The sequence below is a fragment of the Hypanus sabinus genome, chromosome 1, assembly GCF_030144855.1.
Source record: "Hypanus sabinus isolate sHypSab1 chromosome 1, sHypSab1.hap1, whole genome shotgun sequence".
In the NCBI taxonomy this organism is placed as follows: Eukaryota; Metazoa; Chordata; class Chondrichthyes; order Myliobatiformes; family Dasyatidae; genus Hypanus; species Hypanus sabinus.
Window position 1 is genome coordinate 32,515,994 of NC_082706.1, and position 72,089 is coordinate 32,588,082.

The following is a 72,089-nucleotide window of genomic DNA, read 5'->3' on the forward strand; positions in this document are numbered from 1 at the left end:
TAACCCCCGGCCCAATGACCACTGGTGCTTCTACCACCAGCGGTGGGGCGCAGAAGCCCGCCGTTGCCGCCCGCCCTGCAAGTTCCTGGGAAACGCCAGGGCCAGCCGCCGCTGATGGCTACGGCGGCTGGCCATCGGGATAGCCTCCTGTATGTGTCGGGACGCCGGTTTTTGGTCGATACTGGGGCTGAGATCAGCGTTTTACCTCCGACGAGTTACGACACCCGCAGCAGGGCACCGGGTCCCCCCCTGAGGGCCGTGAATGGCAGCACAGTAAGGACCTATGGCACCCGTCAGGTGCAGCTACTGTTCGGCCCCAGCCAGTTCACGTGGGACTTCACACTGGCCGCCGTAGCCCAACCGCTTCTGGGTGCGGATTTTTTACGAGCTCACAGTCTGCTGGTTGACCTGCCCAGGAAGAGACTGGTATATGCCGAGACCTTTCAGACGTTCTCCCTGGGCGCGGCCCAGTTGCCAGCCCCTCACCTCGGCTCCATCACGCTGTCCGACAACGATTTCACCAGGGTCCTGGCGGAGTTCCCATCGGTTCTGGCACCGCAGTTCACAGCAGCCATGCCCAGGCACGGCGTACAGCACCACATCCCGACACAGGGACCACCCCTCCATGCCCGTGCTCGGCGGCTTCCCCCGGACAAGCTCCGACAGGCGAAGGAGGAGTTCCAGAGAATGGAGGAATTGGGGATCATCCGGCGGTCCGACAGCCCCTGGGCTTCCCCCCTGCACATGGTGCCCAAAGCGACGGGGGGCTGGAGACCGTGCGGCGACTACCGCAGGCTGAACGAGGCTACCACACCGGACCGCTACCCTGTGCCGCACATTCAGGACTTTGCGGCAAACCTGCACGGCGCCCGGATCTTCTCCAAGGTCGACCTTGTCCGAGGGTACCATCAAATCCCGATGCATCCTGACGACGTCCCCAAAACGGCTCTCATCACCCCATTTGGCCTCTTCGAGTTCCTCCGCATGCCGTTCGGCCTGAAGAATGCCGCACAGACGTTCCAGCGGTTAATGGACGCGGTGGGACGGGACCTGGACTTCGCGTTCATCTATTTGGATGACATCCTCATAGCCAGCGGCAGTCGTCAGGAGCATCTGTCCCACCTCCGTCAACTCTGCGCCCGACTGAGTGAGTACGGTCTTACAATCAACCCTGCCAAATGCCAGTTCAGACTTGATACCATTGACTTCCTGGGCCACAGGATTACTAAAGACGGGGCAACCCCTCTGCCCGCTAAGGTAGATGCGGTCCGCCACTTCCCCCGACCCACCACGATCAAAGGCCTTCAGGAATTCGTAGGTATGGTCAATTTCTACCGCCGCTTCCTCCCTTCAGCTGCCCGGATCATGCGCCCCCTGTTCGCCCTGATGTCGGGTCCGAGCAAGAACATTACCTGGGACGAGGAGTCCGCCGCCGTATGTAGCGCCTCATTTCCTAGCGTATCCGAACCGGCTCACAATTAGATAGCCTACGGGGGTTTGCGAGCACAGAGCTTTGGAGCCTCTGCGCCATGGGGGGCCGGTTGACAGAGGCTTAAAAGTGAGGCTGAAGTTTTCGAATAAAGTTTTTCCTTCGACTGCAGTTACCGACTCCGTGTCGTAATTTTAGCGCTGCTTGTAGCACACCGCTACAAAAGTACATATATGTCACCATATACTACCCTGAGATCTATTTTATTGAGTGTATTCATATTTAATTCGCATAAACAAATGATAAACTGCAGATGACAGAGACAGACAAGCAATGAATGTGCAAAAGGCAACAAATTGCATAAATACTACACAAAAGGAAAATAAACAAAATAATAAATAAATAAACAATAAATGTTGAGGCAAATGAAGAGTCCTTGAAAGTGAGGCTTCAGGTTGGGGGAATAGTTCAGTGATGAGGTGAGTGACGTTGAGTGAAGTTATCCTCTCTGCTTTAAGAGCCGATGGTTGAGGGGTAATAACTGTTCCTGAACCATGTAGCGTGGGTCCTGAAGCTCCTGTATCTCCTTCCTGATGACAGCAGCAACAAGAGGGCATGTTCTGGGGTGTTCAAAAGTTCCATAGTTCAATAGTTCCATTTAATATCAGACAATGTATACGGTATACAGCCTGAAATTCTTGTTCTTCACAGACATCCATGAAAACAGAAGGGTACCCCAAGGAATGAGTGACAGTAAAACTGTTAGAACCCCAAAACCCCCTACTTCCCCCTCCCACGCACAAACAGTAGTAACAAGACATCGACCCTCTCCCTCCACCACTTATTTCAGCAGAAAAACATCAGCACCCTCCACACTCACCAGGCAAGCAATAGCAAAACCCCCAATAAAGACTATGATTTGCAGTACGACACAAACTAAACATTCACCCAACAATTCAACATACTGCAGGCCATGTCTCTCCCTAATAAAGGGATAGAGAGGTGTCTCCCTTTCAGAGTGAGAAAGGGACCAACAACGACAAGCAACTCGCTGCCTTATGGTGTTAAGGTCTGCTGCATCACTTTTTCTTTCTGAGTCTCCCAACTTGAGGATCGGCAACAAACTCCCATCCACCAATGAGAGAAAGGTGGCATGGTTCACTGAGTACAGTGCGCCCACAACCGATGCTCTGCTCCCGATATTCCGTTTGGACCTGTGACACTTTGGTCGGTGGCACTGGTATAGAATTGACTCACCCCCAGGGTTGCAAACTCTTGGAACTCCAAAGGCACGCTCGTTCTCGGGGTACCAAGAAACAGCTGGCTGGTGAGCCCCAGGAGCACGTCCCGGCGCCGCAACGAACTGAAGTTTGAGTGTCGCTCTAGGTCAGGGTCTTAGACAGAACCCCATCCATCTTGAAAAGGAAAATGAGAGACATCAAAGATAGAAATTGTTTTTCCGCAGGTGAGCTCAAAGGAGTTGCTGTTGAACGTCATTATATCTCAGTCTTGATACATCCTTGATGATGTACTGCAGTGTTTTTTTTCTTTCGACAGTGTTCCTTGTAGATGTGCTCAATGGTGAGGAGGGCTTTTCCCATGATGGACCCTCAAGTAGGATATTTACACAAGCCTTAGCTTCCAGTAATTTAGAAACCAAAAGCAGAAACAGATGGAGCAGCATTTCTTGTCTTCTAGTTAAGACTCACCAGCTATAAAACAATCTCACCAGCACAGGACAAATCTTGCAGAAGCCATGAAATATTGCACGTTTTGCTGTGACATCTCACATTATTAAGGTAATGTTGAGGGGGTTAAAGCTAAGTTATAAGTGGGAGTAGAATTGTTTCTGAGAGTAGTCTGGCCAATAGAGGGCTCAAATTGGGTTGGAATTTCTTACTCTAAAATGGCTGCCAGATTGGAAGCACTTATTGATAAGTTTCAAATAATGGAAACTACAGAAACTTCTCCAAAGAAAAGTGGGATAATTTTTCTCAAAATAAAATACATTAAGGAGAACAAATAAAAACACAAAATGCTGGCAGAACTCAGCAGGCCAGACAGCATCTATGGGAGGAGGTAGTGACGACGTTTCGGGCCGAAACCCTTCATCAGGAGTGAAGTAACATGGGATGGTGGAGAGGGGCCAAGGCCCGAAACATCATCACTACCTCCTCCCATAGATGCTGTCTGGCCTGCTGAGTTCTGCCAGCATTTTGTGTTTTTATTTATTTCCAGCATCTGCAGATTCACTCGTGTACATTAAGGCGAGAAAGTTAAACACATATTATGTCTATAAAACCAAATTAGTGACATGCAGTATTTTGGATCCCAACTCAATCCCAGACTGGAGGATTGATCAAACATCATCACTCTGATTGTCATTGTAATTATCAATTTAAAGCAAAATTCTACAGGTGTGAACTAAGTATTTGCTATCAGCACATACCAGTAGAATTCCAATATTGTGTACATGAAAACAAGCGGCTTCATGTAACTATTCTACCTGAGAGAGGTAGTGAGATTATTTATTATTGATGGTAATCCTTCTATTTTTCAAATAAATAGAACCCCTTGAGTAAAATAGAAGCCTGATGGAAAATTTGAGTACTTTCTTCTCATCTGAAATGCATTGTATCCTGGCCAGCACACTACAGGAGACTATGACACTCTCAGTGAGGGTATAGAATAGTGTCAAGAATTTGGGACCTTGTGTTAGACTGGAAAAGCAGGGACTTCAACTTGTGGCCATGCAGTCCTTAGAGATTGAATGAGGTGTGGGAGATCATGGTGGAGAGGTTGTTCCCATTCCCTTCCACAAAATTTCTCTCAAAATGTTGACATACCATAGAAAGTTTATTGTATACAGTTCTGGTCACCAAATTATAAGAAAGATATCAACAAAATAGAGAGAGTACAAAGAAGATTTACTAGAATGTTACCTGGGTTTCAGCACCAAAGTTACAGGGAAAGGTTGAACAAGTTAGGTCTTTATTCTTTGGAGCGTAGAAGGCTGAGGGCGGACTTGATAGAGGTATTTAAAATAATGAGGGGGATAGATTGAGTTGATGTGGGTAGGCTTTTTCCATTGAGAGTAGGGGAAATTCAAACAAGAGGACATGATTTGAGAGTTAGGGGGCAAAAGTTTAAGGGTAACACGAGGGGGAATTTCTTTACTCAAAGAGTGGTAGCTGAGTGGAATGAGCTTCCAGTAGAAATGGTTGAGGCAGGTATTGTCATTTAAAGTAAAATTGGATAGGTATATGGACAGGAAAGGAATGGAGGGTTACGGGCTGAGTGCAGGTCAGTGGGACTAGGTGAGAGTAAGAGTTCGGCACGGACTAGAAGGGTTGAGATGACCTGTTTCCATGCTGTAATTGTTATATGGTTAAAGTTCACAATCCAGCTTTGTTAGATTGGTATCGTCAGACCTAGATCATTGATCAGAGATGGGAACTCAAATCTCACCACAGCATCACACCACTGGGTTTAAATTCATGCAACTAAATACTGTATTGAAACTATCAGTAAACCATTTGCTGCTGGACCATGTGTAAAACCCAATGTTTACTGATATCCCAAAGAAAAATAGTGCTGGAAATATCAATAAAAACAGAACATTTTGGGAAGATACAACTGAGCTGTCCCTCTCTCTGCGTAGAGTGATATGGCACAGACAGTGACCCTTTGTTCCAACATGTCCACGATGACCATTGTGGTCCTCTGTACTAGCCCATTTGCTCCCATTTAGTTCCACTGCCTTGGTGACGTAGCCCACTCATAACTGTGTGCCTGGGTACAACCCAAATGCCATTTGTAGATTTGCCAAAGACGCCACTATTGTTGGCAAACTTTCAAATGGCGATGAGGAGTTGTACAGGTGCTAGAGCTAGTTAGATCAGATGGTTGAGTGGTGTTGCAACAACTACATTGTGCTCAACGAAAGCAAGACAAGGAATTGATTGTGGTCTTCAGGAAGGGGAAATTCCTGGGTGTCAGCGTCTCAGAGGATCTATCCTGGGCTCAACCTATTGATGCAATCACAAATAGGACACACACACAGCTTCAGCGCCATTAGAGGTTTGAGGAGGGTTGGCATGTCATCAAAGACTCAAGAAAATTCCTGCAGGTGTACCGTGAGGAACATTTTAGTTGGTTGCATCTCCCTTGGGTATGGCGACTCCCATGCGTGAGATTGAAAGAGGTAAGGTTGAAACAGGTTGAAAGATTGAAACAGGTAACATAAATGCTGCCTGGCCTGCTGGAATCCCCCAGCATTTTGTACATTACTCTGGATTTCCAGCATCTACTATATTTCCTGTGTTTACAACTCTCCAGGAGTTTTCTTGAGTTATTTGCTCAGTTTTTGCTGTTGGCACGGTTTGTCCTTCTGTTTGTGGGTTGTGAGTTTGATGGTCATTGTCGTGTGGGGTTTTTCTTTAAACAGGTTTTATCGTGTTTTATTGTTTTGTAGCTGCCAGTAGGAAGATGAAACTCAGGGTTGTATACTGTATAATAAATGTACTTTGACCTTTGAGTCAGGTAACCAATGTTTTATAAAGTTGTATAAACATGGTGACCCCGCAATTAAGTTATATTGCCCTTGCTAGTGAAGGCATATCTCCAAAGTGCCTTCTTCACCACCCTGACCACCTGTGCTGCCACTTTCAGAGACTCTTCGTCCGGACTTGTACCTAACGGTAGGTCACTGTAAACCACCCTTAATGTGTAGGTGTGTGCTAAAATCTGGGAGGAAGAGAGGCAGTTGATGAAAATGCAAGGAGAATGAAATGGGATCAGTGGAGACACAGAACACTGCAGATGCTGGAAATCTGGAGCAACGCTCAGAATTGTGGAGGAGCTCAACAGGTCAGGCATCATTCGCAGAGGGCAGTCAACATTTTGGGTCAAGACCCTTCATCAGAATTAGTGTAAGGTGTGTGTGTGTGTGTGTGTGTGTGTGTGTGTGTGTGTGTGTGTTTGTGTGTGTTTGTGTGTGTGTGTGTGTGTGTGTGTGTGTGTGTGTGTGTGTGTGTGTGTGTGTGTGTACGCTTGCACACTCTATGGGCTAAAAGGTCTGCTTCCACACTGCACGACTCTGTAATGATCTTGTTGAATGGATGAGGGAGGTTTAAATGTCCTCCTTCTGCTTCAAATTATTCACCAATACTCCTGACAGGACTTGACCAGATATGATGAAGAGAGACAATTATGACAATTCACAGGTAGAATACTACGAAATGTATAAAATGGCCAGAGCACATTAAGGCGACATATAAGTACTTTGATAATAAATTTACTTTGAACTTCAGGGTGGTTTTGTGAACTCAAATGAACCAGCTTCCTTTCTGTATCACAGGGCTCAAACCATCGGACTCGTGCTGAGGTATAGAGTGCCCTGTGAGAGAATGCTGACGCCTTCATCCCCCACTGCACGGAGATGTGTTCCTGAGTCTGGTCGTGCTCTGTACAGGCAGGCTGCACTGTGAGGTACTATTGTCCACGACCCCCCAGGGAGAAGCACCTGCTCTCAAATTCAGACGGGCTTCATCATAAGGGTATCCATTGTGCTGTTTCACTCTCCAGGGCAGCTTTCCTGCACTTCGGCCCTGCCAACATTTTGTTAATGATTCATTCAGAATTTCTTTAGCTTAATTCACACGCAGGATGAGTCGATTCCCTGCTGTCCAACCCTAACTGACCAGTGTGTTGAGATGCTTGCCTGTAACAGAGTGACAACCACGTCCGTACATTAACTGATAAGGTAAAGTTGTCACAGAGCACAGAGGCAGGCCACTCAGCCTATCAAGACCATGCTAGCCTTTGTACACATCTGTACTATCTCCTTCCCTGAGGAGATCAATGGACCAGATGGATTTTTACCATAAGCTGCTGGTTTCCTGGTTACCATTACCAACCCCAGCAGCTAAAAAACCTGATTTAGTCATCTGGTTGAGTTTAAAGTTTTGCTCTGGTGGAGTCACTAGCCCCTCTCTTGATCAGGACCACAGCAACACCAGTCCAATGAATTACTGTAATTCTGTACTGGGGCATCCCAAGGCAGTGAAAAAGTGGTGTAAGTTCAGGTCTTTCTTTTGGCTAAAGACTCAGTCTGAGAGATACTTCCCCTCCCTTACTCCACATTTCATAACGGAAAATATTTCTCTTTGACATGGTGTGACCCGTAAACAAGTGTTAAGAGTGCAGAAAGAGGCCATTCAGCCCTTTGAATCTGTACTGGCACTGAGTAAGAGCAATCCAGCAACTCCCACTCTCAGGGACTCTCTCTGAAAATTCCTGCCTTGCAGATATTTATCCAGCTCACTTTGAGTGCTACAGTTGATTCTGTCTCTGTACTCTTAGACCCAGCCACTCTGCATAAATATCTTTGTTCTTTCATCCCAGCTTTGACTCTCCTGTAAGTTATCTTCAATCCACATCTCTGACCCTTCTGCCACTTCTTTCTCCCAGCACTACTGGGAATGCCTGCATTTATTGCCCATCCATAATTGTCCCTGAAATGAGGAGGCTGCAAAGAGTCAGTTACTGTACATTGGTGGGTTTTCCAATTGTGCGTAGTTAAATCCTGGGTCTCCTGGCCATTTTCATCAAACCAGGAGCAACAATCTGCCGGAGGAACACCCGCAGCATCTGTGGGGGAAATGATTTGTCAATTATTTCAGGTCTAAACTACATCAGAATGAGGACTCTCTCTCATTAAACTGGTTGTGACGGACTGCAAGGCAACGGGAGTCTGTGAACACTTCTTGTCTGGAGACTGAGTGCCTGTCTGTCTGAGAAGAACTGCCATTGTGCCCATAATTTATTGTCCTCAGGAAAGGCTTGCTGCCTATTATTCTATGGACCACTCTTTTCACATTCAGCTGCCTACAGTGGTTCTCCATTTCATGTGCAAGCAAGCCATGGTCATAGTCATTGAATCCACAACAAGGTTGCCCAGTTGTGGCACATCTGACATTAAATTCTACCTTTGAACATCTGGTAGAGTTGCTGACCCACAGCTCTAGGGACTCAGGTTCAGAGCTCTGGTGCTGCCCAAATTCCCTTTGGCCCCTGTATCCTGATGATGTGGAGGTTGATAAGTTAATTGGCCTCTGTACATTGTGCCCAGTCTGTATATGAGTGGTAGAATCTGGGAGAATTAGATAGGAATGTGGGGGAGGATTTTAAAAAAACAGGACTAATGTAGGATTAGTGTAAGGGGACGCTTGATGGTTGGCATGCAATCGATGGGCTGAAGGGCCTTTCATTGTGCATTGACAGTCTACAATCATCAACAAAATCAATCTCTGAGAAGACAACGTGAAACAAGACTACATAATTATCCACATTTATCAATGTTTCTCATGTGGTAACAGCATGATAACGTAGAGGTTAATACAATTCTATTACAGCTCCAGCGTTCTAGGTTCATTTCCCACTGTTGTCTGTAAGGAGTTTGTATGTTTTCTCTGTGATTGTGTGGGTTTCCTCCAGCTGCTTTGATTTCCTCCCACATTCTAAATACATACTGGTTAGTAGGTTAATTGGTTACATGGATGTGACCAATTGGGCAGCGTGCACCTGTTGGGTGTGAGGAAAATGTTACCATACTGTATCTCTAAACTAAGTTGCTCAACCTAATCTACAGCAATCCTCCTCCAGTAGGGATAATCTGCAGGACTGATGAGAAATTATAAATCTGGACCTCGGTGCCAAGGTCAAGACCAAGGTCACAACAACCTCAGCAGTCACGGTCTAGTTTGCTGATTCTTGACACTGTGAGGTCAATTCAAGTTGAAGTTTATTGTCATTGGCAGACATATCCAGGGTTTAAGTTCTTCAGGTTGGCTCAAGGTCCAGATGGCAGCAAGGAAGATGCCTTGAACCTTGAGATGTGGGTCTTCAGGCTCCTGTATCTCCTGCCTGATTGTAGAAATGAGAAGAGGACAGAAATGGTGGTGGTTCCTAATGATGGATGTCACCTTTCTGAGATATTGCCTCTTGTAGCTATCCTCAGTGGCTGGGAGACATGGAACTATGATGGAACAGAGATACCAGCTGTACTCATTGTGGCACTGTGGCCATGACGACTGAGAGGTCAAACTCCAAGTCATTATTGACTCATGTTGGTCAGATGGTGAGCCTGGAGTTTGGCTAGTCCGGGGTTCAATACCGAAGATTGAAGCCTGAAGATTGATCGGAAATCTGCAAGATGAAGCACAGTGGCTGAAGCCCGGGAAATGTTCCCAGGTTGGAAAACTGTCCATGGATGTGGGGGGCAGGAAGGAGAAAAGGGGCTTGTTCCATGCTTGTTGTTTTGTTGCTTATTGTATTCTGGTTTGTTGAGTTGCATTGTTCTACTGAGCACTGTGAGCATTCAATTGTCACAACCACGGACACAGCTGTGGGGTCTACCTGACCCGCAGATGGCTGCGGAACAGGTTCAGCAACTGCACTGGTGAGCATGCAAGCTCTAGCTAATTACTATTTCATTACACAGGTATTTAACTCCTCTTTTTGCATTGTACTCTTGTCAAGACTTGACCGAAAGCATAGCAACATTACACTCCCAGCTTACTCTCGTCCTTGTCCGGGAAAGAGGACTACTGCTTTGACAGTCTCTGGAAAGGAGTGGTGTTCATTTAGTATTTAGGTACTGCTTTCAGACATGGTGTTAGCTTTCGTTTTGAGAGTTTTAGTTAACGGCCCTGTAGGCCGAGCATTTATTGTTTTCCTTTTTCTTTAAATTCTTCAACACTTCTCATTAAAGACAATGAACTGTCAACCTGCTGCAATCTCTCTCTCTCTCCCTCTCTCCCCAGACTTGAGCCATATTGGAACATTCTGACAGCAATTCTTGACCACAAAAATCAGCCAGAAGAGAGCTGACTTTTAGCCTTGAGATTCATTGGACAGATAGGGGAGAAATTACAGGTGATCAATTCTGTTTTGGGAGAAGTGGCCAGAGCAATGTGGTAGATAATCTCGTTTCGACATGCCCAGTCTCAGCAGAAGGAACAGTTGTCATCCCTCGCAGCAGCAGTCAAACAGCTTACCAGAGAAAATCAGAATCAGGTGTTTGCCATGTCTGATCTCACAGCCAGAGTCTGTAAACTTACAGCAGACAGCCAGCGTCAGCTAACAGAAATCAGCGTTCTCAAAAACACAATTCAGAAGCCTTTGGGCATGTCAGTCACACTCCCAGAATCTCCCAGATCCTCCTTTTCTTCTGCCCTGACTCCCGCTTCCAGACCAGAACCTATTTCCATGTCCATACCTGAACCAGATATTCACTGGCCTCACTGGTCAGATATTCTGGTGATCCAGAAGGTTGCAGGAATTTTGTTACCCATTGTGAGCTGCATTTCCAAGCACTGTCTGGTCAGTTTGGTGATGATGCATGTAAACTGGCGTACGTGGTAAATCTGCTGGACGAGCCTCCACTCATCCTGTTTGATGCTCTATGGGAGCAAGGATCCCCCCAGAGCCCAGTCATTTTGTCATTTTTTTGCTGAATTAAGGACAGTTTTTGACCTTCCAGTATGGAGTCAGGAGGCTGCCCACCGACTCCTGGACCTGTGCCAAGGTAGAAGGACGGTGAGAGTCTATGCAGTTAAATTCTGCACACTTGCACTGGAGATGGGATGAAACAAGAGATCCCTCATCAGTTCCTTCCAGCGCAGACTGAGTGCAGCAGTCCGGCATGAGGTCGCTATCTGTGATGAGCAGGACCGTCTAGATGTACGGATTAATTTAATTATTCGAGTTGACAATCGCAGGGAAAGAATGTCTTGAGCTTTCTAATCTTTGGATCACCTTCTCCCTCATCACCCGGTACCCAGTCCACAGAGGAGGCTAAGGAAGTGGGGCACATGACCCACTCAGGTCCCTGCCTCGGCTGTTGTGATCCAGGACATTTCCGGGCATCATGTCCCAAGTGTCCAGGAAAAGAGGATACCTGTCATCAGGGAGGGGAGTCATGACATGCCGGTTCCCCCTACAATTGGCTTCCCCTAAGTGTGTTTTACAGTCATCTTCCTGGCTGTGGTGTTATCAGACCCATTTATTGACTCTGGGAAGCTCTGAATCTCATGGACATCTCTAAGTTGAGTTCCAACTCAGAATTTGAGGAAAAGAATGACGTTGATGGATGGTCTATCACTGAGCAAGGCCAGGTCCATCTTTCCTCCAAACTCCTCCCACTTGTGCTAGAAGGTAACCATAGGGAGCAACTTCCCTTCTACCTGGTTGATTCACCTGGACTCCCATTGGTGTTTACATTCCCCGGTCATCCTGACATACCGATGGATTGATTAGTCCCTAAAAGTATTCCAGGATTGAGAACCAGCTCAATCTTCAGTCCGCGAATTCCCTCCTGTGTCAACCACTGATTCTGGACCTGCCTGGCATTTCGCTTGAATATGATTGAGGTTTTCAATAAAAAGAATGTCACCCCACTGCCTCCACACCGGCCATACAATTGTGCCATTGACCTCTTACCAGGTATTGTTTCTCCCCTGGGGCGGCTCATTTTTCTCTCTCTTGTCCAGGAGCGACGGCTATGCAAGAGGGTATCAAAGAGGTATTGTCCTTGGGGTTTATCCATCTATCAAGCTCGCCAGCAGGGGTAGGCTTTTTTTCTGTGAGCAAGAAGGATAGCAAGCTTTGTCCTTGCATTGATTATCGGCTCCCATAACAATATCACTGTGAAAAACTGTTGCCCTCTTCCTTTCCTTAGCTCCGCATTTGAACATCTCCAGGGATCAATGATATTTTCCAAGACAGATCTTCTCAACGCTTATAACCTTGTTCATATCTGAGAAGGGGATGAGTGGAAGACAGCTTTCAACTCTTCCACTGACCACGATGAGTACCTTGTGATGCCCTTTAGTCTGGTCAAAGCCCCTGCTGCTTCTCAAGCCCAGGTCAATGACGAGCTCAGGGACATGTTGAATCAGATTGTTTTTGTGTACTTGGAAGAAATTCTCACTATTCCCACTTTCACCAGGAACACGGCCAACATGTCCAGAGGGTTCTCAAATGGCTACTCGAGAATAACGTGTACACCAAGCCAGGGAAGCGTGAGTTCCGTAAAGTTGTAATTTTTGGGCTTCCAGCGTTCAGATGGACCCAAGTAAAGTTCAGGCTGTCTTAGAGTGGCCCGAACCATCTACGTTCAAACAGGTGTGACGCCCTCAGTGGGTTGGCAAACTGTTATCGTTGCTTCATCCAAAATTTCCGCTCTATTGCGCCCCTCATAAATACACTCACCAGGAAGAACCTGCAGAATTCTATTGGGCAGATCAAGCCAACCGAGCATTCTCAGAACTAAAGCAATGCTTCACCACCGCCCCAATGCTCCCAGTTTAATTTCTTCACCCGATTTAATTCCATCTTCACCTATCGTCCTGGCAGCAAGAATACAAAGGCAGTTCGATGGGTCTGAGGACAATCCAGAGCCCTCCCTACCTAGCTTCTGCATTGACGCTCCTGTGATCTGGGGAATAGAGGCAGAGGTAAAGACCGCCCAACAATTGGACCCAGACCCCGATGGGGGACCTCCTAACCGACCTGCTACAGTACACAACAGAGTGTTTGGATGGGGTCACTCCTCCCATCTGGATGGCCATCTGGGAATACAGTGCATCTGGGAATTCAGTGCATCTGGGAGTTTATCACGAGATGCTTTTGGTGGCTACCGTTGTCCCAGGGATGTCCATGATTTTGTCTCTGCTTTTCCCACCCATGCTCAGAACAAGATATCATGCCAACTCCCCGCTGGTCCGCACTGTCTACTGCCTGTGCTCCACTGCCCCTGGTCCCACCTCTTGGAGGATTTCATCATTGGGGTGCCCCTGTCTAACGTCTGGTCATTGTGGATCAATTCTCCAAGGTTACCCACTTCATTGCTTTCCCAAAGCTTCCATCACCTTGTGAAACTGCCACCTTCATGGTTCAGCATTGGTTCAGGCTGTATGCCTTCCCTCAGGACATAGCGTATGTTCAAGGACCACTGTTCACATCACATTTTTGGAAGGTTTTCTGTTCTCTTGTGGGAGCCACTACAGGCTCTCGTCTAGTTTGCATTCCAATCTAACGGCCAGACTGAGAGAGTGAACCAGGAGTTGGAGACTGTGCTGCCTTGCCTCTTCCAACCCATGTCCTGGAGCTCCCATCTGGTTTAGGCAGAGATTGCCCAAAATAACCTCCAGTCGTCCTCCACTGGGACGACCCCTTTTGAGGCCAGAAGAGATTCCAGACACGGCTTTTCCCGGACCGGGAGATTGATGTGGGAGCTCCTGTGGCTGAACAGCTGTTCCATTTCTACAAGTGCACGTGGAGTCGAGCCAGGGATTCTGTGCTGCAGGCTCTGAGACAGCGTGCCCGGCCAGGAGAGAAGCTCTGGCTGACATGAAGGATCTTCCCCCGAAAGGCGAGAGCCACACGACATGGGACCATTTGTTGTGGAAAAGGTTATCAACAAGATCTCGTATAAATTGCACTGACCAGCATCAATGAAGATCCACCCTGTTTTCCATGTTTCCCAGCTTGAGCCAGTTACTAACTTCCCCCTGGCCCCTCACCCTCCTCCCCGCTTGCTGAATGGTTCCCTGGTCTATATGGTGCTTCACCACCTGGCATCTCGCAAGGCACGGGACCAGGTCCGGTACCTCATGGATTGGGAACCTGAGGAACATTCTTCGATGACATCCTGGACAAATCTCTCATCCAAGACTTCCAGTGGGTACAGGTCTGTGACGCTCCTGCAGGTGGGCTGCGTAATGAGTTTTGCCAATTGCGCTCGTGAGCTTCCACGTTCCAGCTAATTACTTTTTCATTGTGGCGGCATTTAACTCCCTGTTTTTAGACGTGACCAGAAGCACAGCAATGTTATGCTCCCTGCCTACTCTCCTCCTCGTCCGGGAAAGAGGACTACCACCCTGACTGATGCTGGAAAGGAGTGGGATTCATTTAGCGTTTAGTTATTGCTTTCAGCTGCAGTGTTGGCATTTAACTTTCAGTCTGAGAGTGTTAGTTAACAGCCCTGTTGACCTAGCATTTATTGTTCTCCTTTTCCTTTAAATTCTGCTCCAGTTCTCATTAAAGTCAGTGAATTGTCGACCTACTTCAGTGTCTCTCTCTGTACTCTTTGGGCCATACCCGAACGTTTTGACAACTATGTTGGTGCTGGAATGTCTGCCTCCACTAGCCGGCTGCACTCAGCAAATCCTTAGGTGTGTCGATTGTAGACGTATATCACTGTATGCTTGCATGTACATATGATAAATAAATCTGAACCTGGATCGGAATTCACTGAGAGAATGGGTCTTACACTTAAAATCCCTGGGCGGCTTATCCCTGCCGTACAACACGACCCTCCAGCAACAGATATTCACAGTAACGTACTGGATCACGTCCACATTATGGGATTGTATCTTAGGGAAGACAAATGTCAGAGATAAACATTCCCCTCCACTTCAGTGCACCAGTACAGTCTTTGGTTGACTGAAGAGTAGATCACTAGAAGATCAAGGTCTCAAAGCTGAAGCAAGACTCGCCTACTGGATGGTTGTAGTCCCTGCTCTCCAGGAAACATAGACTAACTATTGCAGGTAGCACAAGACACTGGAGAGATGCCACTACTGCTGTCTCTGCAAAATCTAAATTCATGGGATGGACAGGAGAGTCAGTGTCTTCTTCTGGGCCAACACCTCCACTGAGGACCAAACCACATTCAGTCTGTTCAATCAGGAAGTCAGCACATGATGGAAGACAGAGGAAAAGATTCAAGGAGGTGCTCAAAATCTCCTTGAGATATTGCACCAACCCCACTAGCTCCTGGTAATCGCCAGCCCATGACCAGTGAAAGGAAAGAAGCAATACTTACAAACACTTTGACAACCAGTAGCCCAGCTAGGACAGCACACTACTACATGGACTGTCCACCAACCTGTCCTACTGGGAGCCTCCTGCCCTGTCTGGGGATGAGCTTGTGTGTCTTTCTAATCACTTCGGCACCCACAGAGTGAGAACAAGCCATCCTCCTTCCCAAGGCACTGTCGAAGAAAGAGAGGGTTGGTTCGGGAGCCACTGGAAGAATTGACCAGTTGGATCTTTCTCTGTAAAAGTTTGAGACTCTGTTGGAACAAGTCCGTGACTTGCCTGAGTGGCTTCTGGCACTGAAGTGTAAGGCCAGCACGTGATCGCTGAAGCAAAAATACTTCCAGTGTCAAGGTTTTCAAACTGTGGAAAATCTGACTGTTTTTTCACAGTAAAAGTCTAGTTTCAGTGCAATCGTTGTGCTTCAGTGTTCACTGCAGCTGTTCATGACTGTTACTTTCTAACCTGAAAATCTTGTGTGAATTGCACCCACGCAGACTTTAACTATAATTAGTTCTGTCTGGGCACAGGCTGCTCGGCCTACCTTAAAGCTGGTGATACCACAGAGATAACAGAGCCAGTTGCATCAGACCCAGGGAGTGACTCTCAGCTCTTCGCAAAGTGATGGAAATGTTCAGCAGGTCAGGCAGCAAGCGTGGGAAGAGATTTTTTTTTTTCAGAAGGATATACCTCATTCATAAAACAACCAGTCACATTGTATGGGACATTGCATAGGCTTTGTTCTTTGCACCAAGTAGGTCACTGTATCTAAGACCATAAGATGTAGGAGCAGAATTTGGCCCAATGAGTCTGCTCTGCTGTTTTATCATGGCTGATCCATTTTTCCTCTAAATCCGAATCTCCTTCCTTCTTCCTGTGTCCCTTCAAACCCTGTCCAATCAATAATCTATCAACCTCTGCCTTAAATATACATAAAGACTTGACCTTCACGCCCACCAGTGGCAACAAATTTCACAGATTCACTACTCCCTGGCTGAAGAAATTCCTCCTCACCTCCATTCTAAAAAGATGACCCTCTATTGTGAGGCTGTGTCTTCTGGTCCTGGACTCTCCCACCATAGGAAACGTTGTCTCCACATTCACCCTATCACATTCACCATTCAATAGCTTTCAGTGAGGTCACCCCTCATTCTTCTGAATCTAGTGAATACAGAGTCAAAGCCATTAAATACTCTTCATATGACAAGGCGTTCAATCCTGGAATAATATTCATGAACCTCCTTTATACCCTCTCCAGTGTCATCACATCCTTTCTAAGATAAGGGGCTCAAAGCTGCCCACAATACTCCGTATTTGTCTGTAATAGTTCAAAATGGTGGTCGCATCCTTTGCAACGTCAATGCATAATTCTTCCGTGTATGTGCGGAATACAGGACTGGGTTCACATACCAAAGTAGGCCAGAGAAGGAAGGCATAGAGTTATGCCACATAGAAACACGCCCTTCAGCTCAACTTTTCAATCCTGACCAAGCTGGCCTCATAAGCTAATCCTATTTGCCTATGTTTGGCTCATATCACGCTAAGTATTTCCTATTCATGCACTCATCCAAATGTCTTTTAATTGTTATTATTGATGTATCATGACTGCTTACAAAGCCATCAGCCCATTTCCTGGCCCTGGTCCTTTCAGTTGTCTACATGACCAATGCTTCCACAGCTGCCTCACAGTCACCTTGGGAAACCCCACTGTTCTCCATGTGTTCTTCTCCAAATGATCCCTAGCCACCTGCTTTCCATGCGACCAAACCCAGCTTCCTTCATCAGCTGCATCTTTCCCTTCCCCTCACAACCTCCCTTCACAGGTGAAGCTGTCCCTACCCTGGCTTGGACTTCCAGTGCACGAAATACTTTGGGTGCACAAAATGCTGGGTCTGGTTCAAAGGCATCTTCTATTCTGCTGTTAAGAGACTCTTGAACAGACCTCCTTTATGTTAAAGATGAGCTCTCTATATCACAGTCTACCACATCATAGTCCTTGGTGTCTGCATGCACCTCTCTTTGTCTGCCACTGTTATGCTTTACTCTGCATTCTGTTATTGAATTTCTCTTTGTACACCCTCAAAGCACTAAACTTTTGAAATGATCTGTATGGATAAGTTGCAAAACTAAGTTTTAACTATGTCTTGGTACATGTAACAATAATAAACCAATTTTGATAACAATTTCCATATAGTCAACAAATCCTCTGTGGGGTAGAATTCTGTACAAAACTGACATGAAACGCCTCGAACATCTCAGAGGAACACAAGAGCATGGTAGCATAATGGTTAGTACAACACTTCACAGCACAGGTGAACTAGGTTCAATTCCCACCTCTGCCTGTAAGGATTCTCCCTGTGATTGTGTGTGTTTCCTCCTGGTGCTCCGGTTTCCTCCCACAGTCCGAAGACATACTAGTTGGTCACTGTAAAATATCCTGTGATTTGGCTAGGGTGAAATCACAGTACGATTCTGTATCTCAATCAATCAATCAACAAATAAATACATTAATAAATAAATAAGGAGAATAAGAAATAGGAGTAGACCATTTGATCCCCTTTCCTGCTTCACCATTCCATGAAATCTTGGCTGATCTTTCTACTGTGATACTTTCCTGCATGGGGGTGTATGTGGTGTCCAGGGAGGGGCAGCATCTCTGGTGAAGGGGCTTGTCATGTTCATTCTGGGGCAGCTCACTCAACTTTGGTCCTCTCTGGACACTCAGCTCTCCAAGTAGTTGTTTGAGTGCGACAGCGGACGTAACCCAGTGCACCACTTCGACAGTCACCCTCAGGCAGGCTGGGGTAGTCGGTGGGTCTCCTAGCCTGGAACGTCATCTCTGGAGGGCTGCAGGGATGAGATCCAACAGCCAGGAAGGCAGTCCTACACCGTTTTTTGGAGAGCAAGGACATGACAAGGCACAAAAGTCATGCCCATGCACTGCAACCAAGGAAGAACAAAGTTTGTGATGGCTACTGGACTACTACTGTCCACTGGACCTGGACATCCAAGGAACTGCCCCAGTGCAATGGCTTTTCCACTTTGATGGTTTCCTGTCATCATCGGATACAACCACCACTTTCTTGCACTACCCCCTAGCCCCTGACTTCTTTAATCTCCAAAAACTTGTTAACCTCCTGAATCTAGATAAATTGATACTTTATTGATCCCAAAAGAAATTACAGTCATAATAGCATTATGTGCGCAGATATAAATATTAGAAGAGAACCAGAAATAATAAAAATACAGTAAGTTACCACAAACAATCTGACAGGAGAGGTTATCACTTCCCGGGCTATAGGTTGATTCATTATAGAGCCTAATGGCTGAGGGTAAGAATGACCTCTTTGGAGCAGCCCAGTTGTCTTAGTAACAACTCTCTGTTTATGAAAGGGATGGATAAGATAGAGGCAGGAAAGTTGTTTCCATTGGTAGGTGAGATGAGAACTAGGGGACATAGCCTCAAGATTTGGGGGAGTAGACGTAGGACAGAGATGAGGAGGAGCTGCTTTTCCCGGAGAGTGGTGAATCTGTGGATTTCTCTGCCCAATGAAGCAGTGGAGGCTGCCTCAGTAAATATATTTAAGACAAGGTTGGATGGAGTTTTGCATAGTAGGGGAATCCCGTAACACTATGTTACGGGGAAAAGACAGGTAGGTGGAGATGAGTCCATGGCCAAATCAGCCATGATCTTATTGAATGTTGGGGCAGGATCAACGGGTCAGATAGCCCACTCCAGCTCCTATTTCTTATGTTCTCTTGGGCGGGGAATTCTAAAGATCTGCTCTCCTCAGGGTGAAAAAGATTTCTTGTCTCTGTCCAAAAAGCTAAACCGCATATTTCAGAATTATGATCCTGATTCTCGACGGACCAGCCTTGGTGAGCATCTACCTGTTAGATTTTTTTAGAAGAGTTAATGTGTCTTTTTCGGGATGGAGAAACCTCGAGCTCTCACCTTCCCCCCGTCCCCCACCCCCTAAGTGTGTTCCCTCGACACACTGGCGAATGCTTGTCATGCCATTAAATTGTTGATTTAAAATATTTTACATATGCTCTCCATCCGACTCAGTCTATCTTATGAATAACACTGACAGCTGTTTCATTACAACTGATCCTCACGCTGTCTTTCCTCACAGTGATAAATCATTTCCAAGTTCAAGAGCAATCCTGACAGGTCAAGGCTGATAGATATTTCTGAATGGACAGAGCCCATTGCTTCCGTGTGGAAAGCTGGATAGCAGAGCGATACCTTCCTCATATAGGAATCTACGTAACTTGGTCCGCAACACATCCCAAGTATTTGTCTGACAGCATGAACAGAACCATTAGCTTGAAAGCATTTCTGCCTTGAGACGCGGTTCCTCACGCTTTCTGACCTTGCCCTGCCAAACACTTTTCCCCAGCCATGTGAATCTCTCAGCTGTCAGATGGATTAATCCCATGCTGGTGCTCTGTGTAGACCTGCTGTCTTACAGCTCCGGTGACCTGGGTTTGATCCTGGTCTCTGGTGCTGCCTGTTTGGAGTTTACAAGATCCCCCTGTGACCGCGTGGCTTCTGACAAGATGCACTAGCTTCCTCCCGTGTCTCACCAAGGCCCCCATGCTGTGTCTTTGTTCAGTCATCCAGTATTCCTCTGGCATGCAGAACCGGTATCCAACGTTACTGCTGGGATTCAGATGCTTTCTAGGTCAGGCAGTAAGCTCAAGGCTCACAAGAACCAGTGCAAGGATTTAAGGTGGCTGAGCAGGTTGACAAGATTCATGTCAAGGAAGAACACTCTCCAGGAACAGTATTTATCCCATTGCTCGTTATGGGATCTTTCTTTCCACAGGCTGATGTCACAGTTCCTATCTTATTTTAGCATTGTGCACTTCAGAGGTTCTTGTGAAAGAGTGAGTTTGGGGTGGGACAGGCTTTATAGGAGTGCACGTCCCGTCCAGATGCATCACAGCTGGCCATGCAACGGCCCTGCCAATAAGCCACAAGCAATTGCAGAAAGATGTGGACACAGCTCAACCCGTCATGGAAACCTGACTCCCCTCCGTGGACTCGGTCTACATTTCCTGTTGCCTCGGGAGATCGGCCAACACAGTCAGGGTGCCCTTCCAGCCTGGACATGCTCTCTCCTCCAATCAGGTCGAAGATTGAGAACGCATACCGCCAGACTCAGAGACAACTTCTACCCTGCTGCTATAAAAATCGTGTATGTGATAAGCTTGAACTCTTGACCTTGCACTCTGCCTTGTCATTGGCTCTTGCCCTTTATCTGACTACCTGCATTGCTCTTTCTCTATAAGTGTAACACAATGTTCTTCATTCTGTTTTCCTCTCATACAACCTCAACGTATTCATGTATGGAATGATCTTTCTAGATAACTATGTACATGAGTCAATAATGAACCATTACCAATTACGTTGTCTTCGTTTTTCTCCATGTTCACCATTGATCCAACATTTCCAACTCAACAGGGAGACAGAAAAATTCTACCCTGCTTGTACTGTCCAGAATCCCCTCGACTGTCTTGAAATCACACCTCTGCACATCACCCACACTCTCTCCTCCACCCAATGTTCCTATTTGATCCCATGTTCCACATTCCTTTCCCATCAGATTCCATCATCTGCACCCCTTTGTCATCTCCACCTATCACCTCCCAGCCTCCATTGCTCTTTCCACCCCTTCCTTCCCCACCTGACTCCATCTGTCAATCAATCCCTCCTCACCTGGATCCACCTATCATTTGCCAGCTGTTACTTCACCCTTCCTGTCACCTTTTTATCCTGGCCATCTCCCCTCTACAGGCCCTTCAACCCACGGAATGCACACACGTATCATCAAAAACATATTTAACTCTAATCCTACACTGGTCCAGATGACGGCTCTTGACCTGAAATGTCAACTGATCATTTTCCTCCACAGATACTGCCGGACTCAGTGAGTTCCTCCAGCACTTGTTTTGTTTTTGCTTCAGGTTCCAGTACCTGGAATCACATGTGTCTCCAAATCCTTCATTTCCAGAAATTGCAACTGAATAAATGTCCAAACTTCACATATTCAATACAATATAATACAAAATGAGATTTCATTGTAAAGACTTCAACGCAGAAAGAGGCCATTTACCCCATCAAGTCCATGCTAGCAGGTTAGACCGAAGTTTATAAGATAATGGGAGGCATGGAGTAGTCTTTTTCCCAGGGTTGGAACATCATTAAAGACTTTTAAGAGGTGTCTAGCTAGGCACATAGACTGACAGGATTAGTTAGTTGGCAATTTAATTACTAATTTATTTGGTTCAACACTGGGGGCTCAAGAGGCTCTTCCTGTCCTGTATATAGGCCTCTATTAGTCTCGATAGACCATGGATATATGCCTTTGGAAAGTTTCCAGGATGCAAGCTTGGGCAAGTTTTTTTTTATGGAAGACCGGCAGTTGCCCAAGCTTCAAGTCTCCCCTCTCCACGCCACCGATGTTGTCCAAGGGAAGGGCATTAGGACCCATACAGCTTGGCACCGATGTCGTCGCAGAGCAATGTGTGGTTAAGTGCCTTGCTCAAGGACACACACACAAGCCACAGCCAAGGCTCGAACTAGTGATCTTCAGATTACTAGACGAATGCCTTAACCACTTGGCCACGTGCCAGCACTGTCCTGTATTGCACTGCACTGCTCAATGTTCTATGTAATTCCACAAGGCTCCATTCCCTTTCTCCGCTACCCCTGCAACCTATTCTTCCTCACATGCACATTTACACCTTTGGTTCCCCTGCTAGCCGGCACCTTGGGGGAGACTCATGCAGTAACAGGGGAAATCTTCAAACTGCACATCAACAGCAATGGAGGTCAGGATCGAACGTGGGTCACCAGGACCGCGATCAACAGTACTAACCGCCGCACTCCACCTGGAAACGGTAGTAGCAGGGGTAGCCATCAGAATTCCATCCAGATTTTGCCAGCTTGAATGAAGGTCTTCGAGCTTCTGTTATTGTCCATTGTGGTTGTGTCTTTGATTATGAAACTCACCAACAAGAATGTCACATTACACCATAATATAAAAGCAGGGATTTAATGCTGAGGTAAGGTGTTGGTCAGACTTCATTTGGAATAACGTGAGCAGATTTGGCCCTGTATCTAAGATAGAAAGTGTTGGTATTGAAAAGGCTTCAGAAGAGGCTGCCGAGACTGATCCTGAGAATGAATGCGATAACATATGAGGTCTGTATGATGGCTCTGACCCTGAATACAGTAGAAGAATGGGAAAGGGGGTGGATCTCACTAAAGCCTACCAAATATCGTACGGCTTTCACAGTGGATGCGGAGAGGATGTTTTCGATAGAGGGAGAGACTAGAACAAGATGGCTTAGCCTCAGAATAAAAGGACGTCCCTCTAGAACAGAGATGAGGAGTTCATTAGTCAGAGGGTGGTGAGTCTGTGGAATTCATTTTTGAAACAGAGGTTGATAGATTCTTGATAAGTAAGGGCATCAGAAGTTAGAACATAGAACCTAGAACGGTGCAGTGCAGGCCCTTCAACCCATGCCATCCTTTTAACCCGTTCCTGACCACCTTAACCTTTCCTCCCCAGTAGGCCCCCACATTTCTTTTATCCATATGCATAAGGTCTTAGAGTGTCTGAAATATCCCTAATGTTTCTATCTCTACCACTCCCCCGGCAGCGTGTTCCACACACTTAACACTCTTTGCAAAAAACCTACTTTAGACATTCCTCCTTTGTTGTACTAATCATTCTATCAATTACCTTAAAATTATGCCTGCTGATATTAGTCATTTCCACCTGGATAAAAGGTGCTGTTGTCCACTCTATCTGTGCCTTTTATCATCTTCAGCACCTCTAATAAATCAACTCTCATCCTCCTTTGCTCGAAAGAGAAGAGCCCAAGCTCAGAAGATACGCTCTTTGAGCCAGATGGCGTCCTGGTAAATCTCCTCTGTGCCCTCTCTAAAGCTTCCACGTCTTTCCTGTAATGTGACCAGAACCGAGCACAATCTTCCAAGAGTGGTCTAGCCAGAGTTTTCTAGAGATGCAACACTACCTCATGGCCTTTGAACTCAACAGCCTGATGAATGAAGGACACTCCATGTGCTTTCCTAACCACACCTTCAACTTGAGCAGCAACTTTGACGTGGGCCTCATGATCTCTCCTTTCCTCCACACTGTCATGAACACTGCCATTAAACTTGTAGTCCACCTTAAGTTTGACCTTTCAAATTGTATCACTTCACACTTTTCCAAACTGAACTCCATCTGCCACTTCACAACTCAGCTCTGCATCCTATTAATGTCCGATTGTGACCCACAACATCTTTCTACACTATCTGACCTTTATGTCATCTTCAAGCTTACTAAAACTGTCTTCCACTTCCTCATCTAAGTCCTTTTCTAAAAATCACAAAGAGCGGGGAGGCAGTGGGGGGGGGGGGGGTGGTCACAGAACAGATCCTTGTGGAATACCACATCACAGGTCTCCAGAAAGAATACACCCATCTGCTACCACCTCTGTCTTCTGTGTGCAAGCAAATTCTGATTTCACGCAGACAAGTTTCCCTGGATCCAATGCCTCCTGACTTTCTCAATGAGCTTACCATGGGAAGCCTTGTTAGACACCTCGTTAAAATCCATAAATACCATATCCACCAATTTACTTAGCCAGCTCATTGAAGAATTCAGTCAGGGTCATGAGGTATGACCTGCCCCTCATAAAACCATGCTGACTATCCCTGAATAGACTATGCTTCTCCAAATGCTTGTAATTCCTGTCTCTAAGAATCCTCTCCAATACTTTGCTTACAACGGATGTAAAGTTCACCATTTATAATTCCCAGGATTATTGATTACCTTTCTTGAACAAAGCCATAACAATTGCCACCCTCCAATCTTCTGTGGTCAGTGAGGAGGCAGATTATCACCAAAGCTGCAGCAATCTCTTCCCTCAGTTTCTGTAGTAACTTTGGTTATATCCAATCAGGCCCAGAGGATTTATCTATCCTAATGTTTTTCAAAATTTTCAGCACATCCCCTTTCTTAACCTTGGCATGTTCTACACTGACCTTACATTCCTCAAGTTCTCTGGAGAAGGCAGGAGAATGGAGTTGAGAGGGGGGAGAAAGCCATGATAGAATGGAGGAGCAGTCTTGATGGGCCAAATAACCTAATTCTGCTCCTTTGTCTTGTGGTCTTAATTACAACGATATTGCTGGGACTCAAGGACCTGAGTTATAGGGAATGGTTGAATAGGTTACAACTTTATTCCCTGGTGCATAGGAGAATGAGGAGAAATCTTACATAGGTTTATACAATTATGAGGAGTATAGGCAGAGTAAATGCAAGCAGGCTTTTTGCATGGGGGTTGGGTGAATCTAGAACTAGAGGTCATTTAAGACATAAGAGCAGAATTAGGCCATTCAGCCAATCAGGATATCTCTGCCATTCTATCATGGCTGATTTATTATCCCCCTCTATCCCATTCTCCTGCCTTTTCCCTGTAGCCTTTGATGCCCTAATTGATCAAGAACCTATCAAACAATGCACACAAAATGCTGGTGGAACACAGCAGGCCAGGCAGCATCTATAGGAGGAAGTACAGTCGACATTTCGGGCCGAGACCCTTCGTCAGGACTAACTGAAAGAAAAGATAGTAAGAGATTTGAAAATAGGAGGGGGAGGGGGGAAATCCAACATGATAGGAGAAGACCAGAGGGGGAGTGGTGAAGCTAAGAGCTGGAAAGGTGATTGGCAAAAGGGATACAGAGCTAGAGAAGGGAAAGGATGATGGGATGGGAGGCCTTGGGAGAAAGAAAGGGGGAGGGGAGCACCAGAGAGAGATGGAGAACAGGCAAGGAGTGATTGTGAGAGGGGTAGAAAGAGAGTAAGAGAGAAAAAAAAGGGGGGAAATAAAGGCCATGGATTGAAATATCAGAATGGGAATGGGACATGGAATTAAAATGTGTGGCCACTGGGAGATCCTGCTTTCTCTGGTGGACAGAGCGTAGGTGTTCAGCGAAATGGTCATATGTCAATCCATATGTCAAGATGAAGCCACACTCAGGTTGGAGGGACAACACTTTATATTCAGTCTGGGTAGCCTCCAACCTGAGGGCATGAACAGTGATTTCTCTAACTTCCGTTAATGCCCCTCCTCCCCTTCTTACCCCATCCCTTATTTATTTATCTATCTATCTGTCTATTTATTTATTATTTCCACCAGTCCCCCCTTTTTCTCTTTTTTTTTCTCTCTGCCCCTCTCACAATCACTCCTTGCCTGTTCTCCATCTCTCTCTGGTGCTCCTCTCCCCCTTTCTTTCTCCCTAGGCCTCCCATCCCATGATCCTTTCCCTTCTCCAGCCCTGTATCCTTTTGCCAATCACCTTTCCAGCTCTCAGGTTCACCCCTCCCCCTCTTGTCTTCTCCTATTATTTTGGATTTCCCCCCTTCCCCTCCTACTTTCAAATCCCTTACTATCTTTTCTTTCAGTTAGTCCTGACGAAGGGTCTCGGCCCGAAACGTCGACTGTACTTCTTCCTATAGATGCTGCCTGGCCTGCTGCGTTCTACCAGCATTTTGTGTGTGTTGTTTGAATTTCCAGCATCTGCAGATTCCTCATGTTTGTGTTTTTAAAGGAAGCTATCAACCTCAGTCTTAAATATACCCAATGACGTGGCCTGCACAGTTGTCTGAGGCAATGAATTCCATCAATTCACCACCCCCGGCTGGAGAAAAGTTTCCTTATCTCTGTTCTAAACGGACATCTCTCAATTCTGAGGCTGTACCCTCTAGTCCTAGATACCCCCACTACAGGAAACACACTCTCCACATCCATTCTATCTAGGTCTTTCAATATTCAATAAGTTTCAATGAGATTCCCCACTCCAACCCCCTTATTCTTCTAAACTCTAATGAGTACAGATAGAGAACCATCAGACATTAACATTTCCATTCCTGGGATCATACTCATAGAACTCGTCTGGACCCTTTCCAATCCCAACATATCCTTTTTTAATACTGCATTAACCCTTTCCTGCCCAGAATCATTCTCATGAACCTCTTCTGGACCCTCTCCAATGTCAGCATATCTTTTCTCAGGTAAGGAGCCCAAAACTGCTCACAATATTCAAAGTGCAGTCTGACCAAGGCTTTATAAAGCCTCAGCATCACATCCTTCCTTTTATATTCTAGTCCTCTCGAAATGAATGCGAACATTGCATTTGCCTTCCTCGCCACTGGCTCAATTTGCAAGTTAACGTTTAGGGAAGCCTGCACAAGAACTTCCAAGCCCCTTTGCACATCTGATTTTTAAAATTTTCTTCCCATTTAGAAAATAGTTCCCGCATTTACTCCCTCTGCCGAAGTGCATGACCATGCACTTGTCTATGCCATATTCCATCTGCGAAATCTTTGCTCATTCTCTCAAAACGCCTTAGTTTTTCTACATTCTGCTTTCTCAACACTATCTGCCCCTCCATCTATCTTTGTATCATCTGCAATTGTGGCCACAAAGCCGTCACCATCAATTCCTTCATCTAAGTCATTGACATATGACGTGAAAGTGCGCTGTGCGATTACCAACCCTTTCTGCACATCACTAATCATTGGCAGCCAACCAGAAAAGGCCCCTTTATTCCCACTCTTTGCCTCCTGCTAGTCAGCTAATCTTCTAACTCTGATAGTACCATAGGCTCTTATCTTTTTAAACAGCCTCATGTGTGGCCCCTTGTCAATGGCCATTTGAAAATTCCAAAAGAAAACAGCATCCTCTGACATTCCTTTGTCTATTCTGTTTATTATTTCCTCAAAGAATTCCAACTGATCTGTCACGCAAGATTTTCCCTTCAGAAAACCATGCTGACTTTGGCTTATTTTATGATATGCCTCCAAGTACTCCGAAACCTCATCCTTAATAAGAGACTCCAGCATGTTTCCAGCACTGAAGTCAGGCTAACTGGCCTATAATTTACTTTCTTTTGCCTCCTTTCTTTCTTGAAGAGTGACATTGGTAATTTTCCAGTCCTCAGGAATCTTTCCAGAATCTAGTCATTCTTGAAAAAGGTCATTACTAGTACCCCCACAATGTCTTCAATTACCTCTTTCAGAATCCTGAGGTGTAATCCATCTGGTCCAGGTGACTTAGCTACCTTCAGACCTTTCAGCTTCCCAAGCAACTTCTTAATAATAGCAAGGATGCTCTTTTCTGTACCCTGGACACTTTGACACTTCTGGCATTCTGCTAGTGTCTTTCACAATGAAGGCTGTTGCAAAATACTTATTCTGCTCATCTGCCATTCCTTTGTTCCCCATTACTATCCCTCCAGCGTAATTTTTCCAGAAGTCCGATATCCACACTCATACCTTTTTTACTCTTTATTCTGTATATCTGAAAAATCTTTTTGTATCCTGTTTTATATTATTGGCTTGCTTACCTTCACACTTCATCTTTTTTTTCTCTTTGTGGCTTGTTAGTTGCTTTCTGTTGGTTTTTATAAGCTACCCAACGGTCTACCTTCCCATTAATTTTTGCAATATTATGCGCTCTCTTTTTAGCTTTTGTGCTGTCTTTGACTTCCTTTGTCAGCTACGGTTGCCTCATCCTCCGTTTAGAAAACTTCTTCATCTTTGGGATGTATCTTTCCTGCACCTTCTAACCATCCCCAGAAATAACAGTCATTGCTATTCTGCCATCATCCCTGCTAGTGTTCCCTTCCAATCAACTTCAGCTAGCTCCCCTTTCAATCCTCTGTAATTCTCTTTACTCCACTGTAATACTGATAAATCTGATTTTAGCTTCTCTCACTCAAACTGCAGGGTGAATTCTATTATCATATTATGATCCTTTACCTTAATCTTTCTGATCAAATCTGGGCCCTTGCATAACACCCAATCCAGAATTGACATTCCCTGAAGGGGCTCAACAAGCTGCTCTGAAAAAACACCTGGTGAGTGTATGAGGCCTTTGTTGGTCAGGGTCAACCATGGATGATGCATCCTAGCCTGGGCAGTACGACATGGAGAGCAAGCACCCTGATACCTGATGAACCCCAGGGAACGGCAGAGACCAATTGGAACCAGCAGCATTGGAGGAGTTGCCAGACACGTTGAACTCAATGTAGGATCGCTTCAGGGAACCCAGCACCAGACTCTTCCCTCTGGGTTTGCTCCTGAAGCCTTCCCCATGAGTGGGTATCGCTGCAAGGTAGTGGAGGCTTGAGATCAGAATTTTCCTCCTCCTAGATGAGATGCCAACCATGTCAGAGGAGCTCCATCTGCCCAAAGCAACTGGCACCAGTAATCCACCATTGCCCCTTCTCCTGTTAGTTAAAACGGTTCAGCTGGGCTTAGTAGCTAAGCCACAGGTGAAGGACAGGAACTGAACTTGGTTGCCAGCGGCTATTTGAGGTGCACGCCATTAATAGGTTGTGGGAGCTTGTCCCCATTTCCACTACAACTCCCCCCCCCCCCAGCTCTAACAACCTAAAGGAACAATCTTGTAGGTATTCTACAAATTCCCTCTCTCAGAACCAACAACAACCTGGTTTCCCCAATCTATCCACATATTGAAATACCCCACGATTATCACAACATTGCCCTCTTGACATGACTTTCCTATCTCCCATTGAGTTTGCACCCCACATCCTAGTAACTGTTCAGAGGCCTGTATATAACTTCCAGTAGAGTCATTTTACTCTTGGAGTTCCTTAAATCTACCCATAAGGATTGTATATCTTCCAATTCTGTGTCACCTTTTGCTAAGGATTTGATCTCATTTTTTGCTAACAGACTCACCCCATCTCCTCGTCCTACCTGCACACCCTTTCAATACAACGTGTATCCGTGGATGTACACTCTCAACAATGATCTTCTTTCAGCCATGACTCAGAGATGCCCTAACATCATATGGGCCAATCACCAACTGTGCTACAAAGATCACCTACCTTATCGTGTAAACTGTGTGCATTCAAATATAACATCTTCAGTCCCGTACTCATCACCCTTTTTGATTGTGGCCCCCTGTTACACTTGAACTCAGCACATTGACAGTAATTTTACTCAAACATCTGCCTGTCCTTCTTCATAGTCTCACTATACAATGCATCAACAGTGCCTATAAAAAGTATTCACCCACGTTTGTAGAGATCTGTTTTTACTTTGACACAAAAGAGTCTTTTTCCTGTTGATCAATGTCAAAAAAAAGGCCAAATTATGCCCCGGCAACACACACAAAATGCTGGTGGAACACAGCAGGCCAGGCAGCATCTATAGGAAGAAGCACTGTTGACGTTTTAGGCCGAGACCTTTCATCAGGATTAATTGAAAGGAAAGATAGTAAGAGATTTGAAAGTAGGAGGGGGAGGGGGAAATACGAAATGATAGAAGACGAAGACCAGAGGGGGTGGGGTGAAGCTGAGAGCCGGAAAGGTGATTGGCAAAAGGGATGCAGAGCTGGAGAAAGGGAAGGATCATGGGATGGGAGGCCTAGGGAGAAAGAAAGAGGAAGGGGAGCCCCAGAGGGAGATGGAGTACAGGCAGAGTAATGGGCAGAGAGAGAGAAAAAAAGAGGAGGGGGGAAAAAAACTAAATATATATGGGATGGGGTAAGAAGGGGAGGAGGGGCATTAACAGAAGTTAGAGAAGTCAATGTTCATGTAACCAGGTTGGAGGCTACCCAGCCGGTATATAAGGTGTTGTTCCTTCAACCTGAGTGTGGCTTCATCTTGACAGTAGAGGAGGCCATGGATAGGCATATCAGAATGGGAATGGGACGTGGAATTAAAATGTGTGGCCACTGGGAGATCCTGCTTTCTCTGGCGGACAGAGCGTAGGTGTTCAGCGAAACGATGTGTTTTGCTTAAATTTCCAGCATCTGCAGATTTCCTCATGTTTCTAAATTATGTCCACTGTGATTCAATGTTGTAAAACAATAAAACATGAAAACTTACAAGGGGTTGAATATTTTTTATAGGCACCAACTACTCCATGCTCAGCTCTATCACTTCAGCCCCACACTCCTGCCAAATTAGTTTAAGCCCTCCCCAGCAGCTTTAGCAAACCTGTCCACAAGATCTTGGTGTAACCCACTCTTTTTTGTACAGCTCATGCTTTCACTTGTTTGGGGTGAAAGGGGAAATATTGAAGGGGAACCTGGGGGGATATTCTTCACTCACTGGGTGGTGTGTGTGTGGAACAAGCTGCCTGTGGAAGTGCTGGATGCAGGTTCATCTGCAACATTGAAGAGAAGTTTGCACAGGTACATGGATGAGAGAGGTATCAAGGTGTAGGTTGATAGAACAGGTAGGCATGTTCTGGATGGGCTGAAGTCCCTGCTGCACTGCTCTGTGACTCTACAACTAGTATTTTGGTTTAACATTGGCTTGTTCAATGCCAGTTACAAGGTACTCAGACCTATCTGATGTGGGGTCATCACCGAATATATCAGCGTTTACTGCCCCTGAACTGAGGAGGAGGCAAGAGTAATGAACCCACATTGGTAGATCAGGAACAGGTTATGTTCTGAAGGATATAAACGAACCAGACAGGGTTTTACACTGTTGCCAAGACCATTCGTTTTGCTAGAGTTTATATCATTATTCAGAGATACAGTGTGGAAATAGCCCTTCTGGCCTTTCAAGATGAACCGCAGCAACGCCCAGTTTCACTCTAGCTTACTCACGGGACAACTTACACAGACATATGAACCAGAATTAGAGGAAACTGCAACACCCAGAAATATCTCGCCCATTCCATGGGGAGGACGTACAGAGACTCCTTACAGAGGACTCCAGGACCGGACTCCGATCTCCGTTGCCCTGAACTGCAATAGCATTGTGCCAACCGCTACGCCGGGATGCCTGAGTAAAAATTTCCCAGCTGCTGTTCAAATTCCTGTTTCCAAACAAACATGCAACCAGTCCGCTAAGTTAACCATCATACTGCTGGCCTCGAGGTTAATTCAGTCTCTTTGTTCATTTCCTCAGCTCCTCCATGCCTGCCTCCAGCACTTCATATTCCACTGGGGTAGCCTCCATCCTGATGGCATGAACTTCGGTTTCTCTAACTTAGGGTAATTTCTTCCCCCTCTCCCTTCTCTCCTTTTCCATTTCCCGTTCTGGCAGCCTGCTTTCCCCTTTCCTTTTCCTCACCTGCCCATCATCACCCTCTGGTTAACTCCTCCTTCCCCTTCTCCTATGGTCCACTGCCCTCTCCTCTTCTTCCTCAGCCCCTTACTTATCGCCTCCCAGCTTCTTACTTCAACCCCTCCCCCACTCACCCACCTTCCCCCTCACCTGGTTTCACCTCTCACCTGCCAACTTCCTTCTCCCCTCCTCCTTATTCTGGCTTCTTTCTCTCTTCCTGATGAAGAATCTCGGCCCGAAGCATTGAACGTCCATTTCCCTCCCCAGATGCTGCATGACCCAGCACTTGTAACCATATAACCATATAACAATTTCAGCACGGAAACAGCCCTTCTAGTCCATGCCAAACGCTTACTCTCACCTGGTCCCACCAACCTGCACTCAGCCCATAACCCTCCATTCCTTTCCTGTCCATATACCTATCCAATTTTTTTTAAATGATGGAATCAAACCCGCCTCTACCACTTCTACTGGTGGAAGTGGCTCCAGTAGACATGTTGCTCCAACCTCCCTCACGTACCTCTAGGCAAATCTATCCTCCCAACCTTCCCGATCTCCAACCCCCTCCGCTCCCCTGATGACTCCGATGTTGCAGCTCTGAAAATGTCTCCTCGAGGAGGCTGTGCGGGCAGGCACTGAGTTCACCAGGCTGTAACCGGCAGAGTTTAGGAGACTGAGGGAAGCGTGGTCCCCATAATCAGAGCCGAGTGAAGACTATAGCACTGCAGATGCTGAAAATCTGAACTAAAAACATTTTCGAAAACATTGACAGCATCTGAGGGGATAAAATCTAATGAAAAACTTCAAAAGCCAAACTAAACACTCCTTAACTATTAATAGCAGGGAACTCTAACCTAAAATGCCTAGCTAAATTTAATGGTGAAAATCTTTAGTGTTTCACAGGCACTGTGTTGGCACGTGGCCAAGTGGTTAAGGCATTGGACTAGTGATCTGAAGATCACTAATTCGAGCCTCAGCTAAGGCAGTGTGTTGTGTCCTTCTACAAGGCACTTAACCACACATTGCTCTGCGATGACACTGGTGCCAAGATGTATCGGCCCTTGCCCTTCCCTTGGACAACATCGGTGGCGTGGAGAGGGGAGTCTTGCAGCATGGGCAACTGCCGGTCTTCCATACCACCCTGCCAGGCTTGCACCCTGTAACCTTTCCAAGGTGCAAATCCTTGGCTTATCGAGACTAACGGATGCCTATATCACAAACGCTGCCTGACCTACTGAGTGTTTCCAGCGGTTTCTGCTTATATTTCGTGCTTGCTTCATTTGCTGCAGACATCTCCAAGTTATAACTTCATTTGATCGAACTTCTATAGATGTCCAGTGAAGAGTACACTACCTAGTATGGAACCACCAATGTCCTTGAATGAAAAAGCCTACAAAACATAATAGATTCAGCCCAGTCCATCATGGGTAAACCCCTCTCCATCACTGAGCACTTCTATAATGAATGGTGACACAGGTAAGCAGCATCCATGATCAAGGACCTCTACCATACAGGCTCTCTCTACACTGCTGCCATCAGAAAGGAGGTACAGGAGCCTTAGGCCCCACACCTCCAAGTTCAGGAACAGTTATTACCCCTCAACTGTCAGGCTCCTGAACCAAAGAAGATAACTCCACTCATCCCAACACTGAACTAATTCCACAACCTATGGACTCACTTTTGTGGACTCTACAACTCATGTTCTCAATATTTATTATGTATTTATTCATCATTACTATTTATTTTTGTATTTGCACAATTCATTGTCTTTTGCACATTGGCTATTTAACTTTGTGTGCAGCTTTTCATTGATTCTGTTGTGTTTCTTTGTATTTACTGTGCATGCCCACGAGAAAATTGATTTCAGGGCAATATATGTTGACTATATACACTTTGATAATAAAGTTACTTTGTTCAGCTCCAGAGATCTCCAGGAATCTCATCCCATTCAAGCCATACCACTGGAGTTCCCGTCCTCTGGAGTTTCTTTCTATATAGAAACCTTCTGCTGCTTCCCAGCTGTTTATCTTCACCTCCCAAACAATAACAAAATGCCCCTACTGGAACAAAGTCCCCACATTATTAAGTCTGTAAATTGGTTTACTATTGTTATGTGTATCAAGGCACAGAGAAAAATGTGGTTTACAGCACCTGCCTTCCACACAGATCTTTTCATTACAGAATGTTGGCCTTCATTGCTAGAGGGATTGAATTCAAGAGGTCATGCTGCAACTATACAGGGTACCAGTGAGGCCGCACCTGGAGTACTGTGTACAGTTCTGGTCTTCAGACTTGAGGAAGGATATATGGGCATTGGAGGCAGTGCAGAGGAGGTTCACCAGGTTGATTCCAGGGATGAAGGGGTTAACCTATGAGGAGAGATTGAGTCGCCCGGGACTATACTCTCTGGAGTTCAGAAGAATGAGAGGGGATCTTATGGAAACATACAAAATTTTGAAAGGGATAGATAAGATAGAAATAGAAAAGTTGTTTCCATTGGTAGGTGAGACTAGAACTAGGGGACATTGCCTCAAGATTCAGAGGAGAAGACTTAAGATGGAGATGAGAAGAAACTGTTTTTCCCAGAGAGTGGTGAATCTGTGGAAGCAGTTGAGGCTTCTTCACTAAATATATTTAAGATACAGTTAGATAGGATTTTACGTAGTTAGGGTTATGGGGAAAAGGCAGGTAGATGGAGCTGAGTTTACGGACAAATCAGTCATGATCTTATTGAATGGTGGGGCAGGCTTGATGGGCTGGATGGACATACTCCTGCTCCTTTTGCTTATGTTCTTATTACATCAATGTATTGAGATAAAGCAAGAGAAAAGAATAACAATAGGAGGCTCAGTAGTGTACTGGTTAGGTGGCACTATTACAGTGCCAGTTGTAAAATTGGGGTCCAATTCCCACCACTGTCTTGAAGGACTTTGTACATTCTACAGATGCCCATGTGGATTTCCTCTGGGTGCCCTGACTTCCTCCCTAACTCCAGAGACGTACGGTTAGGGATAGTGAGTCTTAGGCAATGGAAGCATGGCGACACTTGTGGGCTGCCAAGCCCAATCCTCGCTGATTAGATTTGCTGCAAGTGATGCATTTCGCTGAATGCTTCGATGCATATGTGACAAATGAAGCTAATTTTCAATCCTTTCTCAAAATGCAGAATAAAATATCAGAAAGTGCAGTAGAGCTGACGAGGAGGTGCAAGGACATAAGGAGGTAGACAATGAGGTCAAGAGTCCATCTTATACAAGGGAACAACTCAATAATTGGTATTGGTATTGGTTTATTATTGTCACATGTACCGAGATACAGAAAGAAAGCTTTTCTTGCATACTTGTTCTTACAGGTCAAATCATTGAGCAAGAATAAGGTAAAAAAAAACAAGTGTAAAAGCCACCAAAAAATGATAAAGACAGATAGATGGTGAGGCTATGAATCCTTCTGATCTTACAAGAGGTCCATTCAGGAGGTTGATAACAGCGGGGAAGAAGCTGTCCTTGAGCCTGGTAGTACTTGCTTTCAGTCTTCTGTCTACCAACTGCAGAAGTATCGAGGCCATGATCACCCAGCGTCAGCTGCAGTGGCTGGGGCACGTGATAAGGACGCCCCCATGTCAGCTACCCCGCAGAGTGTTATACGGCCAGCTACATCATGGTCGACACTCAGCTGGAGGGCCGAAGAAACGCGATAAGGATCAGATGAAGAATGCTTTAAGGAAGTGCAAGATCAGACCCGAGGACCTGGAGGATGTTGCTGCTGACTGTAACACTTGGCGACAGCTGTGTAGGGACAGGGTTCGTATTCTGGAGATGGAAAGAACAACCAGAAGACAGCAGAAGAGAGCCTGGAGAAATTCAGCCATGGTTGCCGTCACTACCACCACCACTACCACATATACATGTCCCACCTGCAATAGAGCGTGTGGGTCCAGAATAGGACTGTATAGATCTCACCGTTAAAGGAGTAGATGTCGTCATCGGATTCCGATGGACAACCGAAGAGGAAGATCTTCTGTCTGATTGGAGAGGGGAAAGAGAAAATGTTCGGAATGGCTGGGGACTTTCACCTTTCTGCTTCATTTCCTAGTTAAGACCCGCGCTGGTTGAGCGAGCCTGAGGATATCCCTGGGACTGAGCTTCATTTCAGGCCTTTGATAGCAATGCATAGTTTCTCACAAAGTCACTTAGGAGTTAGTTTGAAGTGTGGGTTTATTTACAATCCAACTTTAGCCAATACTCTGCATCCCTACACTGGGACAGTTCTCAGGGATGGTTCACTAGGAGCCGGCACAGACAATCAGGGGACTTGAGCTGATAAAGTTATGAATGTGACTAATAACAGCCGGCTAAAAATACATTCCTAAATAATCAAGTGCCAATGGAAAGCAACACAAAAATATGCACTTTGAAAGCCAAACCTAGAACTCCTTAGCTGTCAATGGAAATAAAGCATAACTCAAATGCCAAGCTAAAAATAATGGTTGCGAATCTCTGCTGTCTTAGCCTGTAATGAAGATCTGCCCCGATTGCAATGGGTAGCCTTTGGTGCAGAGGACTGCGGAGCTCTCTGAAGGGATTTATTGTATCCGCGGAGAAAACTCTGTCCGTAGACCTGCTACAAACATCACAATGAATGAGGGAGTATACTTATGTAGCACTATTCACAGCCTCCAGCCTTCCTAAAGATTAGATTTATTCTAGTCACATGGATATCAAAGCATACTGTGAAATGTGTCATTTGAGTAAACTACAACACAATCTGAGGCTTGCTGTGGAGGGGGGGGGGGAGATACTCATTACAACCCCAGCGCAGCATGCCCACAACGTTCAGCAGAGCAACATGCAGCAACAGCAAAAAAAGCCCCTTTCCCACATCACCCTATCCCCTACACACACACACACACACGCACACACGCACACACACCCCCCCCCCCAGGACTGCGGCCAGACTTCCAAACAATGGGCCTTTAATCCCCAGGCAAGGGGCTTCAACCTTCAGATTCGCCGACCCCTAAACTTTGACCACAGGACTCGCCCTTAACAGGCCTTAGAAAACCTACAGCACAATACAGGCCAAAGCTGTGCTGAATGTGTACATCCTTTAGAAATTACCTATTTTTCTGAGCTCCACGTACCCATCCAGGAGCCTCTTAAAAGACCCTATCATTTCTGCTCCACCACTGTTGCCGGCACCCCATTCCACGCACTCACCACTCTCTGCGTAAAAAAACTTACCCCTGACATCTCCTCTGTACCTACTCCCCAGCACCTTAAAACTGTGCCCTCTCGGGTTAGCTATTTCAACCCTGGGAAAAAGCCTCCGACTGTCCACACAATCAATGCCTCTCATCATCTTGTACACCTCTATCAGGTCACCTCTCATCCTCTGTCGCTCCAAGGAGAAAAGGCCGAGTTCACTCAACCTATCCTCATAGGGCATGCTCCCCAATCCAAGCAACATAATTGTAAATCTCCTCTGCACCCTTTCCACAGTTTCCACATCCTTCCTGTAGTGAGGTAACCAGAACTGAGCTCAGTACTCCAATGGGGGTCTGACCAGGGTCCTATACAGTTGTAACATAGGAGAAGCTTAGGATGACGATGGTGCCTTGGCCTGAACTCTGACTCTGGCTCCTGTCCCCGAACTCTTCATTAGCTCTTTATAGCTGGCAAAGTGTAAAGTGATATAGTAAGAACAACAGCTAGTTTAAACACAGCAAGATCTCATGAACTGTAACTGTAAGGGCAGAGCTTAGACGTTTAGGAAGACAATGGCGCCTAACGGCAACCCTTTTGCTTGCATCTTCAGAAGCAGCTCTATTCCTATCTTTAATATCTTTATTTTTCCCTTTCAGGGTTCTTTTCAAGACCCTGACCTGGAGTGACACTTTGACTTGGGTTCTTTGTGGAAATGGGACCCGCTCTCGGGGCCTCACAACTGGCCACTATTCGGTAGGCCGAGGATGCGGCCTAGAAGACTACCACGCCTTCAGGGTTCTGGGATTTCATGGCCCTGGAGGCGGATGGACTCGAGGCCAGTGCCACCGCAGGAAACTGGTGTGTCGTGGGAGACGGAAGATCAAAAGCAGCGAAAACAGCAAGCTGACTGCCGGCTGTGTGCCCAGAGACCCGAGTTCCTTGGGCACAGGGCTGGGAAGAAGCGACGCAACAGACTTTTAACACCATAAACCAGTGAGTTGTTTTGTTATATCTCCTCTCTCACTGTGAAACAGGGACATTTCTTTTTCCCTTATTAGCAAGACAGAGAAAGAGCCTGTGATGTGTCGAATTACTGGGTGAACAAGTAGCCTGTGGGGTACTGCAAGCCTGTGTCTTTATTGAAGTTTTGCTGCATGCTTGAGTGCTTGGCGGGGGGTGCCGATGTTTTTTGCTCATGGGGGGTGGGTTTCGGTGATTTGTTGCTGCTTGTGCGTGGGAGGGGGGAGTCTGGGGGGACTTTGGGGATCTAACATTTAACCACCATTCATTCTTTGGGGCACTCCTCTGTTTTTGCAGATGGTTGCGAAGTAAAAGCATTTCAGGATGTGTATTGTATACATTTCCCTGACATTAAATGTACCTATTAAAACTATTGAAGATTTGGTTTGCCCTATTTTTTGATCTTTGAAGTATCTTCGGAGATATATATTTATTTAGCAACACAGTGAGGGGTACGCCTTCAAGGCAGGCAGCCATGACAGCCCCACAATCCCAACTTAACCCTAACCTAAGCACGGGACAACTTGCAGTGACCAATTAACCTACCTAGTACGTGTTTGGACTGTGGGAGCAAAGTGGAAAAAGCTGCACCGTCCGCAGGGAGGACGTAGAGAGGCTCTTTCTGGAACAGCGCCGGAATCGAACTCAAAACTCCAGAGCTCCCTGAGCTGTAATAGTGTCACCCTTCCTTGTGTGGAGGTGCGTGTGTTTAGAGTTACCCTGTCCCATTAGTAATGCAGCCTGGAGAGGAACAGTTCTACACACGAGGCTAATCCATGCCTCTCCCAGTCTGATCTGTGTATCTGCTGTTCACGGAGGAGGCAAACAATTCAGTTCACTGTCACTACTCCACTAAGGGAAGATATATTTACAAAATTCAATAACTAGTGCAAAACAGACCCTGGATAATCATAGAGCAGAAAGAAAGGGCCTTTGGCCCACCAGCCCTTGCCAAATATCAAGTACCTATTTACCTGCAGGAGGTCCTTAGCCTTCTATTCATTGGTGATTGAAGTGCTTTTCTAAATATTTCTCAAACTTGTAAGTAGTTGCCTCCGCCACCCCTTCTGGCAGTGAGTTCCAGATTCCAAACACCCTCGGGCAGTAAAACATTCTTTTTATATACCTTCAAACTTCTTACCACTTACCCCAAACGATGCCCTATGGTTTTGATTTATCTTCTCTGGGGGAAAGGTTTCCTACTATCTAGACCCTCACGCCTCTCATAATCCTCTTCCCTTCTATCTGATCACCCCTCAGCTTCCCGTGCTCCGAGGAAAACAGACACAAGCAATCCATCACTAGTCCTGATGAAGAATCTGCGCCCAAAACGTCGACTGTTTACTCACTTCCATGGATGCTGCCTCGAGCTCCTCCAAGATCTCCAGCATCTGCAGACTTTCTCATGTTTGCCAAACTATCCAGTTTCTCCCGCTAAGTGAGAGGAGGAAGTGTTTTTTTTAATTAAACTGCTCCAATATATTTTCTCAGGATGATTTATATTCCCTACCGTACAACCTTAAACTTTGGGAAATCAAGAACAAGTTGTGAAAAATTTGCTTGACATGGCAGAGTATTCGAAGCAATTGCACGCTACCATTGGGTTATTCCCTTCTTGTTCACAGCTCCTGGCATGGAAATACGATACCCTTCTTCTGCTGACTGGCATACTTCGAAGAATAACAATAGGGTTGGATGTGTGCCAAATTAGAAATACTTCAAGGGGTTTGCGTGACATCAGTGAAGCAAGCAAAGAGTCAGTTTATCAAAGTTTGTCAAGCAGAGTGAGTTTTTTTTAACCGAATCGGGAAAAGAAACTGCATTTTTGCAAAGTTATTTGTGTCCTTGGCATTCCCCAAAGACGTTAGAACTGTAATAATCTGTCATTACTGAAGTGTGAGACCAGTCTGCTGAAGTCTTTTTATATACTTCTGCATACAAAAGTACCACTGACAGAAACCAAGCAGGTCACATGATTATACATAATACCGGCCACGTGTGGGTACAGCCAATATGTGTAAAACCTCAGAGAAGTTTATAAAGTTCTGAGAGACGTAGACTATGTATCGCTTTCATAAACTCTAAGCCGAAAATGAATCTCAAGGTAGTACAGAGCAATGTATATGATAGATTGACTTTGTTAATAACTTACTTTGCAACTAGAAACATAGAACCTGAAATACTTTAAAGTTGGAATAATTATTTTGAGGCAATGCCAGCAAACATTGTTTGCTACCATTTTGCCATGATTCTATGTTTTATCAAAAAGTCAATCAAAGCTTGTGGCATTCCTATTCGATATAAAATTTGGCAATTTTATTATTTCATTTTGCAGTTCTACAGGGAGAATGGGGGTTGGCACAATGCTATTACAGCAAAGGGTGTTAGAGATCAATCCCGGCATGCTCGGTCAAAATTTCTAATACCAGAGGGCAGGCATTGAAGTTGATGGGTGGAAATTTAAAAGATCTTTGGGGCAGTTTTTTCACACAGGGAGAGGTGAGTGTCTGGAAAGATGTGGTGATGAAAGAAGATACAAATCAGGTGTTTTAAGACTCATGAGTGTGCAGAGAATGGTGGGACATGCTCCATGTGTATGCAGGAGGGATTAAGTATCATTAGTCAAGTCAAGTCACGTCACTTTTTATTGTCATTTCGACCATAATTGCTGGTACAGTACGCAGTAAAAATGAGACAATGTTTTTCAGGACCATGGTGCTACATGAAACAGTACAAAAACTACACTAGACTACAGACTTACCCAGGCTGCATAAAGTGCACAAAACAGTGCAGGCATTACAATAAATAATAAACAGGACAATAGGGCAGTAACGTGTCAGTCCAGACTCTGGATATTGATGAGTCTGATGGCTTGGGGGAAGAAACTGTTACATAGTCTGGTTGTGAGAGCCCGAATGCTTCGGTGCCTTTTCCCAGATGGCAGGAGGGAGAAGAGTTTGTATGAGGGGTGTGTGGGGTCCTTCATAATGCTGCTTGCTTTGCTGATGTCGCATGTAGTGTAAATGTCCGTAATGGCGGGAAGAGAGACCCTAATGATCTTCTCAGCTGACCTCACTATCCGCTGCAGGGTCTTGCGATCCGAGATGGTGCAACTTCCGAACCAGGCAGTGATGCAGCTGCTCAGGATGCTCTCAATACAACCCCTGTAGAATGTGATGAGGATGGGGGCGATGGGAGATGGACTTTCCTCAGCCTTCGAAGAAAGTAGAGACGCTGCTGGGTTTTCTTTGCTACGGAGCTGGTGTTGAGGGACCAGGTGAGATTTTCCACCAGGTGAACACCAAGAAATTTGGTGCTCTTAACGATCTCTACTGAGGAGCCGTCGATGTTCAGCGGGGAGTGGACGCTCCGTGACCTCCTGCAGTCAACAAGCTGAATTAGTTAGGCACAGCATTATAGGCTGAAGGTCCAGTTCCTGTGTTGCATGGCTTTCTGTTCTAAAGTTGTGAAATTCAGGGACTCGGACAGAAGGTTTCTTCTGTGAATCCTCCCAGATAATCCTGGCAGATTCCAGGGTCCAGCTGACCAGCAGATATCTCCTCAGTACAGCACCCCATCCACCAAGGGTGAAAAGATAAAGAAAGCAATTTATGCTCTGTATGACATCTGTATTTACAGGTTTGTGATGCTGGGGAAGCAAATTTGTCTTTATACTTGTACTTCACCGTACCTGTGCACATAAAAGGATACAGAAACTGCACTGCGGAAGACAGGAGGGTTCTGCTTTTGGTCGTCGATACTCCCCAATGCGTAGCCTGCCCGCCTTTGAGGAGATTTATACAGAAAGGGACAGTAACATCATGAACATCACCCACTCTGCTCTTAACACTGCTTCTGCCACTCCCATCGGGGAGGAGGCTATGCAACATTTTCACCAGGACCTCAGACTCAAAAACTGTTCCTTTCCCTCAGCAGTAAGGCTGTTCAACACCTCCACCCACTAACCCAACTCTCTACGCCCCCGACCACCACTACTTCATCATTTCCTGTCAGAGTCACCTTACGTACAGACACTCCTGTGCCTGGTATCACTTTATGGACTTACATGTGTATAAGCTATTTCATGTATTTATACTTATTGGGTTTTTAAAAATTATTCCTGTGTTTTTTTGGTGCTGCATCGGATGCAGAGTAACAATTAATTTGATCTCCTTTACGCATGTGAACTGGGAATGACATGAAACAATCTTGAATCTTGGACCTCAGTGTCTCTGGTTTTGTAAAGGCCTTGCTGGCATTAAATGAACCACATGCAGCCTGTAATTTTGGTTGGAAACCACATCTTACAAATGCAATGCTTTGCTTAGTCCCCTGTTATTTCTCACCCTGTATCTTACACATCTCCTTGAGGACACAGCCAGGATCTGAGTATATTGTCTTTTTTACCCTGACATTACAACACTGAAGCATCAGCTCCAGCCCTTGTCAGCATAAGGAAAGCTCTTGGACACCCCGAAGGAATGGAAGGTGCAACAGAACCATAAGGTCCTTCAGAGCTTTTCTTCATAAGTTCCTGGAGTGGGGCTTGAACCTGCGTCTGTCTGGAATTGTTTTATTATTGTCACAAGTACTGAGGCACAATGAAAACTTGTCTTACAAACTCTTCATACGGATCAATTAAAGTTAACAGAACGCAGAATAAAGTGTAACAGCTCCAGAGAAAGTGCAGTGCAATTTCATAGCGAGGTAGATCGTGAAGTCTAATAGCCTTATAACAGCAAGGCAGAAGCTGTCCTTGGGACAGGTGGTACATTTTTATATATCTTTTGCCTGATGAGAAGGAGGAGAGAGAATGTCCAGGGTGCATGGTGCTTTGATTATGCTGAATGGTTTACCGAGGCAGCAAGATGGAGTCCATGCAGGCGAGGCTGGTTTCCATGATTGCTGAGCTGTATCCACAACTGTCCGCGGTTTCTTGTGGCCATGGGCGGAGCAGTTGCCATAACAATCTGTGAAGTATCCAGATAGGATGCTTTCTATGGTGCTTCAGTAAAAATGGTTAAAGTCAGTCGGGACATACATAAGTTCTTTAGGCTCCTGAGGAAGTAGGAGTTGGTAGGCTTTCTTGGTCATAGTGTCTACGTGGAAAGGTGATGTTCAATCTTACAAGCTTGAAGCTCCCAAGCAATTGAACCTCAACTCTGTTGATGTAGACAGGAATACATGCACTGCCCACTTGTCAATGACCAGCTCTTTTTTAATGGGTTCTATTGGGTTTCTTCTTTTGTGGCTGCCTATAAGGATATGAACCTCAAGGTTATATATCGTATACAGACTTTGATAATACATGTACTATGAACTTTTGTATTGCTGACACTGGGAGCAATGTTGTCATGCCATCATGTGACTAAGCTCCCTATCTCCCTCCTGTATTCCAACTCATGAGTAGTTGAGGTATGCCCCATCGGAAAACTCAGTGGTGACAATATTACCTATTAGAGTGGCCACTGGGTGTGTTTCATGGTCGCCTGCCTCGGTAACCCATCCACTTCAAGGTTTAATATTTTGTGCGTTCGGAGGTGCTCCTCCGCACACCACTGTTGTAACACACGGTTAATGTCACCTTCCTGTCAGCTTCTCCTACTAAAGTGGCTGCAGAGTGTTTGTGTGGAGTTAGAGCAAAAATCTGGTTACACAGTCAGGGTTGTGCAGGGAGTAGAGTGGGGAGCAGTGGGGGCTGAGGACACATCCTTATGACGTGCCATTGTTGAAATTAATTGCAACAGAGTTATATCTGCCTATCCTTTCTGATTGAGGTCTATTGGTCAGCAAGTCGAGGATCTAGTTGCAGAGGGAGATGTTGACTCCCAGCTGTGGTTTTCCTGGAATTATTGTAGTCGGGGAACAATGATGCTCTGGAGATGGCATGCTCTACTCCATTGGCCTGGAGGTGAACAGCAGTGAACTGAGGCTATCTGGGAGGCTGGAGCTGATGATGAATTGATCAGATTCTCAAAACATTTCATGATGGTGGACGTTAGAGCGCCGGCTGGTAGTCATTAAGACACATTTGTTTGCTTATCTTAAGTTTGGATAGGTACATGGATGGTAGGGGGATAGAGGGCTATGGTCAATGGGAGTGGGCATTTTAAATGGTTAAATGTTTTGAAGGGCTCGTTTCTGTACTACTTTTTTATGCTTCTACCTGAATAATAGTTGTCTTCTTGGGAAGATGGGTGGGAAGCTCAGACTGAAGCAGAGGGAGGTTAAAAATGTTCATAAATATCCCCGCCAGCTGAGCTGCACAGGATCTAAGGACGTGGCCAGGGGCACCGTCTTGGCCAGGTGCTTTCCGTGGGTTCTGCCTCGGAGACCACGCATGATCCCACGACCCACAGCTGACACCTGACGGAAGCAGTGAAGCAGTGCGTCATGCACGCATCTCAGAAGGGTTGCAGTGTGAAAGCAAGCAGTCTCCATGTAAGGACAAAACATCTTCTCAAGCAGAGACCATTCGGCCCTCTGAGCGTAGCCTGCCGTTCTGAGCTTCTACCTAAGCTCTATTTCCCTGCGTTATCCCACTACCTTTTGATGTCTTTAACACCCAGAAACCTAATGATCGCTGCAAAGTGTGCAGAGAAGTTTTGTGAGAAAGTCGCCGGAACTCGATGACCCGAGTTGCAGGAACCGGTTGGGCAGGTTAGGATTTTATTCACGAGAGTGAAGGAGGTTGAATGATGACCTTATTGACATGTAGAAAATCATGAGGGAGATAGATATGCATACAATCTTTTCCCCGGGGAATGGGGACCAAACATCAAAGGGCATGGGTGAAAGGTGAGAGAGGAGAAATTTAAATAGGACTTGAATTTCAAAGTAAATTTATTATGGAAGTGTGTATACGTCATCATCTACCACCTTGAAATTCACTTCTTTATGGACATTTACAAGAAAAAAACAATTGAATTTTAAGAAAAACGATACGTAAACAGACAAACAACCAATGTACAGAAAAACTGTGCAAATAAAACTAATATCGAGAACGTGAGTTGTCAAAAGCCCCCGAAAGGGCAATGTTCACCTAGGTGGCCCATATGTGGAGCAAGGAAATAGTTGAGGTAGTTATGATAACAATACTTAAAATACTTGGACAGGTACATGAGTAGGGAAAGGTTTAGAGGGATATGAATCAAATGCTGACAAATATAACTAGCACAGTTGGGCGTCTTATGTGGCATTTGAGTTGGACTGAAGGACCAATTTCAATGCTGTAAGCCTGAGTATCCGCAGCCCTGCGATAGAGAATTCTAAACAGTCTCCATCTACTGGGTGAAGAATTATTTTCTTAGTTTACCTTGTATTCTGAAACTGGGACAAGATCTAGACTCCTAAGGCAGGGCAAATATCAGCACATCTTTGGGGCAGCAGAATGGGGATAGGCTTTTTCCATTGACAGTAGGGGAGATTCAAATAAGAGGACATGAGTTGAGAGTTAAGGGGCAGAAGTTTAGGGGTAACACGAGGGGGAACTTCTTTACTCAGAGAGCGGTAGCTGTGTGGAACGAGCTTCCAGTAGAAGTGGTAGAGGCAGGTTCGGTATTGTCATTTGAAGTAAAATTGGATAGGTAAATGGACAGGAAAAGAATAGAGGGCTATGGCCTGAGTGCGAGCCAGTGGGAGTAGGTGAGAGTAAGTGTTCAGCCCAGACTAGAAGGGCCGAGATAGCCTGTTTCTGTGCTGTAATTGTTATATGGCTATAAGTGGCGCGGTGTAGGGCCACTTCCTCAGAGCAACAGTGACTCTGGTTCAATCCTAACCTTGGGTGCTGTCTGTGTGGAGTTTGCATGTTCTTCCTGTGACTGCTTGGGCTTCCTCCGGCTTTTCCAGTCTCCGCCCCCACCAATCCCAAACAAGCGTGGATTTGTAGGTTAACTGGTCGGTGTGTAGGTGAGCATCGAATCTGGGAGTGCTGAGGAAGAAGTGTGGAGAATGAAAAAAACGATCTAATATGTGGAGTCATAGGGACATCGAGCTTGTACGCAGGACCTTCGGTCCAACTGATCCATGCCAACAAGCTAAACCCATCTGCCCACTTTTGGCCCATAGCCCTCTAAGCCTCTCCTATCCATGTACTTATCTAGATGGTGTTTAAATGTTGCTAAAAAGTACACCTTAACCACTACTTCTGGAAGCTCATTCCAAACATGCCTCCCTTTGTGTGGAAAAGTGCCTCTGATGTCCCTTTTGCTCTCTTGCCTCTGATCTCAAACCCACTCTCTCTGGTTTTTAGTGCACTGTCCTTGAGACTATGTGCTTTCAGCTAGTCCATGACCCTCCTTCAGCCTCTTAATCACCCTCAGTCTCCTATGCTCCAAGGAACAAAGTCCTAGTTTATGCAACCTCTCCTTGTAACTTAGACCCTCAAGTCCAAGCAGAGTTTTGGTAAATCATTTCTGCACTTTCTAGTTTAATAACCTGTAATAGGGTGACCAGATACTTCATGTGTGTCCTTACCAACATCTTGTATAACAGCAATGCAATTTCCCAATTCCTATATGCAATTCCTTGACTGATGATGGTCAACTGCCTGCTTCACCGTCCTATCTACCAGAGATGCCAGCTTCAGTGAACTTCCACTCCTACTGACTGCCAGTTCCAGAACACACTCGGGAACCCTACCATTCACTGAATACATCCTTTCCCGGCTTCAGTGAACTTCCACTCCTACTGACTGCCAGTTCCAGAACACACTCGGGAACCCTACCATTCACTGAATACATCCTTTCCCGGTTTCATCTACCGAAATTGAACTGAATTGAATTGAAATGTCTTTATTACTTACATCCTTCAAATACATGAGGAGTAAAAATCTCCCCTCACCCCCACTCTCGGCTTTCCGCAGGGATCGCTCCCTACGTGACTCCCTTGTCCATTCATCCCCCCCCCCCCCCCCATCCCTCCCTCCGGGCACTCATCCCTACAAACGGAAGAAGTGCTACACCTGCCCCCACACTTCTTCCCTCACCACCATCCCAGGCCCCAGACAGTCCTTTCAGGTGAGGCACCACTTCACCTGCGAGTCAGCTGGGGTGATATACTGTATCCGGTGCTCCCGGTGTGGCCATTTATACAATGGGGAGACCCGCTGCAGACTGGGAGACCGTTTCGCCGAACACCGGCGCTCGGTCCTCCAGCAGTGGCTGGATCTCCCTGTGGCCACACACTTCAATTCCACAGACCACTCCCACTCTGACATGTCTGTCCATGGCCTCCTCTACTGTTAAGATGAGGCCACACGCAGGTCGATGGAGCAATACCTTATCTCCCGCCTAGGTAGCCTCCTACCTGCCGGCATGAACATCCAACTCACTGACCTCCATTGATACCCCTGCCCTCCACCCTTACCCCCATCCCTAGCTATTATTTTAGTCTGGTTCTCTTTCTCTCTTTTTTTCCCCCCAGCCCTACCTTTCTTTCTCTTTTATTTCCCATAATTCTCCACCTTCCCCCTACCCCATTTCCCTCCAGCCTATCACTTCCCAGCTCTCTACTCCATCCCTCCTTATCCCCCATTGACCATCCCATGTTACTTCACTCCTGATGAAGGGTTTCAGCCCAAAACGTCGTTACTACCTCCTCCCATAGATGCTGTCTGGCCTGCTGAGTTCTGCCAGCATTTTGTGTTTTTTTATTTTAGGAGTTAAAATCTTTATGTTACGCCTCCATTCAAATGTCCGGTGTGCAATCATAGTAGTTTATAATAAATATTATGTACAACAGGATAGTCAAATAACATAGAAATACAGTAGTTTCAGCATGAATTACTTCTTCTGTCATCTCTCATTCTTCTAAACACTGCGGATTAGAGGCTCTGTCTGTTCAATCTCTCCCGGTACGAGTGAGCCACCATCCCTGAAAGCAGTTTGGTCAACTGAAAAGCAAAAAAAAAATCTGCAGATGCTGGAAGTCTGAATAAAACCCGAAAATTGCTCTAGACACTGAGCAGATTAGTAATCATCTGGGGAGATCGAAACAAGGTTAATGCTTCTGTTGATGACTGTTATACTGTAAATTTGGGGAACAATTATGCTTAAAATTGCAGAGAAGAGGAAAAAAAATGAAGAGAACAAAAGGGACTATCCTGGAGTTCAGTCTCCGTGAAGATAGATGACCAGTTTAGTGTTGGGTAGGATAGGGTGCAAGTCTGGGGGAACAGTACACAGAGATAGGAGTGTGGTGGAAAAGTCTGGAAAACTGTGATGTATAGAACATAGCAGCTGCTGGGAATCTGAAACAAGTGCTGGAAATGCTTGGTAAATCAGGCAGCACCTGTGGAGAGAGAATCCCCAGATGAACAATGACCCAACGTTAGAGATCACCATCCCAAAGGAAGGCCATACTTTCCCTTTCCCACTGAAACTTGGCTTCAATCCCTCTGTAACCTTTTCTGGAGCCATAGAGAAATACAACATGGAAACATCACAACTTGTCCAAGCCAATCTTGATGCCCATCTCAGCTAGCCCAAATCCTTCCAAACCTTTCCTCTCCATGGACGTTTTTTAGATAAGTAAAATAAAACTCTTACATAATACACCTGGGCCAGTCTCATCAAGATGCTATTTTAACAGTGGGCAGATAATCTTACTCATTTCTTCAAATCCTCTTGTGACAAAGGTCAACCTACAGCTTGCCTTTCCTATCACCGGTTGCATCTGTGACTTGACTTTCAGTGACTTGTACTCAAGCATACACAAAGTCCTTTGAACATTACTCAATCTGCCACCGTTTAAAACACTCGGTCTTTCTGTTTCTTCTTAATTGATTGGATCTGTTTACCATGTTGTCACCCACCTACTCAGCTGGTCAGCTTGAACTTTTTTGAAATCCTCACCAGTGCTCACATTCCCTCTTTGTTTTGTATCATCTGCAAGTTTGGAACTGTTACATTTGATCCCCTTTGTCAGATCAGTGATCCAAATTGAGAATGATTGAGGCCCTGGCACCGATTCCCATAAAACCCAACTTGCTATACACCCAGCAAATTTCAGGGGGGCTATTTTAACAACAAATCTGTTTTCTATCTGTTAACAGATTCTCTACCCACATCAACTATCTTCAATTTCAAATGCTCTGTTCTTACACAACAGCTTTCCATGTTGACCCTTCCAAAATTCCAAATATACCATATCCCCCGGTTTCCCCTCCCTAGTCTACCCAGACACCAACAAAGACTGGTAAGGCAGGGATGGGGGAGGGGGGGGGGGCTACTGCACAAGATCGAAGTAAGTTGCAGGAAGTTGTAAAATTAGTCAGCTTCATCATGGGTACTAGCCTCCATAGTATCCAAGACATCTTCAAGGAGCGGTGCCTCAGGAAGGCAGTGTCCATCATTAAAAGGACACCCACCACTGAGGACACGTCCTCTTCTCATTGTTACCATCTGGAAGGTAGGACAGAAGCCCAAAGGCACACACTCAATAATTCAGCAACAGCTTCTTCCCCTCTGCCACCCAATTTCTAAATGAACATTGAACCCATGGACAGTACCTCACGACTTTTCCTTCTGTTTTTACACTGCTTATTTCAAATTAACTATTTAACATAAATATATATATATATTTACTGTAATTCAGTTTTTTTCTGTACTTATCATGTATCGCATGGTACCGCTGTCGTAAGGTTAACAAATTTCACGATTTTGGTTCTGAAATATGACTTCTCTTTCTTAATTCCATAATGACTTTTCTCATTCATACCACAATTTTCTAAGTATCTGGTGATTCTGCCGAGTCAAGCAGCATCTGTGGAGAGAGAGTAACAGAGCTGCTGATTCAGATCAAATGGTTGTCAGAAAATGAGCAAATATTACAAATAAGTGGTCCTTCATCAGGACATATAACGACAGTTAGTGGGCTTTAGCAGGAAACACAGAAGTCACTTCTTTAGAAGAGGGAGACTAAGCAGGGTGGAGGATTTCGAAACAGCGATCACCAATCAAAGCTCAGCACAATAAAAGCAAGCCAAGAATTTGGGTTTATTTTTGGAAACATGGAAATAAAAAGTAGGGAAGTTATGCTAAAATTGTAACGTATCTGGTTAGACCACACTCAGCATCACATACAGCTCTGGTTGTCGCTTTATAAAAAGATTAGAGGCACAGAAGAAATACTCGGAAGGTTTTTAAGGATGTGACCAGAGACGTGAGAGTCTTTTTTTTTGCATGAAAGGAAGAGTGAGAGAGAGAGAGAGAGAGAGAGAGAGAGAGAGAGAGAGAGAGAGAGAGAGAGAGAGAGAGAGAGAGACTGTCCTGAAGACAGAAGGTTGGTGAGTGATCTGAGAAGTGAGGTTAATGACACGAGAGCTTGGATAGATTGAAAGCAGAGAGAATGTTTCTATGTGTGGAGAAGGATATAACCGTAGGTCATCCACGTGCGGCAGTCTCTGAGAAACCTAGTTGGGAGCTCACACAGAATCACATTAAGCAGAGACTCTACCTTCCTCACCTCAGCCTGATGGACAAAATCACCTCTCTTTCCTCTAAACTCCAGAAAATACTGACCAACCTGCAGAAATGGAATCAATTTTGTGAATGTTGCCAAGAAATGGTATGAATAATATCAAAACATAATTGGGAGAGGGGGATCGAAGATCATGCTCATAGATGAGCAGAAGCTTAAACACTGATGGACTGAACGATCTGTTTCTTTGCTATTCATAGACTAGTATTTCTTACATCCCTAAGAGCATAAGAAATGGGAGCAGGTGTGGGTGTGTGAACTCTCAGAGCTGTTTCACCATTCATATGACTTGATCTTGAGCTCCACCCCCATGTCTGGCCAACCCTATGAGATTGGAATGGTAGGGCTTACAGATCCCAACTTGCCACACAGCCCGTCAACTTGCAGATGGAACCAATTATTCCTATCCTTTGTTAACAAATTCTCTGTCCACATCAGCACAATATCCCCAATTCCATGTGCTCTGTTCTTGCACACGACTTTCCTGAGTGGGACCTTTGGAAAGCCCCTGAAAATCCAAATGCTCCACATCCACAGATCTCCCCCCTCACCCACTTCACCTTAACTCCAATTGGTTAGGGAAATATGAGTTCCCTAAATCTAAAACTTGCCACCTTGAACATATTTAATGACTTCGCCTCTGCAGCCCACGGGGGTCCTTGAAGAACAGGAAATTCTTCCTCATCTCAGTCTGATGGGCAAGATCGTCTCTCATCCTCGAAACTCCAGGAAATACTGAGGCCAACCTGCCGAATTGGAATCAGTTTTGTGAATGTTGCTGTGAAACTCAACATAAGTAAACACGAAGAAATCCGACATAACTCAACATTATAAAATCATGAGGGGCAGGGATAACGTAATAGCTGAAGTCTTTTCCTATGGGATAGGGGAAGTGTAAAACCAGGGGGCATGAGTATCTGAGGTGCCTGAGCAGCAACTTTCTCACATGGGTAGAGGGTATATAGAACCAGATGCCAGAGGAAGTGGTAGAGACGGGTATGATTATGACATTTAAAAGACACAGACAGTGACACGTGAGGTAAGGGTACGGTGGGATATGAGTCAATTGCAGATGTATGAGACTAGCTCAGTTAGTCAATTTCGTCGGCATAGACTCGTTGGATGAGAGACCTTTTCCAGACTGTCTAACTCTGTGACTCTAAGCATGTATGACTAGCAACATTACCACACCTAGACTCAATGCTAACACAATAATAGCTGATTTTGCTGCATCCATCCTCATCTCCCATTGATAGAGAAAAATGGTAAAATAGAATCAGGAGCAGGCCATTCAGCCCTTCCTGCCTGTGCTATCAGTCAGTATAGCCGCCTTCTCAATGTCACATTTCTGCTCTCTCCCTGCTACCTTTGATGTATGCAGAAATTTGTCTCTGACTTAAACATTTCCAACGATTTGACCTCACAGGCTCTGTGGTGGAGATTCCACAGATTCACCACTCTCTGAGTGAAGAAATATCAGGCAAACCACAGCTCTGTGTCTGTATTTGTCTAATTAACTTCCTTCTTTGCCTTTCAGCTTTACATAGAACATAGAGCAGTACAGCACAGTACAGGCCCTTCAGCCCACTATATTGTGCTGACCCTTTAACCTACTACAAGATCAATCCCACAAAGCCCTTCAGTTTTCATTCAGCCATGTGCCTACCCAAGGATCTCTTAAATGTCCTAAATGTATCTGTCACCACCACCACTCCTGGCAGTGTACTCCATCCACCCACCGCTCTGTCCAGGCAGTGCAGTGGTAAATCTCCTCTGCACCCTGTCTAAAGCTTCCACATCCTTCCTATCACGAAGTAACTAGAACTGAGCACAATACTCCAGGTGTGGTCTAACTAGAGTTTTATACAGTGGCAATATTACCTTGCGGTTCTTGAACTGAAATTCCCCCAACTAATAAAGGCCGGCACACGATCCCCCTTCCTAACCACCCTATCTTCTTGTGTGGCAACTTGTGAGGGATCTATTCTTTTGGACCGCAATTTCCCTCTGCTCCTCCACAATGCTGAGCACCTTGCTATTAATTTTGTATTCTGCCTTTGACCTTCCACGTTATATCACATCGCACATATTTTCCAGGTTGAGTTCCACTTGCCACTTCCCAGCCCTGCTCTGCGTCATATCAATGTCCGGCTGTAACCTACAGCAACCTGCTACATCATCCACAATTCCACCAACCTTTGTGTCATCTGCAAACTTACTAATCTACCCTTCCGCTTCCCCGTCCAAGTCATTTATAAAAATCACATTGGAGTCCCAGTTCAGATCCCTGTGGAACATGACTGATTACTGACCTCCAGCAGAATACACTCCATCTGTTACCTCCTTCTACTTTCTCTGGACAAGCTAATGCATTTCCCAGACACCAATGCTTCCTGATTTTCTAAATAATACCTACCTTGGGGAACCTGGTTCCACCCTCCAATCTTTTGGTACTACACCTGCGACCAGTGAGGTTGCAAAGGTGCAACGTCCTCTTCCCTCGCTTCCCATTGTAACCTGCGGTATAACCCATCCGGCCCCAGGGATTCACCTGTTCTAAAGTTTTTCAAAACTTCCAGCACGTCCTCTTTCTTAATGACAACATGTTCTAGCATATTAGCCTGTTCCAGGCTGTCTTCACATTTATCAAGGTCTGCTCTCACTGCTGAACACTGAAGCAAGGTATTCATAATGGACCTCCCTTTCTTCCTTTGACTCTAGAATTATCATTGTAGCTCACATGGTGACTGCCCTATCGTATTCCAGCAGAGACACAGGCCTCTGAGGCAGTGAGTCTGTGTGCCCGTACACACCAATCCCTCTCCGATGCCGTTTTATTCTCCCCACCTTCCCATCAACTCCTCCTAGATCCTACCACTCACCTAAAGTTCAAAATTCAAAGCAAATTTATTATCAAAGTGTATATATCAACCCTGAGATTTATTTTCTTGTGGGCATACTAAGCAAATTTATAGGATAGTGACTATAATAGGATCAATAAAAGTGTGCAGAAGAGAACAAACTGTGCAAATGCAAATATAAATAATAAATAAATAAACAATAATTATCAAGAACATAAGATGAAGAATGCTTAAAAGTGAGTCTATAGGTTGTGGGAATGTTTCAGTGATGGGGCAAGTGAAGTTGAGTGAAGTTATCCTCTTGGTTCAAGAGCCTATTGGTTGAATGATAATAATTGTTAGTCTGGTGGTGTGAGCCCTGAACCTCCTATACCTTCTTCCTGATAGCAGCAGTGAGAAGAGAGCATGCCCTGGATGGTGGGGGTCCCTGATGATGGACGCTGCTTTCCTGCGACATGTCCATGTCGACATGCTCAATCGGGGGGAGGGCTTTACTCAATGGTGGTGATGGACTGGGCAGTATCCATTACTTTCTGTAGGATTTTCTGTTCAAGACCATTGGTGCTGCCATACCAGGCTATTACGTGATATATTCTCCACCATATGTCTATAGAAGTTTGTCAAAGTTTTAGACATTGTGCTGCAATTTTGCAAACTCCTGAAGAAGTAGAGGCACTGTCGTGCTTTCTTTTCAATTGTACTCAAGCCCAGGACAGGTCCTTTGAAATAATAACACTAAGGAACTTACAGTTGCTGACCCTCTCTAACTCTGATCCTCCGATGAGACCTCTGGTTTCCTTCTCCTGAAGTTAACAATCAGCTCCTTGGTCTTGCTGACCGTGAGTGAGAGGCTGCTGCTGTGGAACTGTTGCACCATCAATAACTCACTCTGAGACTTAAGGCGAGATATCGGCTTTTATTGACTGGAAGAAGGAACAAGCAGTGAGTGACCACCATACTACATCCTGGAGACTGAGAGGCCGGGCTCAGGCCTTGATCGCCTTTATACAGGGGCCTGTGGGAGGAGCCACAGGAGCAGTCTGCAGGGGACGTGCCCAGACAGGTATAAGCAGTTCACCACAGGAACCACTCAGCCAGATTTTCTATATGCAGATTCATCACCACCTTTGATTCAGCCTCCACTCCACTCTTCAAGAAGGGACAGAGGCAGAGGAAAGGAAACTATGGGCCGGTTAGTCTGATGACAGTGGTTGGGAAGATGTTGGGGTTGATTATTAAGGGTGAGGTCTCAGGGTACTTGGAGGCAGGTGATAAACTAGTGCATAGGCAGCACGGTTTCCTCACGGGAAAACCTTACCTGACAAATCTGTTGGACTTCTTTGAAGAAATAACAAGCGGAGTAGACAAAGGAGAATCGGTTGATGTTGTGTACTTGGATTTTCAGAAGACCTTTAAATAGGTGCCATGCATGAGGCTGCTTAACAAACTATGAACCTATGGCATTACAGGAAAGTTTCTCGTATGGATAAAGCAGTAGCTGATTGGCAGGGGCACATAGTTTTGAGGACGTAGAGACGCTACAGAAGGACTTAGATTAGGAGAATGGGCAAAAGAAATAGCAGATGGAATACAGTGTTAGGAAGTGTACGGTCGTGCACTTTCGTAGAAGAAATGAAAGGGTTAACTATTTTCTAAATGGAGAGAAAAACAAAAAAAACTGAGGTACAAAAGGACTTGGGAGTCCTTGTGCAGGAATCCTTAAGGGTTAACTTGCAGGTTGAGTCTGTGATGACAAAGGCAAATGCAATGTTAGCATTCATTTCAAGGGGACTAGAATATAAATGCAAATGCGTAATGTTGAGACTTTATAAAACACTGGTGAGGCCTCACTTGGAGTGTTGTGAGCAGTTATCTTAGAAAGAATGTGCTAAAACTGGAGAGAGTTCAAAGGAGGCTCAAAAAACTGATTCCAGAATTGAATTAACTATTTGATGGCTCTGGGCCTTTGTTCATTCAAATTCAGAAAAATGAGGGACGACCTCATTGAAACCTAATGAATGGTGAAAGGCCTTGATAGAATGGATATGGAGAGGTTGTTTCTTATGGTAGGGAAAGTCTAGGCCCAGACGACAGAGCCTCAGAAGAGTGGGGCGCCCTTTTAGAACGGAGATGATGAGTAATTTCTTTAGTCAGCGAGTGGTGAACCTGTGGAATTCTTTGACACAGGCAGCTGAGGACGACAAGTCATTATGCATATTTAAGGCAGAGGTTAACAGATTTTTGATTGGTCAGGGCATGAAGGAATATATGAAGAAGGCAGGAGATTAGGGCTGAGAGGAAAATTGTCTCAGCTATGATGAAATGATGGAGTAAACTCAATGGGCCGAATGGCCTAATTCTGCTCCTATAACTTATGGTCTTATGGCCTACAACAGTGGTATCATCAGCAAACTTGAATATGGCATTGGCGCTGTGCTTAGCAACACAGTCATAAGGGTAAAGTGACTAAGCACACAGCCTTGTGGTGCACTCATGCTGATGGAGATTGTGGAGGTGATGTTGTTGCTAATCCGAACTGACTGGGTTCTGCAAGTAAGAAAATCAAGGATCCAAGTACTCAAGGAGGTATTGAGGCCAAGATCTGAAGATCATTGATCAGTTATTAGGTGTCGAATTCCAAGCTGTAGTCGATAATGAGCATGCTGACGTATGCATCTTTTCTGTCCAGATGTTCCAGGGTTGAGTGAACAGCCAAGGAGATGTCATCTGCTGTGAACTTGTGCCAGTAGACAAAATGAAGTAGATCCAAGTTGATTCTTGGGCAGGAGTTTATATGCTACATCACCAAATTCTCAAAACATTTCATGACTATTTATATAAGTGCTATTGGATGATAGTTACTGAGGCAGTTACCACGTTTTTCCTAGTGATTAAAGTGAAGCCTGTTTGAAGCAGGTGGGAACTTCAGTCTGCTGAAGAGGGTGGTTAAAGATCTTAATGAACATGCTAGTTGGTTGATCAGCATAGTTCATTATTGTTTGGCCACGTGCCCCATCTGGGCCTGATGCTTTCTGTGAGTTCACCCTCCTGAAGAATGCTTTCACATCGGCGTCTGACACTGAATTCACAGGATCATCAGGGGCTGAGGGAGTTTTTGATGGTTCCTCCATGTTTTGACCATCAAAGCGAGCATAGAAGACATTGAGCTCATCTGGAAGCGAAGCCTTGTTGTTGCCTGTAGAGCTTGATTTAACTTTTTAAGAAGTATTCTCTATAAGTTGTGGCAGAACTAGTATCCTATTCCTACCACAACAGTCAAGCTTCCTTTGTTGACTCAAATTTAGTCAAGAATTGCCACTTTGCCCATATAGTGGCTTTCTAAAGATCATACTTGAACCTCTTGTAACTTCCTAGGTCCCTAGACTTGAATGCCTCTGAACTTGTCCTCAGCAGATTACAGATCTCATGGTTCTTCCAGGGCTTCTGGTTGGGGAAGACAAATGTTCTTGTGGGAGACGCACTCATCTACAACAGATTTATAAAAACAACACGTTAGGAACACCTTACCTACCCATCTGCACAACGTTGGGATTTTAGAGAAAACCAGATCATTCCAGGGAAAACCCTCAGTGAGAAAATGCAAACTCCCCATAGACAGCTGTAGGAAGTTGGGATCAAACCTTGGAAGTTGGCTCTGTGAGGTTGAACCTTTATTCCAGTGTGTGACCTGTAGAAGTTGCAGTCCCCTGATCCAGCACGAGGAGGCCACTAAGTGGCAGGATGCTGGATGAGGACATCATGCTTTGGAGCCCGGAGCCGTGAGACAGCTGATCTACCTGCGGCACCACTCTGTACATTCACCTGCTCTCTCTGGCTTTGCGCCAGCCTCTTACAGATGTCAGTGTGAAAGCAAACTAAAGCAGTGAATTAAACACGGCTTTACTGTGACTAGGATGCTGTGCTGTAGATTATCTATTACTTTGTTTTTTCCTACCTCCCTAAAGAGCAGGTTATCAAAATGTAGTTCCTCTCTGTGATTGATAAGTTCCAATAGCGTTTCACAGCTGTAGCGTCAGATCACAAACTGAGCATTGTATTCTTCTCTGGATTTGAGCAAGTGTTATTAAAATTAATTTGCTTACAGTATCTACGCCCCAGAAATAGCAACTACTGTGGAAAGAAGGAAATGGAGTTCAGGACATCATCAGGATTGGGGGAGAAACAATTTTCAGACGCAGAGGGAGGAGAGAAAGTAGAGAAGAGAATGTCAGTGAGCTTAAGGTAAAGGAATCCTTGGCAGAGAGTGATCATAATATGATAGAATTCGTCCAGCAGTTTGAGAGGGAGAAGATAAAGTCCAATTTACCCATATTACAGTGGAGTAAAGGGTATTACAGAAGCATGAGAGAAGAGCTGGCCAAAGTTGATGGGAGGGGGACATGAGCAAGGATACTGGCAGAACAGCAATGGTTGGAGTTTCTGGCAGTAATTCAGAAGGCTCAGGATAGATACATTCCAAATATGGAGAAGTATTCTAAAGGGAGGATGGGTTGAAGGTACGTGTTAATGTGTGTGTGGGTGTATTACAAGTACGCGTAGTATGTGTTTTTAGGTTTGGTGTGTGTGGGGGCTTGTGTATTAATGTGTGTTCTCCTTGGCCAGAGAACAATATTAGTGCTGTTAAAGTACGTGAGCATCAGTGCCCAATACAAGAGCTGGACAATCAGAGCTTACACCGGAGCAAAGATGTTGTGTGTGACGAGGAATGACAATAAGCAATCCCTTCCAACCACATCGCTGGAGATCATCAAATCTCCTTCCATAGTTTTTAAGATTTAGTTCAGGTTAAAATGAAGTCTCCTAACCTCTTCTAAACAGAAGTTTTGAACAGGTCTCTAATTGGATGGTGTCCACTGATCACTTTTCTTCCTGGCTTCAATTCGCAGAGGGCACAGACATTTGCCCTAATTCCCACTCAAGCCAGGGAGAAATAGAGTCACAGGGCCTCAAAATGTCTCGGAAAAATCCCTAGTGACTAGAAAAGGTGGGGCAACCAAAACATCCCTCCCCGCCTCCCCACAGAATACGCATGACTTTCCAGTTAACATATAAACTGCCCAAGAACCAGGTGTCTCTCTTATGAGAGACTATCATAAAGCTTCAAATCATAATAAGTTTTGACTGTGACGATTGTTGCTAGTAGGCCCAGCAATGATTTCCCCACAATGCCCTGACAAGGTCTTAGCAGAGTTGCGATTAGCTGTCTGAAGGAAGATGCAAAAGACCATGATAATGCTGATGAACAGGAGAGTGTTCAGTTATCAGAGATGTGCCCCTGGTCTACTCCGTGGCTCCAGTCTCCTGTGTTTGTTCCCAGTGAAGACAACAGCATGAATTTGGGAGTCAGAAGACAGCCTACCATGGTCGTTAACTAGCACATTAAGAGCTACTGAATGGGAGGGAGTTTCCATGTTTTGGAAGCTATGTCCCCCTTCCTTGGTCTGTCAGGTGACCCAATAACCACTCAGCGGATCACAGCTTCTACACTACAGCCAAGGAACGACAGAAGTGGACAGATAGCCCAGAATCAACCTGGGCTCTAAACTGGGACATAGCAATCCTGCAACCAGGCCAATGAACCTCAGGAAATTCTGGGGACTGGTACATAAGAACATAAGAAATAGGAGCAGGAGTAGGCCATCTGGCCCGTCGAGCCTGCTCCGCCATTCAATAATATCATGGCTGATCTGCCATGGACTCATCTCCACCTACCTGCCTTTTCCCCATAACCCTTAATTCCCCTACTATGCAAAAAAATTTATCCAACCTTGTCTTAAATTACTTACTGAGGTAGCCTCCGTAGCTTCATTGGGCAGAGAATTCCACAGATTCACCACTCTCTGGGAAAAGCAGTTCCTCCTCATCTCCATGCTAACTCTACTCCCCCAAATCTTGAGGCTATGTCCCCTAGTTCTAGTCGTCTAACCTGGGTGTATAACCTGGAACATCCAAGTTGTTCACCCTGCAACCCCAGCACACTGAGGCCCCAGTGTGTGTCAAAGACAAAAAAAGCAGTGCTTTTCCTCACCCAGACTACTCTAGCAGAATGTTCCATCTCTACTACCAAGAAAGACCAGGGCAGCAGACACATTGGAATACAATCACTCTCCAAGTCACACACCATCTGGGAAGTATACTGTTTATTCTTTCATTGTCACTGAATTTAAATCCTGGACCTCCTTCCACAACAGCACTGTGGAATCACCTTCACTGGGAAGACTACAGCACCACAAGAAGGTGCCTCTGTCCCACCTTCTTGAGGTCAGACAGAGATTGCTATAAATGCTGGCTGTTTAATGAATAATAAATAATAATTAATCAAAGGAGCTCACACAATTTACAGTGGCTGTTGTCTTTATTAACAATGCAACATCCTATCAGGCTGTGCATGTGCTGCACAATTAGGTTTCAGGTAGTTAGGGAGCCGTTGTGAATATACTTGGAATCCACGTCCCTCAGGGCTTGTACAGCTGGCTCACATGATGTGTCAGAGTGAAATTGCTTCAACACTTGTCTGAAAGTAGAATTACATCAGTGAAACCACTTCAGAAGCGCATGGGGTAGAGAACGGAAGGTGCTAGATGTCTCTTTCAAGAAGCTTTAAGGGCATAAAGTTGACGTTTTACTCATCAGTAACCTCGGTTTGGTTGTTAAAGGGGGAAATCAGAGAAATGCAGGTGTTTCCTGCCAGCTTCTATTGTACTGGTTGCTCTTATGTTTTGTAACTCCAAAATATAAAATTAATTTGAAGTAAAATTAATTTCACATGAGACTGCTAAACAAGATAAGAGCCTAGGGATGCTAGCTTGGATAGACCATTGGCTGAGGGGCAGGAGGTGTACAGTGGGAATGAAAGGACCCTTTAGGGATTAGCTGCCGGTGTCTAGTGGTGTTCCATTAAGTTTGTGTTGGGATCACTTCTTTTTTCATTGCATGTCAATGATTTGGATGATGAACATGATGACTTGGTGGCCAAGTTTGTAGACAACACAAAGGTAGGTGGAGGGGCAGGTAGTGTTAAGGAAGCAGAGAGGCTGCAGAAGGACTTGGACAAGTTAGTAGATTGGTCAGAGAGGTGGCAGATGGAATTCAGTGTCAGGAAGTGAACTTCTTATACACTTTGGTAGAAGGTATAAAAGTATGGACTATTTTCTAAATGGGGAGAAAAGTCAAAAGTCCGCAGTGCACAGAGATTTTGGAGTCTTCATGCAGAACTCCTTAACGGCTAATTTGCAGGTTGTATCGGTGGTGAGGAAGGCGAATGCAATGTTAACATACATTTCAAAAGGAACTAGAATATAAAAGCAAGGTTGTAATGCTGAGGCTATATAAGGGACTGGTGAGACATCACGGAGAATTGTGAACAGTTTTGGGCTCCTTATTTTAGGAAGGATGTGCTGATATTGGAGCGGGTTCAGAGGTGGTTTCCAAGAATAATTCCAGGAATGAAAGGGTTATCATCTGATTGAAGGCTCTGGGCCTGTACTCACTGAAATTCAGAAGAAAGAAGGGGAATCATATTGAAATGTATTGAATGCTGAAAGGCCTAGATAGAATGGATGTGAAGACAATGTTTCTTTTGTAGGAGTCTAGGACCAAAGGACACAACCTCAGCATAGAAGGACGTCTATTTAGAACTGATAAGAGGATGAATTTCTTTAGCCAGACCATGGTGAATCTGTGGAATTCGTTGCCACAGGCCAGGTCACGGGGTGTATTTAAGGCAGTTCTTGGTTAGTCAGGATGTAAAAGCTCATGGGGAGAGGGCAGGAGAATGAAGTTGAGAGGGAAATGGATCAGACATGATAAAATGGCAGAGCAGACCCGATGGAAGCTCAAGTGACGTGAGTCTTTGTTTGTTCTTTGAGTGAGGTGCACACATATGTATCACGTGGTAGCATCATGACATACGTAATCCACATATATTTACATATAACTATAATGAAATATATAAACAACAAAGTCTGTTTAATCAAACAATATATTTACAAGATTATTCAAATACTATTGCAATATTAAATACAAAACGCTCCATCACGCTTAGCTATAAACTCCAACTCAATATAGATTACATCTCAACTATATGCACAGTGTACAATATAATACAACTACTATATACGGACATCAACAGCATAGTAAAATTTAAATTATCCCATTCAGGACTAAGGATTCAATCACTGTGGAACATTTCTTTCCTGACGAGGGATCACTCTACTTGCAGCTGTGAAAGTAGTCTCGTGTTCTGGGCCCTTCTCTATGGTGCTTGAATGAGTTGACTCTGACACTGCAGGGCCTGGTTCTGACAGCTCTGGATGCCTTTCTTTTCCTTTTCTTGGCTTTTTTCTCTGGATCTACTTCAATCCTTGCTTCTCTCCTGGTCTCTGACAGCTTCTTTGTCTCTATCCCATTCTTTTCCTTCTTCCTCTCACAGCTTTCTCTTTCTCGCTCACACTCTTCCTCTCTATCTCTTCTCTCCTCTTCAACTACTTGACTGTTTTTTTCACACCTTCATTTTTCTACTTTCTTGTAAATATCTCTGAATTTGCTAATTTCAAGAAATTCTCACGAAATTTCTCAAACTTCACTAATTTCTCAAGAAATTAGCTCTCTTTTACCCTCTTCTATTCCCAAAGCTGTCATCCTCTTTTTTCTTTCTAGGTTGTGCATCTTGATCTTGGTAAGGTTCACTGGAGTATTGTCTTCTTAATCCTTCTCTTGCTCCCTTTACGATCTGATCGCTCCTCTTGGTTTCCTCATCCACAACATCATCTGACAACTCCTTTGTTTCTGTATCTCCATTGACCTCTTTCTTTATTGCCTTCCATTCATCCAGCTGGCCTTTGCTCTTTGCATCTACTTTTACAAGCAGCTTTTTGACTCCCACTTGAGGTTCATGCAATAACCTTGATGCTTATAGAGAAGATTCTGGTTCTTAATACTAACAAAAGCTGAATGCTTTCAACTTTCCTGAAGCTCCTTGAATTCTCTTACTGCTAAAGATCAAGTAACAGCCTGAGTAACATATCAGAAGCTTTCTCAGATATGTTGCTGACAAAAACGGTTATGGTCAGGCCAGTGCTTTTGTCACTTTCATGATTCCCCTGAGCTGCATGGTCCTTCATTGATCCAATGTGCTTTCCAACCAGAGGCACAGAGCTTGGCACCAAAGTCTGTTTTCCCTCTGATGGCCAACAGTTAATGGTGTACAGTATGGAGACAGTTGTGGCATCATCCAGTACCTTTCTTAATTCACTTTTAGTTGACTCTTTTACAGAGGATGTGGCATGCAAATGGGGGATGGATCTCCTATCAAGTTGTAGTTGTCACAGCGACTCATATCCGCACAACACTGGCCGTGGTCCTGTTCTTTTTTTTACCACATACAAGCTCAATGCAGCTTATTGGTTGTTATATTTCACTGTCACAAACATCATTCCCACAGGAGTTATCTTTTCTCCAGTTATAAGTTCTTAGTTGAATATCTGTAGGATTCAGTTTAGTATCTTTGAAATGATGTTCAAACTCATTTTGTGGAATGATGAAACAATTGTCCCAGTTCCACTTTATTTTAATTAATAATTCCATTTTATCTAATTCCATTTAACTAATTTGCCATTCCTTTCTGGTGTAAGCCATATTGGTTGTCTATTATTAGTTTGAACATTGTAAATCTCAAGGCTACTCAATCCTGTATCACTCTATTCAATATCAGATTTTTATCAACAACATGCAGATTGATGCTCTTTTTGAAACATCAATTTGATTTTTTATCTTGTTCTCTGCTCTATGCAGTCCATTTATTTTTGTCTGCCCAATATGCTCTTTCTATGTATCTTACTTAATGGTTTTTTTGGCAAGTTTCGCCTTTAACCTGCATTGGTCTAGTGTGAGTGAGCCACTGTCATTGCCACAACAGTAACACCAGGGTGATTACTGGCAGATTAGATATTGCAATTTTGTTCACACTCACTTCCATTGCTGACTGCAACTCAATTGCTTCTCTGTCTGGTGTTTCTATTGATACAGCTTTTTCAACTGCTCTTTTAAACATGAGTTGTGCTTCAGTCAGGAGCCATTTTTTGAATGCTTTTTTCTAAGCTTCCACAAACTAAATGATCTCTCAGTGCATCATTAAACCCATTATTGAACTGAGATTCTTCAATTCAGCCACGTATGCTGAAATGGACTCCCCTCCCTTTTGATTCTGCTTATGAAACCTGAAGAGTTCTTCGATCAACAATAGTTTCAGTCCTAGGGGTTCCGGCATTACTTTCATGACATTAGCAGAGGTCATTCTGGCTGGATTGGTTGGAGCAGGCAAACTTTGAAGCAAACTGTGTGCCTTTAAACCCAATGCACTCAGCAAAATTGGTACCAGTTTCTCATTAGCTATTTCATTTGCTTGAAAGTACTATTCAATTAGCTCAGTATACAGGAGCTGGTGGCTTGCTGAGTGATCTATCTTTCCGATGTAGCCAGCCATTTCTGCTTTTCTTCTTAATGATTATTACAACCCAGTACTCACTGATCATGAACCTGGAATTCATTGCTTTTTGCCTTTGTCTCAACTCGATCGTGTCTTCGCTTCTGAAGAACAGATGCTGCGATGTTTTTTTCCACTTGAACAGATAGGTAGTCATCTTGGGTTCATCTTAAAAATAACTCATCAACACTGTTATGTTTTGAAACTCGAAAATGTAACATCAATTTGAACCAAAAGATGGGAGCCCAAGAGATGCAAGACTTAGTTTGTTCTTTACTTTAAGCAAAGCGTGCATGTATCATGTGGTAGTGTCACGGTGTATGCAATTCATGTAATTTTACATATAACCATAATGAATTGTATGAACAACAAAGGATGCTTAATCAAACAATATATTTACAATATTACCGAAATATTAAATACAGAAGTCACCAATGTCAAACATCAACTTTTCCCAGAATGCTCACTAGCCATCAGCACCAACTGTTGCAGCTAAGAGCAGGTCGGTTTCTGAAATAGAAGTAAGAGTAAGACGGAAGCAGTAACGCAATTTGTGTTTAACTTTCCACACAGTCAACCATTAATTCACAGGAAATGATTTATTCTGGGCTATAAAGTATCACTTTGAAAGCTATTTCTATGGGCACAAGCAACAGGTTCATTTCATTCATCAGGCTTTGAACAATGTTGAGGTTGTCACTACAGGACACAGTGTTGAAAAAGCATCACATTTCATCAACGTTTGATCATTAAACCTTCTTTGCAGTGACCTGGCGCAGCCCAGGGAGGCTTCTCTGTCGGTAACAAACGTGTAGGGATGATCAAGGATGTAATTTCAGGAGCCACAGGTTTATTTTAGAACATAGAACAGTACACCACAAGAACAGGCCATTCAGCCCACAATGTTGTACCGATCCAGCTGAAAAGCAAATCAAGAATGCCCAAACCCTAATCCCTGCTACCTACACAATGTCGATATCCCTCCATCTTCCTTACCTCCATGTGCCTATCCAAGTGGCTCTGAAATGCCTCTAATGTACCTACCTCTCCTACCATACCAGGCAGCTCATTCCAGGGATCCACCACGCTCGCAGTAAAAAACTTACCCCTCACATACCCCTTGAACCTACCTGCCCTCCTCACCTTCAATGCTCACTAGTATTGAATATTTCAGCCTTGTCTACTAGATAGTCCCTGTCTATTCTGCCCGTGCCTCTCATAATCTATCAAATCTCCCCTCAGCCTCTTGTGATACCCAGTAAACCTCGTCTGCCCCCTCCCCAAAGCTTCCACATCCTTCCTTTTGCCACTGGCCCAAACTTATCTTCATAAGTAGGTATTAAAAAGGGTTGGTCATAGAGATACAGAAACTACACAGGGGATGTAGACCTTTCAGTTCATTGAGTCCATGCAGGCATCAAGCACCCACTTACACCATTCCTACACCAACTTCCCATCAGCTTCCGCCCAGATTCTACCACTCATACGTACAAAAGGGACAATTTAAACCATGGCAAATTTATTTACCAAACCTGCACATCTTTAGGAAGGTGGTTGGAAACAGGAGCATCCAGAGGAAATCCGTGCCGTCACAGGGAGAACGTCCGAGCTCCACGGAGACAACACCCGAGGTGAGGATTGAACCTGTTTTCATTGAAACTCAGAGGCAGTAGCTCTACCAGCTGCACCACTGTGCTATGCATGAGCATGTACCTCCTGGGTGTGAACTGAATGCTGATAATATCAGTGCAGCTGTTTAGCGACAGGCATGATGTACATTTGTGTAATGCTTAGTCAAATCTATTGCATTAGGTAGTGCGCATGGACAAAATATTGCACCTTCTGCATTATGCTCACTCCTCGTAATCAAGTAATTTATATCTGCAAAGTTTTGGACTTTTACTGCACTGCCTAACATACTTAGACAAAAACGCAGAACCCTGATATTAAAGATAAACCAGATGGAGGACCATGGAGTTAAGAGGCTGAAGCAATGCAGGAAGCCATTCAAGTGACAGGGTGCTTTACAGACTGGAGGGAAGTGTAGAGTGAAGTTCTCCAGGGATTGCCCTCCTCTCCCCTCCCTACCACTGAGCACAACTACAAGGAGCATAATTGCAGGAAAGCAGCTTCCATCATCAATGATCCCCACCTTCCAGGCCGTGCATTTTTCTTGTAGCTGCCTTCAGGCATGAGCACAAGAGCCTCATGATGCTCACCACCAGGTTCAGGAACAGACACTACCCCTCAACCTTCAGGCTCTTGAACTTCACTCGCCCCATCACTGAACTGTTCCCACAAACTGTGGACTCACTTTCAAGGACTCTTCATCTCATGTTCTTGATATTTATTGCTTATTTATTTTTATTATCACTTTTTTCTTTTTGTATTTGCACAGCTTGTGTTCTTTTGCACATTTGCTGGTTGTCCATCTTTGTTGTATGATTTTTCATTGATTCTGTTGTGTTTCTTTGTATCTGTGTGACTGTCCACAAGAAAATGAATCTCAGGTTGTATATGGTGATATTTATCTGCTTTGATAATAAATTTACTTTGAACTTTCTTAAAGTGACTTAATAATCTGTTCTGGGATGTGGCTGTAGAGGACAGTTTTCTGCTCAGTAGATGACACACAACTCATACACTTATTGACAGTATGCTTGTGTCTTCTGCTGCTGGTAGCCCATCCATTTCAAGGTTCGACATGCTATCTGTTCGGAGATGCTCTTCTGCACACCACTATTGTAATGCATGGCTATTTAAGTTACTGTCACATTCCTGTCAGCTTGAACCATTCTGGCCACTTTCCTCTGACCTCTCTCATTAACAAGGCTTTTTCGCACATCGAACTGCAGCTCACCGGATGTTTTTTTTTCTATTGCCATTCTCTGTAAACTCTAGAGATTATTGTGCATGAAAATCACTGGAGATCAGCAGTTTCTGAAATACTCAAACCACGCCATCTGGCACCAACAATCATTCCACACTCGGGTCACATTTCTTCCCCATTCTGATGTTTGGTCTGAACAACAGATGGACCTCTTGACCAAGTCTGTATGGTTTTCTGCATTGAGATGCTGCCACATGATTGCAGACTAGATATTCGCATTAATGAGTAGGTGTACAGATGTACCTAATAGTGTGGGTGTGGGCACTGAATACATACTGAATGCCAAAGTCTTAGGCAGCTTAGGTTTTTTTATATGGTTAGAAATGGTATGGCCTCCACAGAGCCCTGATCTCAATATTGTCAAGGCAGTCTAGGATTACCTGGAGAGACAGAAGCAAGCAAGAAAGTCAAAGTGTGCAGAAGAACTGTGACAAGTTCTCTAAGATGCTTGAAGAACCTACATAACATGGTACCTAAGCGAATTGATGCAGTTTTAAAGGCAAATGGTCACACCAAATATTGATTTGATTTAGTTTTACTGTTTACTGCACTTTATAGCATTTTTTAATAGTTAGAAAATTTTAATTTCATTATTTTTGAAAGCATCTTCGCTTCACTGATTTTTTTTTCACGTGCGCCTAGGACTTTTGCACAGTACTATATGCCATAAACTACAAGGAGAATAGTAGACTTCAAGGAGATGTTGCCAGGTGGTGGAGAAGGAGTAGATTAAATTTTAACGCTGAACTGTGAAAAGAAACTCTTTGTTAGAAAGAGTGAGGAATGCTGTCTGAGGAGGGCAGAATTCTAAGGGGGTTAATAGAAAAGAGAGGGGCAGTTGATTAAATGAGGCAGAGCAGACTGAAAAAGCAGCCAGAATTCTGAGCTTTAGATATCAAGTGCAAGCACAAGGGAGCCACAATTAACATTTCTAAATTATTTGTTCAGTCACAGCTGGAGACCTCAATATCATATGGCGTAGGAGCAGAATTAGGACATTCACCCCATCGAGTCTGCTCTGCCATTCCATCATTATCCCTCTCAACTCCATTCTCCCGCTTTGTTCCCATACCCTTTGACGTTCTTACTAATCAAGAACCTATCTACTTCCGCTGTAGAAATTCGCGATGACTTAGCACCTACTGTTGCAGCATTATGTCATTTTTCAGGAAAGACGTGAAGGCTTTGGAGAGGGTTCAGAAGCGATACACAAAAACGATTCCAAAATCTGAGGGACGTTAGCCCCCAGATAAACTGGAGAAGCTGGGGTCTGCTCTCCACGAGGCCATTCAGCACCTTCAGATAGCCCCATCATGCAAGTTAGACCATGGCTAACTGCCAACCTCTAGATGTGGAGGAGATTCACCAGGAGGTTACATGGGGTAGAATATCTGTGTTTTGGGGAGTGGTTTGTGGCAGCTGGGTTTGTTTTTCCATGGAGAGAAAGAAGCTGAGAGGATCCGGATAGAGGTACACAAACTTATGATGGGCAGAGATAGTTTACATAATAAAAAACTGCACCCCCAGACAGTCAATTACCAGAGGGCATTGATTTAAAGTGGTTTTGAGAAAAATTGGGGTAGTAATTCTTTCATCCAGAGGGTGATTCGAGTCTGCAACTCATTGCTTGAGGATGTGATAAAGGCAGAGGTTAGGAAGTAGTTGGCTGGACAGTCCGACTGCATGGCATAGAAGGTGAGTGCTGTAAAAAGTGCTGATGAGTGCTGTAAAAAGCGATCAATGTGATCAGGTACTTGATGGCCAGCATGGATCCAGTGGGCTGAAGGGCCTGTTCCCCTGCAATAAACTTTATAAATTTCCATTACTTTGTCCCTTAATAAAAATGTTAATCCCAGATTGAAAAGTAACAGACCCATCATTATTTGTGGAGGATGGTTCCCATTCTTCCTACCTCCTTGTGTAGAAGACTTCCCAAACCTTACTCCCAATAGCATTTGTTCTAACTTTTAAGCTAGTTTCAGATACCCTATCAGGGGAAAGAGGACCAATTCAGTTTCCCCTTACTATATCTACAAAGTACTCTTTCACCTTCCACACTCCAGAGAATACACCCCCAAATATTCTATTGTAATCTCTTGTCGTTTGGCTATCAAACATCGGACAGTTGTGCGATTAGCTTGTCGGATAGTTGAGGTTCCACTAAGTGTTTGCAGAAATAAAGATTAAAGAGCGAGGAAGCTGCTGGTGGGTAGGACTTTGTCCTTGGTTGTGTACTCTAAATGCCCAGTGTAGGGGTGTTTGCATGGAGCAGTGGGTTTGATTGATGTCAATGGAACTAAGAGGAGAACAATACACAGCAGCTGCTGCCTACAAGGGTTCCCACTCAGATCCTTTCAAGCTCTTTCTTTCGTATCTATGCACACTCCCACTGAGCTGCAAAAGTTGTAGACAAGACCTCATTTCCTAGAACTAGGGGCTGATGGCAAGATATGACCTCTGGTTTCAGAGTCTACAGAATAGCCAGCGAGCAAGGAGTGCACTGAAGATGAGCTTGGTGTTGTGCAAGACTGAAGTGCCGCTGTTTCCGATGCTGGCGCTTTTGCCCTTGGCTGGCCCATTGCATTCATCTGTGAAGCAGCAATCCATCTTGATCCCACCTGTGGCTAGTTGGGATTGGTCGCAGAAGGCCTTGTAAGAACATGACTTGATCACGCTACCTAGGAACAAAGCACACACACATGAGAACCGAGCACTCCTCCCAGCCCAGAAATCTATGCTGCTATTTTTAGTTTAATTTTCTTGCAGTTCCTTCCCTGAAATTCTAAATCCTCTTGGAAATGAAGCAAATTGTTACCATCCTATACCCACCCATGTCTTTTTCAAAAGTCATTGTTTTGCAAATGAAATTATATCTGGTCAAGCATAAGTAATGTAATACAAGTACATTGAAATAGAACCTGGATGTATCTGTGAACTGCAGGGTTACAGACTGGGTGTGAGAGGGTGGAATTATGTCGGGGAGCTCTATATTGGCCACTGACTCCCCATGTCATAAATTTTCCATGATTCAATGAATCTGCACTCACTTATCAATCGACACCTCTACACATCCTGGTGAATGTTGAAAGTCACAGTGATCTCCGAGAGTATGTCCAATGTACATTTGGAATAAATTAATGTGGGTGGAAATGCAGCATCAGTCTTTAGTGTTTGACATGCAGGAGCCTACAAGTCTACCTTGCCCCTTCAGTGGAACCGCACTTCAAATGCAACCCGTGATCATATAGGCTGTGAGCTCGATGTGCTCCCTAAACATCACCTAGACACATTTCAGTGGTTGTGTATCTGGTTTCCCTGAATCTCCAGGTGACAGCAGCCTCCTGCTGCTCACCAAATAGTCCAATGGATTCCAGTCAAACACATTGTATATTCACCAGGAATCAACTTATTTTATTGCAACAAATACAACCCAGCCCTCAGCCTCATCCTCTATTACAGAAAGGGCTCCTGGATATATCCTGCATTTGCAGAATGTTGACTTAGGCTGTATAATTCTTATTTTCTTTTCAGCTTAACTTTTATGCCTGCTTGAACTTTATACGTGTAACTGTTTAGTATGTTTCCTAGTGGTCACAGTATGTATATGCGATTGTTCAGTGTGTCCCCTAGTGGTTTCCGTTCTTTATATGATTCTGGAAGTTTATCTGGTATCACATTATTTGAATAGGGGCTCTCTGATTGGTTAACTCTTATCTACAAATTCAATGGAATGTCTGTTTATCTGGGATATGAGAAGAGCAGAGAATGTCTTTCTCACCATCTTTAATCTTTTTTCTCTCTTTCCACTTTGTTGCTAAACTCTTGCTAGTCCGTTTTCAATTCTCTTTGTTCTATTAGCGCTTAATAAAACTGTCGTGAAGCAACAAATTTTATGCCTCTTTCTTGACTTTTGAAAGAACCTTGGATCAAAAACATCAGAATCCAACAAGGAGATGGCAGATGATATAATCTGAAACAAAAAACCTGCTGGAGGATACGGTCAGACAACATCTGTAAAGGGTGAGGACTGGTTGACATCTTGACCTGGAACGTCTATGTTCTGATACATTAGGGGCATTCAAGAAACTCTTAGACACATGGATGAGAGAAAAATGGAGGGCTATGTAGGAGCAAAGGGTTAGATTGATCTTAGAGCAGGTTAAAGGTCAACATTGTGGGCTGAAGGGCCAGTATTGTGCTATAATATTCTATGTCAACCATCCCTCTTCCTCCATAGATGCTGCCTGACCTCCTGAGTTCTTCTGGCAGTTTGACTTTTGTTTCAGGTATTTCTTCTTAACTTTTATTGTAGAAGGGGTGAGGGGAAAAACAGACCAAATTTGTTTGAAATGTTCTACAAAGGGGGACAGTTAGAGGAGTCACTACATCAAAGCTACAAGTTCTTTCAGTGGTCACCAAGTTGTTAGCAGGAAGTGTTGGCGTGTCGGTTAACACTGATTTAACCAAGATGAAGTTCTTTTAATCCAGTGGTCTCAGTCTCTCTGCTGCTTCAGTATCCAGCTTACAACTAAACAGTGGAAATAGACTGATATAAAGAACACAAGTGGGGGAACCGGACAGCAGTGTATTCCAAAAGGTGGGAATGCCTGGGGTTCAGCCATCTGAATGGAGCCACAAGACCTGTCCTTTCATGGCCTTCTCTATTGACACAATGAGGCCAAACCCAGGTTGGAGGAGCAACACCTCATCTACCATCTGGGTAGACTCCAGCCCCTTGGTATGAACATTGAATTCTCCAACTTCCAGTAATTCCCTCCCTCTCCCTTCCCCCATCCCAGTTTCACTCTGCCTCCTCCTCCAGCTGCCTATCACCTCTCTCATGATTTTGCCTTCTTCTACGACACAGTGCTTCCTCCTTCACCTTTCCTGCCTATCCCCTCCCTGCTTCCCCTCCCCCACCCCTTAATCTTTCTTCTGATGGGCATTTCACCTGGCACCTTCCACCCTCCCCCCTCCCTCTTCAGTCCTGACGAAGGGTCTCAGCCCGAAACGTTGACTGCTCGTTTCCACAGATGCTGCCCGACCTGCTGAGTTCCTCCAGCTTGTTTCTACGTGTTGCTTTGACCCCAGCATCTGCAGTGTACTTTGTGTTTACTGTCCATTTGACTACCCATTTCCTTCCACAGGTGCTGCCTAACCCACCTTCTTCCCATATTTTGCTTGTGATATGCCATCTGAATATTTGAACTGCAATGTGTGAGGCCAACACTGTTAAATGTTCCTAGCAGTCTAATGAAGCTCAGATTAGTCAAAGATCAATTTATTAACAAAATAAAGAAATACAATCGAATTTATGAAAAGTTATATATAAAGAAAAACTAACAAACAACCAATGTGCAAACTAAAAACAAATTTAAATAGATAAATATGTATTACTGAGAACATGGAGTTGGGGGGAAAGCTCAAACAGTTTAGGACTTTATAGAAAAATAGAGGGCTATGGGTAACCCTAGGTAGTTTCTAAGGTAAGGACATGTTCAGCACAGTTTTGTGGGCCGAAGGGCCGGTATTGTGCTGTAGGTTTTCTATGTTTCTATGTTTATAACCTGGTGCATAGGAGAATGATTGGAGATTTGATAGACAAAATTACACAGGGTATAGAAAAATGCAAGCAGGTTTTTTTCCACTGAGATTGGGTCATAGGTTAAGGGTGAA

The 72,089-nt window shown here is 44.7% G+C and overlaps 1 long non-coding RNA gene across 1 annotated transcript; it reads left to right on the top strand.

Annotated features, from left to right (window-relative positions):
- The first annotated feature begins 3,622 nt into the window (after nucleotides 1–3,622).
- Nucleotides 3,623–39,145, top strand: LOC132392379 (uncharacterized). Its single transcript, XR_009511512.1, has 3 exons — nucleotides 3,623–6,919; nucleotides 37,315–37,651; nucleotides 38,939–39,145. It is a non-coding gene; the product is annotated as an uncharacterized LOC132392379 (long non-coding RNA).
- The last annotated feature ends 32,944 nt before the right edge of the window (nucleotides 39,146–72,089 follow it).